Below are 60,294 nucleotides of genomic sequence, written 5' to 3' on the forward strand. Positions count from 1 at the left end.
CGCAAGCAGCTTGGTTGTTGGGCTTGTGAAGTTCGGCTCGTCACCCTTCCAGACCCTTGCCCCAGCATATTCGTACACACTTCGCCCGCAAAGTTCGCCTCAAAAGTCGCAGCCTAGTCATGAGCATGGCCAGTTTCTGAGCTGCGGACAACAAGCCACTTTTGTCAGACGAAGGAGATAGCGTGTCCTGCTCTGCCCCCTCTTCTCATCCCTCGTTGGACGGGTAGTCAGGCGGCTCGGAAACGAGCACAAGACAGCCTGTGTTAAACAAGCCAGAGAGGCAATGAAAATGGGGCGTATTTTTTTTTCTTTGCTTTCTGGATCCAGCACAGCTTCTGCCGATCTGAGACGGTGCATGCGGTGCTCCCGGCGCAGACAGCCCACTGAACGGACCGCTCGGCGTGCCCAGCGGCTGCCTGCCCTCGAGAAGTACAAGTACACAGTGGTGTACAATTGGTACAGGATGGACTGTGTGGAATTTCGAGGGCAGTTCATGTGCCAGTCAACCTTGTAATTTGTACATTGAACTAGATTAAGCAGGCCACTAATTATTGGCGCGTCTTGATGAATTTGTCCCATTCCACTGGAAAGGCGTCGCTTGCCATGGTGACGGTCGCCCTATCCGTGAGTACTTCGTACTCTTCTTGATGTTCACAACTCTGGAGTGTGATTTTCGAGGTCTGTTGGTGTACAAAGTTCAGAGTCAAACAAACTCGGCCGCAAGAAAGGCAGTGTTCAAGACATCTCACTAATAGCAGCTCGGCCGATTTGCCTAGAATATCGACTCGGCAAACATGGGATACCCCTCTCGTGACCAAAGTCCAAGTGAAAGTAAAATTACCCGTGATATGGGAGGCATTCTCAGCATCAAAAAAAGCTCAGATCCTCGTTTGGAAGGATGAGGGGTGTCGCACGGGAGGCGCGGGCTGCTTGGAATATGAGATCGTTCTAAGAAGTACACTAATATCAAGCATCTGGCTCATTCCAGCTGCGTTAATACGCAAGTACTTAGTTCACCAATGTCTTTACCACCAGAAGCACGACGCATCGTGTATCAGTTGTACGCGACGATGATCTCCTGCTTGTCGTATCTCATCGACTCCCTTCTTTGTTCCCTTATAACCGCACTTCTAGGCTTCACGCACAACGACTGCCAGTCCTAATCTCAAGATGCTGTCCGCATAGGGACTAGGTCAAATTGATTTTGGAACAAGGGCGTAGGACCCAGGGCGAGGAATCCTCGCGGTGGATGTCAGTCTGCAGCATGAACATGGACGAATTGGCTTGGCGACGGTGCTGCTTGATCACTCCTGCGCTCCTCAGCGCTCATGCAGCAGGGAGGGATTCAAGTCTTGGTATTAATGGTCCTCACAGAAACAGCGCAAGGCCCCCCAAACCCGACCGAATGTTTCAATACGTCGAAGCACTTATAATTGTCTAACCAAGCCATTCATGTTGTCCTTGCCCATCCCAGCCAGTAAGGCGGAGCCATGAGGAGCGGGTGGTCCTTGAATTTAGCCCCCCTTTTCCCTCCAACTGCAGAGTTTATCGATAAAATCCTACGGTGCTACCCAAAACCACCGCTTTGCTTAAGACTGCCTCCTTCGTAATGGTCGCCTAGTTCGAACGAATTGTCCAAGGGCCTGTCACGCTTACCCCGGAATGGGATGGGCAACCAGCGAGCAAAATTCGGGGTCTCGAAAAAGCCGCGTCCCCCTTGCCCATTATCGACAAATTTGGCTTTCCATCCAAGAAGATGGAGATGGAAACAAGTCCTTGTACCCTCGGATCGTGAGGCAAAAAGAGGAGACCGAAAACTTTTTACGACGGTGGACAAGTGAAAGCATATTATTTGATGGCGGTGAATCGCCGAGGTTCTTGCCTCCTTGGATGGCATCTCCGAACTCGAACTTCTTGATATCCGAGTCTCAGCGGAACAAGTTGAGATCGCCGTTTGTTCGTTCACTCATCTGTCCCGATCAGTGCTAGGGCGTGGAGGGTACAAACTACAAACCACCGCTGAGGGCAGGTATGATGGATCATCTGCTAACAGCACGGCATCGAAGTATCGCCTCCACATTTCAACATCAGACATGGAATCGGATGCCAGCATACGAAGCAATAACGCACTTCGTAGGCCCCCAGGATACGACAGTGCGTGTGCTTCGAAACTTGGCACATTCCTTCCGGAACACAAAAAAGGCGGTAGCCTCGATGATTGATCCACGACATTACGCACCCACTTCATTGAGCACCTCGTAGCGAAAGTGAGGGAGGGGTCGCAAATGGGAAAACCGGAAACATTGAACCCAAGAATTAATGGCGCCCACCCCTCGTCACCTCACCACACATGCAAGCGGTAGTGTAGTGTACTCCGGACATAATCAACCTGAGCTATTCTGGGAAAGGGAAAGACGCCAGGCCTTATTCGGAGGAACGAACAAACTTGGGAGACGAATTGCTACGCTGCGACCCTTCAGTTCTCACACCACTACGATGGCTGGAAAGTCTTACGCATCATGCCCCCTTTAAAGAAAAGAAAAAAAAAATCATAATCCCGGTGGACCATCGGATAGGTCGTGGGTTTCTGTCGCTTTGCCTCCTGATCTAAACTGAAATATTGCCAATAACCCCTGCGCCGTGATTGGACCACGCATGGATAACTCGGCGTCGAAATGAGATCAGCAGGAGGGAACTGTCGGCGCCGATGCGCAGCCAAAAGTCGTGGTGATTAGCCTGTGCTGACGTTGAGGCTGGATCACACTGGCGACACTGGCGAGGTGCTCTGCAACGCAGGACCAGCACAGTCCAATCCAAGAGTTTTAGTGTAGAAGTACGAGTCGTTTGTCGTACAAGTCTGCCCATGGGTACAAAGTACATCGAGGTTCCTTCCACATTAATGACGGAACATGCACTCCAGTGCATCCTTCAACCGAAATATTTCCGCTTAATACAGAATCAAAATTTATGCTCATTGCAGAGAATCGATTCAAAATACGTTGTGCAAGTCGGCATGCCCTCCTTGCTAGACTCCGAAGTATCAAGGAGAGCGCTAACTTCGTCTCTCTAAAATATGATTATGCTTTTCTCCCATTTCCGAATCATCCTTTTCCATCGATGCAAGCTAACGGAACCCCGTTATCCTCTGACTTCGAGTTCAGTTCGAAAGTGGGGCGCATTCCTACAACATTGAATTTCTGATCCCAGCAAAGCATGGACGGAAGTAACATGGCCGAATGGCGTTGATCTTGAGAAAAAGAGAAGGGAAAAAGGGCGTTCGAAGCCTCGGTCTCTTTGTCGAACGGGAGTTGCAGGAAATCCCGGGGCTACAAGGTTCACACAGTGTCGATTCTCACATATCTTGACGGAGTACAACAGCCATTTTTTGATGCTACTTTTGGACCAGGTGTCGGTGCGAACCAAGCTGCCTCAAAAAGCCTCTTTTTGCAAGTGCACTGCAAAGTCTGTTGTTGCCTTTGCTGGGGGGTTGTCATCAATGCTTGGTTCACCCTCCACAAAGGCTTACTCTTACCTCCAGCCCCCGGGCGACAGGCGCTGCAGAAACGAGATGTGCATCGATTATATCTATTTTTGAACTGCAAACTTCGAGCCGCTCGCTCGCCAACCGCCTCTCGACCTGGTCATGGACAATGGCCCGAGAATCCTGCTGACTTTTGTTCCTCCGTGAGCATGTCCAATCCCAAGACAAGGGGGCCGGGGACGCGTTACTCCGTACTCGGTCGAGCAAAAGAAACAACGTGACGCTCCGAGGGGGCAACGATCTCGCCTCCCCCTTTGCATTGGGCCCTTGCATCGGCGAGTCGACGAAGTTACCGGAAATGTGGACGAAAATGGTTTCTCCAGCCAGACTGTTTTCCGTTTCGTTGAAGGCGACCCAAGGAGGCAAGGACCAAGGCGGGCGGGGCACAACGAGAAGTTTCGGCGGCAGCACGTTCAACATGACTGTTTTGTTATGGGATTTTATGGCATGTCACTGTGTCGGTTGATGTTCCATGGGACCATAGTTTCTGCACAGTATCAAATGATCCGAACCTTCTCAATGCTTTGCTGTCAGGCATGACCAATATGGTTCCATGCTCCTACAGTACGATCAAACATTGACTGGATTCCTTGTCGAAAAAGCGTCGACGACTGACGGAGCCTTTCCTCTGTTCGGGCGATATCCTTCTTGCTAGCCAACGTGGGCGTGTGGATACTATTGGCGCTAGTGGACAGTTGATGTTGAAGTCCCAGGAAGCAACGCAAGATGTAGTGTACTTCGTAAACTTTTCTTCTTCCCTGACGACGATGCGATGAGAAAGAAATTTCCAAGCTTTCGTGTTTCGTTGGCCGGCAACGAATCAACCGAGGATTCCTGGACGCCTTTTTTTTTCTGCTCCGGTGGGTGAGATAGTATTCCAATGTCCCTCATATACTCATTTACCGCCTTTTTTTTCACCCCCCCTTTTTAACTTCGTAGGGCGGTCCCCTGGTCCGGATCCAGGCCTCGTTTCTTGTGTTTCCAAGACTTTGATGTGCGTCCCAGAAGAGCAACAGGACCGAATTTGCAAATGTGCAGGCTGTGGCTGCTGGTGTGATTGGGGGGGTGCATCCCCCAAGCACTAATTCAGATGCACTTAGTTTCGGAGGGAGAGATCAAGAATAGTTTTACCTTAGGGAGATGATTAGCACCATTTTATCGCACCAAAAAAATGTTCAAGATTTGAAGTGCATTGATCGTTGATGTCATCCATCCTCACGACCCTTTCGCTCCCCGCGTTTATCCTCAGCATGGCCCTTCATAGTAGATTACAAGGAGACGTGCTTCGTGGGCTAGGCCAGGCCAAGCCAGACCCACGACCGTCAGCCTGCCACACTTCATTCTGAGGGCCCCCCTGTCTGGTAAAGCTTGGGCTGGCCTGGTGGGACGATACCTGGAACTGAGGTGTGTGGTCCATTTCTCATGTTCCTTCTTCGATTTGATTCAGGCGGCATTCCATCGGACCCCTTGCCTTCCCTCGATATGCAAAAAGATATTGGAAGACAGTCTCCTTAGTCCCTGCCCAGCGATGCAGGAGGGGGGTGGTATGAGATTGGCGCCATTTCACAAGAAGGAAAATGGAACCCCGCCCACACCGGTCCGCACTATCAATGGGTCTATTCTTTTTTTTTCTCGTGTTGTCCATGTCCCATATTGGCCTAGAACATCCGGATTGCGATCTTCGCACTTCTTTTTGACGCTTCGTACTATCCGGACGGAGTAAACTACATAGGGAGGTGGGAGAGAAAAGGGACTTTCCAGGATGGTCGCTCAACGAAAGATTGCGGGAGGGAGGAGAAAAGAGGGGGAGGAGGGGCAGGATCAGATTAGTTTCCCCCAGTCATCCATCTCGAACCACTCCCCCCAATTCAACAAGCCGTGCTTTTTTTTTCATGTCAACTCCAGGGAGATCACATTCAGAGTTACTGAATGCAGTGTACGAATCGAGATGGATTCTTTTGAAATACCGACCCTGCCGAAGCCCCAATGCCGAGAGACAAGGCGGCTCTCTTGCCTCCCTCTAATCGCCCCCGCCCCCCTCCAAGTCAAGTCCGCCAAAATGGGCTTCGTCGAGAGGAAAGAGATGGAGAAAGAGAGAGCGTGCGTGTGTGTGTGCGCGCGCGTACGAGTAAACATAGTAAACATCATCGAGTTTCCCGAAGGAATACATATGTTCCAGAGCATGAACCGCGTGCGCACACTTGTGGCCCAACATGTCTGTCCCTTTTACCCCCAGTGAGTGATAACCGGACAGCGGGTGATGATTCAATAGGCGCCTGAGCCGGATCGCCCGTTTTGGGGGGGGGGGGGGGGCTGATTGACATCAAGGGCGTACATGCATCTGTCTTACCGACCTCCTACCATCCTGCGTCGTAAGTTGGCAGACCTTCCTCTTCGGCGATAACCAACATGAAAGAAGTGGAAAGTGGAAATAGCGTACGCCTCGAGACTATTAGTGATAGATTTACTTTTAGTATTTCGTACACTACGGTCCTGCCGGGGCTGAGTTTCCATCTCTAGGCCGGGCACCCGAAGCGTAAACCGCAAGGAACTCGGACCAATATGGACAGACATCGGCTCTTCCTGGTACCGGGTGCTGGAGGAGGGGGGAAATGGAGCCTTGTTCAGTTCTTTTAATGTGATATTGGCGTTGGTCCGGCTCCTCCTCTCTTTTTTTTTTATAATGCCGCCCCCAAAGTCACATCCTCCTCGCCGACGTATCAATATCGTTAGTATCCCTACTGTTGACATCTGATCCGGGGACCCGATGCTTCCATGAAGGAAAACGGCGGTACTACCAAGCAGCCATCGCCATCGCCATTAGTACGCATACTACGAAGTAGCCAGTTAGGCATTCGCCGCTCCGGACAAGACACTAATGCTTTGCATGTGGACTGCGCCTAGGTAACATCGAAAGAGGGAAAAAGGACCCATGGAGACGGGTCGAGTAGTTCAGGGCGTAATCGTAATAATACGCAACTTTTGATTTTTGATTTTGATGGTTGCTGGTTTGCTGGTTTGCTGTTGGATATTTCGTACGGAAGTACGAAAGTATATGCCGTATAGTGCTTGCATGGCACGTTATGTATGGAAGTATCGACGAGTTTCTCTTGCTGCGAGGACCCAACGGAACGGATCTTCCACCCAATGACGTCCCCGGGGGCTCAAGTTTGAGGTCTTGGAGGTGACACCAACCTTCGTAGCGTGATTCGTGTGATCCGTCATCCGCACCGCACCTGCCGCAGGAAAACAGCCAAGGCTGACCAAAACGGCAGGTTCGGTCTGGATATGTGATTTACGAAGTCATTCTCTCATGAAGAACTTCGGGAATACAGTCTTGAAACTCACAATTCAAGGAGAAAAGGAACAAGGAGACTTTTCCCCCCTCTTCTCTCCTTTTTTTGGCCCCTCTATGGCCCCAATGGGGCGGTTTTTTTTTTGCTCGGCGATTTGAAGAGAATGCCCGATGAAAGGTGAGGTTGCAATCGACGTTCCGGAGATGCTTACATCACCGACTGCAGGGAGACAGGAGCGGATGTACTAAACTAGGTAGCTAGTGCACGATGAAGTACGGAGTAGTATCAATGCTGGCGGTCGACTAGGAGGAGCTAGATCAAACATTGAGTGTTGGTCCGAGAGTGAACGCGCCATTACTTGGTAGTGGTTTTACTACATTGATAGTGTCGAGAGCAGAGACTCCACTTCGGATTCTCCTGGTGCTCTGCCGCGCTGTGAATTGATTGACCGGTCGGGTTGAGGGATTGTTAGTGCATGCGATGATGCGAAGATGGCACGGTACTTCGTACATCATCGCCAGAAAAGCCAGAAAATACCCATTATACTACAGCCCAAGAGGGCGCCACTTACTGCGAAGCACAGAGTACTTACGCATCAGTGGTGGCTCTTGATCCTTTGGTGTGGGGGTCAGTGTCATCGCTTGGAGGGCCCGCGGACAGCCATTTCGCCGCATGCGAGCCAGTTTAGGCATCGAGTTTCGTCCCTTTCGTCCTTAGAGTGGACGACTACATCGACATCGTATCAATGTCATACTTTCACACCTCGGATCCTCCGAATGCGGTCCTCAAGGAAGGGAGTGGATTGATCGAACAAGGAAGAGGAAAAAAATACATAAGCCCATGACGTGGAAATGCAAACAAGGATGGGACGCAGAGTCGCCTCCGGTGAGAGGCAGGTTGTTGGTTGAAACTGAAATTTCGAGGACAGGCAGGAAAGCTGCTCTGAAGCACGACTTCGCACAGCCAATCAAACCCAGGTCGAGATCTTCCCACATTCTGATACCGGTATGAGCCACTCACTGGTGACGAAAAGGGCCTGCCCTTGGGCCGCTGGAGGCTATTGGTAGGATGGGGTCTCTTTTTTTTCGATTCTTGAACAATGCCTCCCTGACCAAGGCTCATCTTTCATGATCGCATGCGCAGACGAAGCATGTTTAACGCTGCGGTTTCACGGGGCTCAGACTACCATGTATGACCTTGTTCATCGCTCGGTTCGATATTGACGATGGATATTACAAGTATATCTCTCTCCGTGCCAGAGGCGAACCCAATGTTGTAACGTCACACCCTTGGACCACTCCCAGCACTTCTTTTTTCTCAAGGTAGGATGGTGGGATCCAAGGACTTTCTGGGTTGGTGGGATTTCGATGTGGAATTATGCAGCACTCCAGCCTTGTGGTGAACGCGCACTTGCCAGAGGATCAATGCAGGAATACCTCTGTATGAGTCCATCCATTGGGCACACATAAAACCGCTTCCAGGTCTGTCCAATGTTCCGCCAAGTGTACTTCGTTGCGGTTTCTTGGCTCCAGGTCTCGCTTCTCATCCAGACTCCCAGAGTCTTTCTTCTAGCCTTTACGCGACTGCGCACAATTGTAATTCCCGTGTTAATTACTTTTTTGCCTCACCTGCCCTTTTCTCTCGTAGTGCAATAACACGGGAGTAGCTCCGTCGCAGGAGTATTATTCATGAGATTTGCAGGACCAAGGTGCAGGGGATGCAGAGTTCCTAGTCGAAAAGCAGACGGATCTGCAAGCAAATTCCAGATTACACCTCCTCTTACGAAGTAGATACTTCGTAAACACAGCCGTTCAAACGGCCTTGGAAAAAGTTGCTTAAATTTTTGTTCGAAATTCCATACCGGAGGTGTGGTGTCTCAGAGCCCGAAAGCTGAAGGGACCAGGGCAGGCCAGCCCGTTCCAATGCACCCTTCTCCTCTTCTCTCTGATGATAGTGGAGAATCCCCTAGTCATAATCCTAGTTCGATGGGGACCCCTTTGTTGGGATATCGAGGAGGGATTCTACGAAACGAGGGTCGACGTCAGAACTCCATTTGCCTCCGCCAGGAAGGGTTGAAAGCAGCGGGGGACATCCCTCCTCCCATTTGCCATCGCAATGTCATTTAACTTTTTGTCGATGTTCGGTCCGTGTGGCTCGGGCTGTTAAAGTGTTTTAAACCAGGGTCGCAACGTGCTGAACCAAGATTCTTGAAGTTCCCGTTTCCTTGATTAACTGGCACTAACTTGATACAGTCGCTGTGGGAAACGATTCGACCAGGCCTGACCAAGCCCCGACCACGCCAAATAGTTTCCCTTCTTGTCGGAAGAACGCAAACCGTCTCCTTGAGACGCCGGCTGGGGGGCGACTCAATAATGGGGGCCCATACTCCCAGACTTGCGGAAAATGGACGACCGGCCAAGGACGGTGGAGGAGCAAACCCTCCTCCTCATCCCTGGAAAATGAAACAAACCGTGTAAAATGATTTACGCTTGCCTTTAAAGCCCGCGCGATCAAAAAGGGGGGGTCGGGTGCACAAAAGGGTGTGTGTGAACTGTGAAAGGGGGAAACGGCAAACCAACAATTTGTCTCTCTGACGTCGGTTTCTATTAGTGGACCGGACCGAACTGAGGTCGTTTCTTGGCCAGTCCATCGTTTCTCATGAATGGACCACAAAGATCCGTCTTCAAAGTCGATTTCCACGAACCCCGGGCTCACCAGACCAAAGACGCCGTTGTTGGAAAACAAGACAGCTTATAACATGATAAGAGAGTGTACGTGCGTGCGTACGTGCTGGTGTGTGGAAAAGCAGGTAACCGGGAATCATCAGAGAATACTAGCGAGGTGCATGAAAGTGGTCATCCCATCTTTGGGGGACATCACCTCTGTCAGTCAATATCGACCACACCCATATCGCACTATTTGCCTCAAATTTGGAGCAAGTGATTTGATGTACGCCGGTGGCGGTTGCACAATCTTGCCTGTTCGGCAATCAAAAAAAAGACGTTGTATCATGGCGTAGTCCGCTCATCCTTGAATGATAACGAGATGCAGAATGACCTCTACATGACGATCATCTATCTACTACCCATCGCTTGATTGCTGTGAAATGCGCCTACTGGTCATACGTATTTTTTTCGTCCTGCCGAAGCCCGCCCACTCTTCTCCATTTTACATTAAATCTACTCCGTTTACGCATACATCGTCAGATCCTATCTTCGGGGTCGTAACCATTCGGAGCATCTCTTCCTCCACGACCATCCGCGGGCCAAGCTCCATTATCCACCTCAACCACTCTTCTCTTCGATCTGTGTGCTCCGGGACAGGAAGGGGAGCCGACGGCAGAATAATCCGTATTTAATGCAACATCGCATATTGCGAGCGGCGTGTAACCCTTAACCCTTCGCGAGCCGTCTCTGTTTCTAGATCATTTCCTCATCATACACCCCCCACCTTGCCTGAAAGCAGCGTTTCTAGGCCATCAGAAGCCGGGTTCCCTTAACTCAACCAATCCGTATGAAGTAGAGAAAAATCAGGGCGTCACTGTTCACTGTTCGGCATTGACGACGGGCCTACGCGTGTCTTGACAGAGTGGTCGACAAACTTCCCTCGCTGTGATGACCATTACCCCCGCTCTTCTGGAGCCAATTCTGTCTCCTCTCCCTCGTAGAACTCGGACAACCTGGCCCAGTCTCTTGGCTCACTCGTAGCCTAAGGACGGGAAATCCATAGACAGAGACTAGACACAGGCACGAATGTCATAAACGCCGCTTCGGTCTGCTCCTCCAACCAGCCCTCAAAGGACTCCCCTCTCGGATCATGCCATCGTAGGACGGAGTGTAGACAGCCATCATCGTTACCACTCGTGTCACGATCGTAGAAGCACTTCGCCAAATCCAGAACAGGGACCCTCGCAACGCGATCGTCCGTCGAGTGCAGGATATGGCAACATCCGTTCGTTCTCCTTCAAAGCAAACAGGAAGAGATCGGGCAAACGCCTCAACATCTGCCCATCTCCCCACGTGCTTACCAACTACCTAGCCGTTAGTCGACCCCGATGGTTGGGTCACCATGAGTGCTTCGAGAGAGACCGTCCGAAAAAGTGATTTGTCATGGGAACGCTGGGAAACGGTCGGGATCATCGACGATTTATGGTCCTCTATAGATAAGTAACACATGAAGTTTCGATTGAGGTATTCAGCCCCGGCATCTTCAGGAACAGGGGCATACGCAATTCAGTGGTCCACCCGTACTACAGACGGACATTGACGTGTAGGACGGGGTGCATCACGATGTCCGAAAAGGAGTCCACGTTCCAGAAGTACTAGTCGTCGTCGGTCAAGACCCTAACCTGAGATTTCGAGGCGGAGAGGCAGCGTAACTGGAAATCCTCCGGAATCCTCCGTAAATCAGAGCGTCTTCCTCCAAGAAAAACGGGCCCATGAACTGTCGCCGTCGACATCGCGGAAAAAGACATGAAAATGCAGTTTCCGCCGCGTGCCCAACTGAGTTGGCTACCCTTCGTCACTGGAGTGAGAAATCGGTTTGCTGCACAAAAAGTAAACCGGCCTTGTTCATCATGAAATTCGCCTCATGAGAAGTTATTGCTGAAAGCCATTGATAGTCCGGGAATAAAGACCTCGCCCAGGGGCCGTGAGAATCGATCCGCAACGGTGATTCGGGGTGAGTTGAGGCAAATTGGAGACCTGCATACATGGGGACATCCGGACGGCTGCATTTCCCCAACCAACGCCATGAACAGGTCGATTCTAGAGCTGGAAGAAATTGTTTGCCCCTAGGGTCATCTGCACACACGCCTCCCGTTCTCTCAACTTCAGATCTAAAGATCAAGCGAGACCGATAGCAACAGACAATTGAGACAACTCAGGTCGTTTCACAGCAGCTCACAGTCGTCGAGGCGGGGAATGTCAGAGAGGTAACCGAGTCCACAAAACAGGGAGTAGCTGAGGTTGTGGCTATCGAAGATGTATATAAGCTCGACGATGACTACATTAAAAAGACTGAACTTGCTTCTTCGGATTGTTCGCGTCTCTGCAGCGTATTTGGTAGCGGCGCAAGAAGTCCGAGATCAGGATTTAAAACATAAGGTAGAAAGTAGTAATAAGCTGCGAAATATCGAATAAAGTTGATATTGTAGCAGAGCCAATATCTAGATCAAAGCAATATGCGAGAAAGCATTGAATTTGGTAGAGGAGCCGGTGCTTGTTTCACCGAACACTTGTTTTGATCGTCTCACCTTGACACAAGTTGGCAAAACAAGGGATGGATGCGGCTTGGGCTGGGTGGAAGTGGCAGTGACATGGAAATCAGATTCGGAGTAATACAAAGTACAAAGGTACATCGCGTTTTTTTTGCTCATCTAAATTAACCACGTGACTCTCCGAGCAAATACTGGCTGACATTCGAAAAGGGAAGGAATCAATGACCTGTGTTGCTACAAAGGTACTTCGTACAGTTTACTTCGTATGTTGCTGGGCAATTTCCGTCCGCAGCAGCCAATACGAGGCGGCAAAGCAACTGGAACGAGCGTCCTGGGACACATCCCCAAACTCGGATGTTCCGCTTTTTTTTCCCCCTTCCTCCAGCAACGCCCTGCTGGCCCCATCCTTCCCAATCTTGAACTCAGCCGCCTGTCGCTCGCTTCTCGTTCAGCAGGGTTTCCTCGGAACAGCCCCAACCCTTTTGAACATCGTCACTCGTTTTGCAACAAACCCCTCCATACGGTAAACAATTCGGATCAATCTCTTTCAATCCTAGGGAATTATCGCACGAACGAGCGAAATACAGAGTCTTTGCACCTTGAGCCCTGTCGAGACACGATCGATCGATCGAACAACTCGGCCCCCTTTCCTCTTCGACCAGCCGTCCCCGTCTTTTCAGTCTTCCTCTTCGTGTCAGCCGCCGATCGAATTTTCCCTCGCTGGGCCACCATTTGCTTCGACTTTGCAGCCGCTGCATTTCTCTCGTAATTCTTGCTTCGCGATAATTTGTCTTTAGAGTGCCTTCGTTCCTTAATCGTTCAACCGATTACCGCGAGATATTCTATCCCCTTGCCCCTCGCCCCCTGGCGGGACGTAGTTGTCCGAAAAAGAACGCGAAATTGGGGGGTTCGAACGGACTCTTTTTGTCTCTCGACATCGACATCGTGATCCCCCCAACTCATTAATACCCAGAGTCCAAAATGGGTGGGTTCGGCGACTTTACAGATCTCTGCCGTACGGCGCCGATGCCACTATGCGCCTCGATTGGGCCGATAACGTCAGTCTCGAGTAACGTGGGTATCGAGCCTAACTGCTATGCCCGCAATATCGAATTGGCGAACACGATGATTTTCGAGGGTGCTGCGAGCGCCATGCACATTGTTGCTCTGATCATGACGGTGATAATGGTGCTCCATGTTCGAGGCAAATTCACCGCTGTTGGTAGGTTCACCATGCCTTGGTTCGAAATGGAACTCGACGAAGAGGTGTGTCGAGATGTCGGATTCTAACACCTGGACAGGCCGGAAGGAAATTACGACTTTCTTCTACCTCTACATGCTCCTCACCTTCATTTCTCTCTGTGTCGATGCTGGCGTTGTTCCTCAAGGCTCCGACGCGTATCCGTATTTTGTCGCGATCCAAAACGGTCTCTCGTCGGCCGTCGTAACATGTCTATTGGTGAACGGGTTCGTGGGCTTCCAACTGTATGAGGACGGCACGCCTCTCTCCGTCTGGCTTCTTCGGATCTGCTCTTTCGTCGGCTTCGTCATCAGCTTCCTCATTTCGATTGCTACCTTCAAGTCGTGGGCGGGTCTGTCGCCAACCAATACTATTGGGTTGTTCGTCGTTCTGTACCTGCTCAACGCGATCCAACTCTTCGTCTACGTCGCCATGCAGATCTTCCTCGTCGTCAGGACTCTTCAAGATCGCTGGCCGCTTGGTGACATTGCTTTTGGCCTGTTCTTCTTTGTTGTTGGCCAGGTCCTCATGTACGCTTTCAGCTCGAAGATTTGCGTTGCGGTTAGCCACTATGTTGACGGGCTTTTCTTCGCCACGACGTGCAACTTGTTGGCGGTCATGATGGTCTACAAGGTAAGGAGATTCCCGTCGCGATTGGGATGGCGGCCTAAAGCCCGAATGAAACGAAATTTTGCTAACGCCGCGATGACAGTACTGGGATTCTATCACCAAGGAAGACCTCGAGTTCTCTGTGGGAACCAGGATGAACAACTGGGAAGTGAAGGAGCTCCTCCCCGAAGACGAGCGCCGAGCTACAGTATACGCCGACGACCCGTATGGTCAATCCAGCGCCTACGACCACCCATACTCGCCCACGCCGACGGCCCAACGATTCTCTACAAAGTACTGAGAGGCAGGATGGCAACGAAGTACAGAATCCGTTTAGTTTAGTTTCTTCCATTACGCTTTAGTCCCCCATTTCCATTTTTCCATTACCCGTTTTACAAACACATTATAGACAACTCGAGAAGCGAGAGGTATCGAAGGGCTTGATATTCTCTCATGGGGTCATGTCTGGTGAAGGCGTTTTTAAATTTTCTCCTATGCTTTTATTTTTTTTTTTTTCTTGTTTATAACCCCGGCTACTCCTACTCGAAAGGTTGGATGCTTCGAAACCTAACTGTGTGGTTGGATCCCCCGGCAGTGATGTTGGATTGGCGAGTGGGTCCCGGATGGTTTTGGGGACGGAAGAAAGAGGAGGTAATATCATCAGGATGTGATCATGGAGAGGGGAGAAGATCGATGAATGCGAAGACGACTGGTAAATAGCGTCTATAGAGACTTTTTAATGACCACAAAGATAATGTTCGAATTTCTGAGTTCTAAACGGTGGGGGGTGTGCTATCGACTTGCAGACAGGTCGCGAGCTCTCCAGCTTCCTAAAATAGACGAGACCAGTTGATTGGGCGCATATCGAGGTCCTTGGCAGGATAGCTAAGTTGGTTGCTATCGTGCACTAATCAACGAGTCGGCTTCGATCAGGTGAAGCGCTGGCGATGATACCATGTGATAGACAGGCCAACTAAACTTAGAGAACGGAGGGATGAACCTCTTGGCGAGTGATAGTGTTTAGACTGCAGCCATTCTTTCCTGATTAAACTGTCTTCTATTCCCAATCGAGCCATTTCCATCTTCTGTCCGCCGGAAGCTGCTTCTGTCTTTACAGCCGAGCTTCTTCATTCGAGTAGGTGAAGACCAGAAAATCAGAAGACCAACAAAGGATTGTGCCTTCCAACTGTGACTTCCACTTGTACAGTACCTCGCTGTTGGTGTCGAGGTGTTGTCAGCGCCCCACTTTCTAACCTCACCCCAAGTTGCAGGAAAAGCGCAGTGTTCATTCAGTGTTGCTTCACTCTCAACCGCATCGCATCGTATCAGCGCAGCGAACGTTTAACCTTATCGGACACGTTTAGTTTCGTAGCCTCTCGCAATTATCCGACACTAGCCATTGCTGCCGTCGAAGCGTATCTAAACGCGGCTACGTCTCACCTTCAAAAGAGAAAGAGAGAGAGAGTCGCAGAGAGAGTTGCAGAGGGAGTCGCGTCACCTCTGCCTCGCTTCACAGAACCTATCGTTGATATCTCTCCAAGCGCAACCAACGAATTACCTACCCGGCGGTTGCACTTCCGGCTCTTCCACCACTGGCGTTCATGCAAGATTTGCCTTTTTCCACAAAGGTATGGTTCAAGCCTCACTGCACGAGTCCATTGATTGCCTCCCCCCACAGCGCCTTCGCTGGTCGTATTTTATCGCTTCAGCTCTGGCCAATCGCTTGGCTGCCTAAATCTAACCAATCATTTGCAGCCTCTCTTTCCATCAAGCAATCAATCAGTCAATCGCCGTTCCATTCCGGCGAAGATTCCCCCGTATCCCGGGGTCATTCTACGGCAGTTAATCTTAGATCTCGGATATCACGGGGGAGGGATTGAGCGATTCTTTAGAGGTCTAGTCGCGTTACGGCACCGCCGCCCCTTTCGAAGTCACGAATCCGCGCGTTTGTGAATGAGCGCCTTTGACCAATCGCAGCCCATTCTTGTCCCAGCATCACCAGACAACGTCGCAAGGCTCTGACCCATGGGCCAACCACCGTTCTTGTGTCTCGACGGATAAGCCCGCGCAAGTTTAATCCTGTCGTCGCCATACTAATTAGAGGCCTGGGTCTTGTTTAATTTTCCCATCATCAACTCTTGCCTGCCGCTCAGGTTTTCCTCATATTGACCCAGGCCTACGTTCTGTCCCGATTCGGCCCGGGAACCAACAGCCGCCTCTAGTTGCTGCCAGCTTTCTAGATGCTGGCTGCTGCCTCCCTGGGACGACGAGAACCTCTGAGCCCTAAAGCTTTTACTTACCCCTCCATTTTCTCATTTACTTCCTACGTCTTTACATCTTCGTCTACAAAATCTGGACGCAAAAGAGTTTCTCCAGGACCCTTTTTTTTTTTCAAGAGGGGATTGAATCACCAAAAGGGAGGGAAAGGTAAAAGGGCGGGGACCGGCTATTGGTCTAGCATCTAGCCCTTTTGGTCCCGGTAGTACGCTATCCGATGCCTCATTCCACATCTACTTCCGCTACTACCACCGACGATTCAAGCATGAGTCCGAGGGCTGTCTCGCCGAGGGCGCGTGATGGTGAGAGGCGTGATTTCGAAGACCTGGAGGCGAGATTCTTTGATGACCTTAAAGTTAAGCAGAGTGAAGAGGATGACCGCTTAGAGTACGAGTACGAGGCGACAAAGGCCCAAATCTCCGTCAAGCTTGAGGAGGCGCTGCGGGAGAAGGCGGCGCTCGAGCGAAAGCTGGAGGCCGTCAACGCTCGTGTCGTGCTGCACAATGAGAGTCTTGAAAAGCTTACGGAAGACTACAAGGTCACGCTTGCAAAGTTGGCTACGAGCCGGAGGAAAGCCTACTATGATATGCAGGAGCATTTCAAGAATAATCGCGATGAGGGATCGCTGGATGTTGATCTGATAACGCAGCTCCGGAACCTCGGGCCCAAGATGGCCGTTGTGCCTGGAGAGGAGGACGAGCGAGTTGTTGTGGACGGCGATAACGATTTGACGGGCGCTTCTGTATATCATTCCGATGGGCGCCTCATCGGAAAAATCAAGAAAGTGCCCGTGGGGACACCCGTCGTCGACATCTTACTGGACCTCCCCATCAAGAGAGACGTTTCTATTCGAGCCGGACGCAAGTTCAATGCTGTAAACTTGGAACCCATTTATAACGAGCTCCACGGCACAAAGCCTTCCAAATGGGTCGCGTTCATGGTCCAAGCCGTCGGCGAGATCCAGACTCCTCCTTGCACCACCTGCGCCAAGTCGACTGGCCCGTTCGCCGAATGTATCAAAGTCCGTGGTGAGCTGTTTGGGAGGTGCGGGAACTGCGAATGGGCCAGGCAAGGCTGTCACCCGATCTTCGTGATTCCCGACAGCCAGGAGACGGCGGCAACGACAGACGTCGAAATGAAAGACGCACCTCCGCATTCGAGTATAACAGCCTCGACGAATAGCGACGTAGACGGCCGACAACCTTTGATATTGAAAAAGGCACCAGTTTCGTCTCAGAAGACAGAGACCGATGACAAACCATCAACCTCTCGCGAACCGCAACCCGTCCCTACTGGTCCTGCTGGCGCGCCCGAAACGACGGCATCATCCCATCGGCCGATTGCTCCAGCGCCGCCACGCTCAGAGCAGGCTGCCACCTTAGATGACAATGTCGAAGCCCGCGCGAAATCACCCGCGGGATCTGCGAACATCCCCGACATCGACCCTGCCGAGCGCGAGCTACTCGTCAACCCGCCTCTTGCCCTCCGTGACAACGGCATCGTGTATACCGAGCCCGAGCTCATGGCCGGCGTGCCCGTCGAGAAGATTGACCAGAACCATCCGTATTGGGATCCGGTGTGGAAAGATCCCGTTGCAAACGCGAAGACCGTGCTCGCTGGCTACAAGGAGAAGCACGAGGCCTGTCTGAGCGATGTCAGCGGGACTAAGTCCAATAACAAGTTCCTCCTCGGTCGGCAAGTTAAGCGTGGTTACACGATTCTAGAGTTTCTCGAAAACGGCTCGTTCAGTCCGTACCAATTCGTAGCGAAGAAGTGGATGACGCCCGGCATCATTACGTACGATACGCTCTTCCGGCTGGCGGCTACTCTTGAGGAGCTCGAGAAGTTCAAGATCAAGGTGACTCCCGCCGAGTGGATGAGGCAACGCTTCTATGAGATTATGCTCGCCGAGGGGGACCAGTTCAGCTTGACGAAGACGCTGAAGGATTTTTACCGTGATCCGAAGCTTCAGGCGCTGAGGGCTCTCTGCGGGTTTGGGAATATTGGAAGGCCGTCCGGGGCGAAGGCGGGCGAGGGTCCTCGCAGCAAGAGCCCCGGCTCGAGGCTTGACAGGCAGAGGCGGAGGGAAAGGGGTGGCGCTTCCGCCAATACATCGTCTGGCGGAACAAGCCGTCCATCGAAGCGTCCGAAAATTGCAGGTCCCCTGCATCAGCTGCAGGTAAAGCAACAACAGCAACAACAACTTGACGTCTTGGCCGAAGCAGCGCCAACCGCCGAGGGTGGGGAGGGAAAGGAACAAGACCAAAAAGAACAAAAGCAGCAAACAGCGACGGCACAAGACGAATTCGCCTACGAGGGCTTCACGGACACAGACTCTCTCTGCGGAGATTCGGTCGATAACGACGACTACAAAGTCCGGCAGGTGCGCACGCGACAGCACACGACCCCCCTCGAGGGTACGCAATACTGGCACTTCATCCAGGGCTACGAGGACCTAGGAACGTGGGAGCTGCACCTCCTGCAGAGGACGAACCCGCCCGACTGGGTGCGGTACGAGCCGCCGTTCAACTTTGGCGTGTTCCTCGACGAGATCATCGCCATCACGCATCACCCTGATAGCTTGAAGATCCACGTCAAGTTGACGGTTCCTGAGGGCGAGGAGGGCACGGAGGGGTATGTGAAGGGGGAGGTTATGACGTGGTTTAAGAGGGAGAGGACGAAGAGGCGGTTGTTGGCTTCATGTCGGGAGAAGGGGATTGCGATTTCAGTAGCCGAGAGGTGAGTTTTTGGGCGTCTTGCCTCTTTTTTTTTCTTTTTTTTTTTTGTTCCTTTTTTCTTAATTCTCCTTTGATGTGTTCTAACTGGAAGATGTATAGCGTGTCGAACCTTGAGAAAATGTGGGATGAGCTCGGCGAGCATTCCCAGCAGCTCACCGGACTTTGGGACGGTAACGGCGAGAACGAGTAAAAAAACGAGACAAGCGAGATCGAGAATGTAAGAGCGAGGTTTTGAAACGGACGGGAGAAGAGTTGATGTCGAATAGAAAAGGTGTGAGAGAGGAGACCATCAGGGTGGAGGAGAATCGGATAGTTTTGTTTTTGTTTCTTCTTTTCCTTTTTTTTTAAGAACTTGATACCCTTATACCCTTAAGGGGAAACGGCACTCTGGGCTGGGAAATCTTTTTTTTCGTTTTTATAAATGGGGAGCCAAGTCCTTTTCTTTTTCGGTCCCAATACATCTACGGAATCCCTTTTTTTCCCTTTCGTTTTGTTATCCTAGTGGGGGTGTGCATTTTTGATGGAATGTGATGGAAAATATATATGAATAGCTCAGTGCGCTGGGGAAGATGGAAGGTGAAAAGAGCTCTCTCGGGAGGCTGTCTGAATTAAAGAGAATATTGCTCTATTGTATCGAAATATCCTAGGAACCATGAACGCGATATCCGTTACGACGATGATTTCATCAAAGACAACCCGAGTCCCATAAACATGCAAACCAAATTCTCCACGCCATCATCTCTTTCCGAGAAGGAGAAAACCAAGAACGCCAAGTCTGTAAGCAATCGCCACGCTCCAAAATGCATTAATGGGTAGTTTCGATTTTGCTTTATTTTGGTCTCCGGAAGGGATGTGCCTCGGTATTAAGCACATAGTCATCAAGACTAATCAGATCCGGAGGCGAGAAGATCAGGTAGAAGTACTTCAGTGTCTCAGCAAGCCAGAAGCTCTATTTTTGGGAGAGTCCCCAGTTAGTTTTGCTTGTTACACAAGGGAGAGGACTCTTCAAGGGAAGGGGAAAAAAAAATCAAAGGGCAAGGGGGGCACTTTACCTCCATGTAATCCTCCAGGGGCAACTTCCTACCCTCAACCTTCTCCTTCGCAACTGTGACGTCCAAAACAGCCGCATTCGCAATCTCCGTCGCCGTCCCCTCCCTCACGGCGCGAAACATGTCCCACGCCATATCGACGTACTGCTCCTCGCCTGTGACCCTATACAAGACGAACAAACTCTCGATCGCCTCGGGCCTCAACAAATACCGCGGGTCTTTGGCGGTGGTGAATCCTTTGGGCAGGTGGGGCAGGTACTCCTCTCTCTTCTTCTTCTCGGCGTCCCAGACGGCTTCGTCCCAGCGACAGGTGCGAGGCGTGGCTGTGGGACCGGGGCATACGGCCATATTGTATCGCTCGGGCATTATCCCCGTGGGGAAAGACTTGTACACGTAGGCGCAGCCCTTGGCGAGCCTGGCCCCCGTCTCGACATCGGTGTCATTGGCGAAGAGGCGGCCGGCCAGGGCCATGACGCCGCCGATGAAACAGGTAAGATGTTCGCTTTCCGGGTCAAGCGTGGGGACATCATCGGGTCCGACTCTAACGGTCCCCGAGATGAGGATATCCTCGCCCCTGGGGACCATAGGCCGAAAGAACAGGTGCTCGGTTGCCGTGCGCATGAAGGCGCGCGACATCTTCTCGTACACGGGTTCGAGCCCCCCGAGGAGGACGTGCATCTTGGGGAGGTACTCGTACAGGGAGTCGGCGTTCCCGCCGAGGGTGAAGATGCGACCGTAGGTCACGTCCTGGTTGTACATGGAGACGAACATGGGCCACATGCCGGGCAGGGCGGTGGCCATTTGGTGCTTCGCGAATAGGCGGGTGATTCGGGAGATGGCGTCGTAGTACTTTGGGTTGCCGGTGAGCTGGGATAGGCGCGTCATTTCGAGCGAGAGAGTTCCCGGTCCGGCGGAGACGACGATGCCCTCTAATCTCAGGCCTTCACCTTTCTTGGCGCTCTCAAAGTCGATGTTGTCCACGGGAAGGCGGTTCTCGGTATCGAAGGCGGCGTATAAGAGATCGCCCAGCTCGACGGCCTTGGTAAGGAGGATCTCACGCCTGCTCAAATCATAGGCGGCCAGCAACCCGCCAAGATAGCGGATATTCGTCTCGAACGTATTCACCCTCGTCGACGTAGTCTTCCCAAAGTCGATCTCGGCCACTGCAGCGACGGCCTCGTCGAACTCCTTCCGGAACCCCATGATCCACAGCGTGTCGAGAGAATCGACCAGGGTGGCGGCCCAGCCGGAGAACTGGTCCCTCCCCTTGGAGCTCAGCGGTAGCAGGGCGTCCTTTTTCCAGGCATACTTGCGGTAGCTGTCCCAGTTCTTGTAGAAGAGGGCCTTGACCTGCTGGCGGCGGGTTTCGCGCGTCTTTGCGCGGGCGCGGGACCAGTCGTCCGGGCCGAATTTGTACTGGATGGGCGGGAGGTCCTTGGGGCGGCCTGAGGGGAGGTGTTTGAGACGGGAGGGAGGTGGGTTCGCGACGCGGACTTTGCTCCAGTCGAAGGATTTGGTGGAGGGTGGGTAGGACGGGGGTTTGTGGTTCATGTACCATTCGAGGCGCTCGGAGGCTAAGGGTGAGGTGGCTAAGGAGGGGGGAACTGTGTAGGCGGGTTTTGGGGGTGAGGAGAGGAGGTAGAAGAAGGTGAGGGCTAGAGTGAAGCCGAGTAGGAGGTACCTCCCTTTTGTTCTGAAGGAAGGATACATGGCGGAGAGAGAGAGAGGTGAGTGAGTGAGTGAGTTAGTGAGTGGACGAGCGAGGGAGCGAGGGAGAGAGGGGGAAAGAGAGAGGAGGGCGGGCCAGCGGGCCCAGGGGCAGTGACTACCTGGATCTAAGCACGGGTGTCGGTTGTGAAGACATGGAGGATGGAGGATGGAGGATATCAAGGACGCGCCAAATCTCGTATACTTTGTTCCTCATTCAAACTTCTCTAGGATTGGTCAACTAACGTGCGACTCGATTAGGACCGGGAATGGGGGCGTGAGAGATCCAGCTCGGAAGGAAAACTTCTAGAAAAGGCCCCCGAGATGCGAGTAGGATGAAGCGCGGTACTTTGTAGATGTGGCCACTCTGTCGGTCATTCGGTTCCTTCCGCTCATGCATAAGAAGAGGGAGCAATTGCCGGGTTCTGAAGCTTGGTTTTTCAATTAGGCGGGATTGGGCGGGAAGCTGGAGAGCTCGGGAGGTGGGAAGCGCGACAGGGATTGATCCGGAGAATTGAAGTCTTGAAGGATTGAAGGATGGGAGAATGGACGAGGATGAGATGAGCAGAGGGAGGAAGGAGGAGGAGGACACATGAGAGAAGAGATGCGAAGAGATCAACAGATCCGTATGGGGCCTTGGACAGATTGATATGAAAAGTAGGGTGAAAAGATTAAAAATTAAAAAAGGAGAAAATTATATCAATAGTTATTCAATGTTGGCAGTCCGGCCGTGATGCGAAGCCGTCGAATCTAGATCAAGATCAAGAGGGCCAATGGGGGTGGCTGGAGAGCGATGGCGGCAGCCCAGACTTGGGAGATGAAAGAGCTGGACATGTTGATCAAGATTCAATCGAGGTGCGATCTGCCAGCGAAGAGATCAAATGACAAAAAGTACAAAAGGTACGAACTAAAACAGCATAAAAGTTGGCGGCTAATTCGAGGTCTTGGCAAGGTTGCAATTTGGAAGTTGGCACCTCGTGTCAAATTGCTCTTTTTCTTTTTGAGAGTCGCTCCTTCGTCTTCGTCTTCTCCAGCGGCTGCAAGCTGCGAGCTGCGAGTTCGTCGCAGTCGGCAAGGCCCGCGGTCAGCCAATGCGGAATTGGGCTCGGTTACAGCCATTTAGATCAATATTTCATATTCCAATTCAGGTGGCTCCTCTACCGAGGTAATTCACGTACTCGATGGAAGCGAGACTCTGCAAACAATACCGTTGTACCTTCGTAAACTGACCTGACCAGGGCATGAGAGAGAGAAAGAGGCAGACTCCAACATCAATCGTCGAGGACATTCGTTGCAACAGGCATCAATTAATCAATTGAACAATTCGCCAATTGCTACTCAGTGCCACCGAGAATGAGACCGAACCCGAGGCGCCGGACTCTACCACCAGTCCCAAATCCCAGGTCCCAAACCAGTTTAGCTTCCACGGAGCTAAACTCTATCACTGGTGCTACACTGCAATCTCGAGGAAGAAGCCTAAATTGAACTACAATCTACGGCATCGATCGAGATATTCTTGTGTAGGACACTATTGTAGTTGTCCTCTTTGCTCTTAAAGCATGGATGCGATTGCAGTGGATGTGGATTATAGACTCACACTCTCTACTCTTCCTGGGGACACTCTGGCTGAGACTAGATGTTGAATCAACTCCGCTGGCATTGGTCTGGATTTGGCATTAATATGGAGTACTAGCTTTACACCTTTCCCCCCTTTTCCACATCACGCACACGACGCTCACGCCTTCTCAGCCAACTTCCATGATACTCCTCTGGTAGTGGCCCCGCAGTGCTGTAGATTCGTATTTCATCTAGATCTAGGCTTGACTTTGTCCTTTTGTCGATTTCTGGGTGATGGGGGAGCTTAGATGAAGACTTTGGGGCCCGAGATGGTTGCCTGGTCGCCCGTTCCACCACTCGATCTGTGACTATCTGCTCTCCTCTCCAAAGAGATTCCATGTGGTCCTCCAGGAATCCGCTCACACGACGGGATGGGCTAGCATAAACGGAAGGGAGGCCGTATAGGAGGCAGGCAGTAGCGATCAAGGCTACTCCACCAGCAACAGCATCTACAGGTTTGGGGGAACAGAGTTTGTTAGTTTGCGGGCTGCGTGTAGTATCCCATGCCACAGAAGGGAACTGGCAGGATGAAGGGGTGGGGATAACATACAGGTGATATAGCCGCCGTCTATAATCAGAAAGGGTAGCTATGATATCAAGTCAGCTGTTGTCACCGCGTTAAGGAAAGAGGAGGAGAAAAACAAGGCAAGTCGCATACCAATAGCGCAGACAAGAAGGCAAGAGTGGATTGCAGCTGGATTTGTCTCGCAGCCAGGCGGTTCGACACCCGCATCCTCGCTTCGGAAAGTTCGAGATCTCGCCGACGTTGAATCTGCCCAGCGAACAAGAGGTCTTAGCATCAACATGGAAAAACAAAGAGAAAAAAGAGAAAAAAACTCTAGCTTATAAGACTTCTGGAAAGTGCACCAAATTAAGCCATACCTTTCTCAGTAAAGCCAGGCAGTCCTGCGAAAGAGCCTCGAAAATACGCTCACCCTCGGCATCGTCTCGGCGAGAGAGCTCAAACCTTGATCCATAGGCAAATGCTTGCGGGCTTTGCCCCTGCAAGGAATCGAGGCTCCATTCAGACCCGCTCTGTTCGGATTGTCCCGAGATGTCGTGAGGCGAAGAAGCTCCATGTCGCTCCGCTGGCAAGTCTTCCATTACATTAGCACCCGACTGCTTAAAAGCAAGGCACCTCACAAAAGCTCACATTCGGTTTCTGGGTCCCAATTCGACGTATCAGACCGTACGGGTCTTTTATCTTTTCGAAATATATACCGGCGCCGATTTCCTCTTTTTCTGAGTGGAAGGATAGTACGGTAACGGCTCAGCTCGTCTATGAAGTCTCCCATGACAACCTTGTGCTGTCGCCAGACCGACAAGGCTCGAGCAATTTCGGACTGCAAAGAAGCCACCTGCGTTTCTAGATGTGCAAAAACCTGGGGCCAATCCCTCGGCACATATGACCGGAAATGGGCAGGTGGCAAAGGCGCAGCTTGTTCCAGTCGGGCCCATTGCTCTTCCTACAGAATAGCTAAAGGTTAGTCTGGGTGCTCAGCTTCTTGCCTGTAGGAAAGTCACCAACCAAACGATGGACTTCATTCTGAAAGGCTTGCTTAGCATTCACTGTTAGTTTGTGACCCTTTGGGTTGAAGTTGCCGCATTCCTCGACAACGACCAGGGCTGCATCGATAGCAGAGGCGACATTTTCCCTCAACAGCCTCCTTTCTACTTCTCTGAAGATAGAAGGCTGTTCTTCTGAACCGAGAAAGCCGGGCGACTGGGGGAAGCAAGCAACCACGGTGTGACCGCCCAGTATCCACAGCCAAAGTTGGTTGACGAGGATAGCACCTCTGGCGTATGGCTCACAGGCCCGACATTCGGGTGGTAGGGCGTTAGCTGCAGCTGCTGAACGGATTTGAACACCATGTGGCATTCGGGGACTAGAAGAGTGAAAGGGAGTGCCGTGGTAGGCTTCCTCTAGCGAGCGTCTAGGATGGAGGGATTCTTCGTAATGTAGATACTTCTCTATCAGTACTTTCTGTGGAAAAGACGATATGTCAAGGGCAAGACGGGCAGCACTCAGGAAAACCCTTCTCAGCGCCCCGGACCATGTCGCTGACGGGTGCTCTTTTTTGAGGCCTTCCACCGACCATATTCGCTCGCGAGAAGGCTCTTCATGAGGCCCCATACGATCTCCATGACCCACACGGTCTCCACGACTCCCGAAACGTTCTTGCCTCAAACGTTGTCGCTCCTCCTCCCGCCGAGCAGCACACAGTCGCTGGTGTTTCATGTCTACCTCGACTTTCAGCCTCATTTCTCGTTTGGCCTCCTCAAAGGGCTCCCAGGACATGTACGGAAACTACACGTAGAGGTGTTAGCCTACACCATTCCTGTGATTCGATGGTGATGAACGACGATTGGGTCCAGTATGCGGAGAGACTGGGTTCGATAGACTGCCTTTTCACTCACAGCAAGAGCGAGGTCAGGAAGCGGGCCGTCCTCATCGCCGTCCGGAAGTTCTACCCGAGCACTAAGCGTCAGCGTCAATCCTTTCCTTTGCTAATATATTTTTTTCTCGAAACCGACGCACCTGCGCTCGAGACTGCGCAAAATGGTTTGATGCTGCGTGATAGTGCCTCGCCCTCAATTCGGCCCCTCCAAAGCCATTCGCTAAGAATAGTAGGGGATATTTCGTCTGTCAAATGTGGGAAGAGTCGCTGAAAGTGTGGGATTCAAGTAAGTATTCGTGGCTAAGTCGTCATCTAGCAGATTCGTTTTCAGGACAGCCTACTTACTTCAATCCACTACGGAGTAAAGGTTGTACGAGTTAGCGACTGAAAATGGGAACCAATCATGATCAAACGAGGCTGAGGAACAAACTCGACGAGTCGACTCACGTCCATGTTGTTTGCGGGTAGGCATATAAGACGGAAGCCCGCGGCTCCTCTAGGGTTATCTCGTTCGAGGTAGCCACCATCGAGGAGTCTCTCAACGGGTACTCGATCAATTTCGGGGACCTGTCTGCTATCAAATATGACAGCTTGGATATCTTCTTCGGGGTTGTAGCTAGGTGCATCAACATTGGCGGCTCTAATATCGTCGTCGGGATCGGCGTCGGCATCTCCGCCCAATTCGGAGCCTAACTCATGCGGTAGTTTCGGCCGATGGAATGAAACAGGCTTGGCAGTAGGTCCCGAAGGTAAGTCAGACGCATGGCGGCGTCGGAACGGCGATTCCTTCATGCCCTTCCTCCACGATTCCATCGCTTCTTCCAACTCAATGGACGAATTTCCGGGAATCAAGTCGATAAGTTGCCGAATCGTCAAGACTCTCCTCAGTTCCTGCTCTTCAAGAGATTTCGGAGAAGACGTAGCCGTACTATATTTAGGCGGGGCCGGAGATGCGGTTCGCGTGCGAGCGGAACCGTATAAATGTCTTAGGACTGAGAGGCTCTCGGAGGGCGGCCCAAAGACGCCTGATCGCGCTCTCTCCCGAAGCCCTGACACTGACTGGGAAAATAGATCCGACCCGTATTCCATGATCATTGATATGAGGATGTCCATTCCCCCGTCGATCCTTCGTATAGATGCGACGTGTTCGCGGAGGATATTGACACCAGGATGCCCACGGGTCTGCTCAAGCACCTGTCGAGAAACGGCCTCGGTAGCCAATGCCCTAGCCTTTTCCTCCTCTTGCGACTCTCCGATCCAAGGCGATCCCATTCGTTTAGATGCTAGCCGACATGATAAGTCGGCCACGGATCGAAAGATGCTCGGTAGAGTAATGCTTCCGACTTTTAATCGTCGCCGAGCCTCGTCTAAGACGGTTGTGAAAGGGAGAACGAATGCCGTCTCATCGGCCACTGCAACGATGTGCCCGAAAACTGAGCCCTCATTCGGATCCACAACCCACGACCCAGAATCTCCTTGCCTAAGACCTATCAACCGGTTGTATTAGTATGATTTCAAGGAAGATGATAGGACAGGACAGACAGGACATACCGGGGCCATCCACCCGAGAAAATGTCAGACACCAAACTTCAACAGCCTGCCCAGAAAGGAACAAATTGCCCGTGTTGGTTGACATCGTGGCTCGTATAAGGCCACCAGACCCGGAAATAACGATAACCTCCTGAGGACTGGGATCTGTTGCAATCGTGTGTATGTATTTCACACGGGGAATTTCGCTGATATCCGCTCCTGTCTGCCATAAACTGTCGGTGAAAGGCACGAAGTTGGGAAGAGCATCATCTAAGCTCTTTAATCTCATGAGTGACCAGTGAGTTCCGGTTACATCCGACTCCCGGTCAACAAACATGTCGTTTCGCTCGATGTATCGTGTGGAGGAGTTACGCTCGGCGTGTAACAACTCCTCAACTGGCCCAACCGCAACTTCCTCTGGCGAAGCCGGAAGTTCGAGTCCCGGCTCAACGTCATCATCCATTTCATCGTTTTCCAATATTCTCCTCAGGATGCCCTCGAGGCTTGCCGTCTCCTCAGCCTTGTCGTCTTCGCTGCCTTCATCGTCTTGTGCCTTGTGGCTAGCAGTTATAGCATAATATTGACCATTAAGTATGACGAGACCGCCGACAGTGTAGACCTGAACCTTCTTGCCATCGCCGTCCTCCACCAAGGATCCGCACAAAGTCTGAAGTGGTGTTGAGCTTGCCGGTACATGAACGCGCCTCGAGGAGGCCGTTCCTACCAGCTTGTCCGTCTTGTAGCATAGCTTAAATACGCCTTTGTAGTATTTCTTATAAGTCTTCATGTTGAGGATAGCGCGGAGTTTATCCATGTTATCCTTATTCCGAAGCCCAGAGAAGCAGATGTAACGTTCCGGCTGTCCATTTAGTTCATCCAACGGTTTTCCCAGAGCACGGGTCCAGAAAATAGGCATCGACGCACCGAAAGCATCTACAAAAAGGGACTCATCCTTCGACATGTCAACGCAAAGTTGATGAGAAAAGTCCTTGTATTTGCGCTCTATTGGCCTGGGGAAGGCGATGTTGCTAACTTGGATATCCACGCGGCGTTCCCGCGGGGTGTCGTATAGTCGGAGAAGCGCCATGAGAGCTGAAATTTTCTCGAATTCGTCCGCCTGAAGCCAGAGTTCCTTAGGGTTGTGGTTGTTCTGCTGTTGCGACTGCCTTCGCTTGGATTGTTCAGTCTCACCTTGGTTCGGTAAGCGTTCTGTGAGCGGATCCGGCTGTTGAGCCTGCTCTTGGGCCCGAGAGGAGGAGCCAGCGTTGTTAGGATCTACCTTCAACTTCCCGGCCTCAGTAGTCTGCGGGCTAGCTGCCGCTTTACTGCTACTACCGGCTGTACTGCCCTGGTTTAGCTGGCTCCTACCGTTCTCGTATGCTTCAACGTTGGTAGAATGCCGCCGGGCGTTCACAGCTTCCGCGGAATCTGTCGTTTTCGTGGCTTTTGTTGCCGCTTTGTCTTGTTGTCCAATTCGGGTGCTAGTAGGACTATTATGGCGAATCTTTACATTCCGTCTTCCGCTCAGCGGCGCGGACGAGGGCTTTTTGTCGGTATGGTTATCTACCACTTTCACCTTCTTCTTTTCTCTGTCGTTCCATTTGAAAACGGAAAGAAGCGATTCAAACGCCGGGACGCCGGCCGCGATATCACTCTGTGACGCGGAGCCTTGTCCAGAGTCGACTTGTTTCGTTGCGGCTCGGGGTTCAGCTTGCATTCTTGCGCCGATGCACTTCGAATATCAACATGGCGGGTATGAATGTTCGATTTGAGGTCTCAGTCGACTGCAAAAGCGTGAGGACAAAGGAGCGTTTTGAGGCGCGCAACGCACCCTCGTGCGGGGGCGGCACAGATGCTCGCGTTGCATTGGACAGACGCCATAAAAGCAGGATGTCTTCAAGTTCAGCTCTTTTGCAGTGACCGGGGTGCATCACGCATCATTGGACAGCCACTCTGTGACTGGTCGGTGCAAGACGCAGCGTCATAGAAACTCCCCAAGCCTACCTTCGTAGTAGTACGCTTTCACTCTTAGTTTTCCTGGAAGGTATATATTTATACACAAGTTCGGTTCCAAACATTTGGCTCGGCCATTCACGTCATGAGTTTCGACATGTCCCATGAACTTCAACCTTTGAGAAATGAAGCGGCTATCGGGCAAAACGGGAATGGGGGAGGTAACGCAGTGGCAGCGGAGGATGCAGCTCCAGATGAGGCCGCCCTAGGTCAGGAAGCTCTAGGTTTGGCAGCAAAGATGGACTTGATGAAAACCCTGTGGAGTCTCTCTAACCCTCCCGACTCGGTACTTCGCGATCTCGAGCGGTTATTCGTGTGGTATGAAGAGAGCGTGCAAAAAGTGAGGGAATCATCCAGGTGCCTGGACAATCGCCCATGCCCCAAGCAAGATGTTCGAGCCGTCGTCCTCTTCTTGATACTCATCCTCAAGAAAAATCCAACAGTGCCTCTGGATGAGATCTTAGAAGGGCTTGAAAAAGCGCCGGCCAGCGCACAAGCAGCGGCACCGGTGGCACTTCCTGGAGGAAACGCCATTGCTTCCGGAAGTGGGTCTAACTACAAGGGAAAGCAAGTGGAAAGGCCTCGCAGCTCCAGAGATCAGTCCAACTCAAAGGGGACACAAACCGACGAGTCTCTTGGCCACGGCGACTCCAGCGATCAACAACCTCTTCCTCCTCGTTTCACACTGCCCATTGCACAGATACCATCACACCTAGCCCACATTAACAGACATGATGGGCTATCCCAAGCCATGAAGCTTCTCTTCTTCTTAGATATCGACCTGCAGCCCAACGCATCGCCTGGCGTCGAGGTGGAACACGCATTAGTCGGGTTGAGAGCATCACATTGGGAGGGCGGCCAGACTCTGGAGCAGCTGATTGGCGATCTGTATCCCAACGAGGGAAACGCGGACGACGAATCCGGGGCTGGTATACAAGCAAGCAAGCTTCGGTTCCGCTATCTGCGGCTGCACGCAAACCTCAGTATAAAGTGGACCTCTCACCTCCCCGAGCACCTCTCCTTCGACTTTGAGGAGGGAGCTAAGACGCTTCGGCTCTTCGGGCATCCTCTGCTCTTAGATGTCGCCAGCTTTGCTGCGGTTGGTCGTGTCAACCCAGCACAAAGCATGAATGAGTCTATCCCATTGTAAGCTTCACCATTGCGAGCTAGAAGAATTCTTGAACGTGCTAACTGTTCAAAAGCGGATCCTACTCACCAACCTTTCTCTACGAAACCCTCCAGACATACAAACTCCTCTTCCCCCACCGCGACAGACACTGGGCTCGAAAACATCTCGGCCAACCAAGCCTCATATCAAAAGCCTGGCACCGAATCCTATCCCTCACCCCGGACGAACCCGAGCAGCTAACCGTAACCGACACCTTCGCCAACAGACACAAACTAAAAGCCTACGACCGACCCCTGACGAACCGGCGCGAGCTGTTCAAGAGGTACCCGCACTGGGCAGTGCGGCTGCACATCCTGTACGAGGAAGCCCTGGACCCGTCGCCGACGTGGTGGTGGCAGCGATGGACGGAGCGCCGGAAAGGCCCGCGGCACGCGTACACGGTGGCGTGTGTTGCGCTGCTGCTTGCGCTCTTGTTCGGGATCGCCGCGACGGCGTTGGCGGCGGTGCAGTTGTGGGTTGCGTACTGTGACTGGCAGGGGGATGACGTCCCGCCGGGATGTTGTGTTCGGGGAGGAGGCAAAAAGACGGCGGAAGGAGGCTAAGGAGAGCTATCATTTTGGTCCACCTGCCGACTGAAATGACATCCCATTTGCTCACCACGGCTACAACAGCCATATAGTCCGCGGTCATCACTCTGCTGCACGCAGGCACGTTTCCAAGAAACGTACTCCCACTCCCAGGCGTTACTAACCTCCGGCGCGTAGTACCCAACCGAATCGACTGGTTGAAAAGACCTCCGAGGAGCGGAGAGAGGAATAATTCACAGACAGAGGAGCGCTCAGGTCTTGTAGACGTTTGAGGAGATCGACGACTCCATCGATGGATCATCCAGGTGATGCTCCGGCAGATGCCGCTGCCATAGTTCCGGTGATCATGCCGGGAGGTGTGGTCGTGAATGCTTTGGCTGGCGGGGCACTGTTGCAACAGGCATCAATTCGTTGCGCAAATATGCCGCCGACACTGAGACGGAGAGCGAAGCGCAGGACTCTACTGTCATGTTTAACTCACTTATATCTGAGTTATATGACGACAAGAAGATGCCCCAAGTATCGCGACCAGTGCCACTAGACTGTAGGTAGTCTTACGTAGTCACTGCGCCAGCTGCCCTTCCATCCACTGCCCGAAGTGCCAAATCTCAAACCAGCTTAGCTGCTGCATAGCTAAACTCTATCGCTTCGTACACCAGCATCGTGGGATATGCCGCACACGTCACTGCATGCCACTTAGCAACCCATTCAGCAATCCTCTATTACGAAGTACATCCTAGGCTAAACAAGGGATAGGGATATCGATATATATCTCGGGGACTTTAAAACAATGAACTACCAGCAAGAGAAGCAAACAAAAATAAAAAAAATAAAAAAATAAAACCAGCGCGGTAGTAGTATCAACAAGCAGATTCCAGTCCTCCAAACAAATAAAACACACAATGTAAAAGAAACAAGGACTTCTAGCGAATGAAACAGCAAGATGCATATCTGCTATGCTTGGATACAAAAGAGGAAAAGAAGAAGAAAAAAATACAAGCGCCAAAGTATTAAGTTATCGACGTTGATAAAGCGCGTGTGTGGGTGTCAATGTGCCGCATCCCGAAGCCAAAAACTTACAAAAGCCATCCGCCGCCAAAGGAATAGAGAGAAAGGAGGAAAGTCGAGGATTCAGGGTCACCCATCACTCTCCAAGAGGCATGCCCTCAAGCTCGTCAAGCAAGCGCCGCCAGTTATCCGCTAGCACCTCGGCGTACTTGACCCTCTCCTGTGCATAGTCCTGATTCCACCGGGAGACGTGGTACTGCGACGCCTGGAAATACCGCAACTCGTCGCGGATGCACTCACGCACAAACACCGAACGGTTGTGCTGTCTGACGATGGATTCCTTGTCCTATTTTCCCACGGTTGGATTAGCCATTGTCCCCAAGAAATGGAAAGCACGCCCTCAGAGCAGGGTTAAACAAAACAAACACCCACCTTGATAATCGACTCCGCCACCTTCTCAAGCTCCCCCGGCTTCACCATCCCCTCCGGCTTCGCTCTCAAAGTCGCCAACTTCGCCTCATTCGCCGTGATCCTCTTCTCCAGATACGGAATGTTATCGCGGTCCAGCCTATCTCGCCGATCAAACATGTCCCGCATGCTCATGAGCCCGTCCCGCTGCCTCTTGAGGTCCTCCAGCACGCCGGCCTCCCACGCGCGGCTCTCATCCTCGAGGAGGCTCTGGCCCGTGCGTAGGTGCTTGCCCATAGCCATGAGCCCGTCATTGATGAGCGCCACCTCCGCCGTGTCGGTCGCATACGTGTCGGCCGTGGCTTCCGTAAGGGAAGCGAGGGAGAGCGCGAGGCGGCCGTGGTCGGCGGCGACGCCTTCGGTGCGCTTGACGAGCCGGTCCATGATGCTGCAGATGCCGATGTAGAGCTCGGCGGAGCGCTTGATGCCCGCGCGGGACCGCGAGAAGAGGTCTTCGATAGTTAGTGGTACAGAGTCCTCGAGGCCGGGTGGGAGAGATCGTCCGTCGAATTCCTCCTGCACTGATATGGTGGCCTGTTTGCGCCAGACGGCCAGCTCCTGTAAGATGTAAGCAACACATTCAAGCATGTGGATAGAATAGATACGACTTACAGTCGGCACAGTAAGGAACATGACGACAAGCTGTTCCTGGCTCAAAATCGGATGCCGCACAAGCGCATTCAAGAACCTCGCAAGACCCCGCCGTCGCTTCTCCATAAACGCCCGATCATTCGACAAGTGGTTACCATTCACTATGGATGTACAAGGTCAGTCTTGCAGGCATACTGGGACACACAATTCATATTTCCTTACCAGCAACGCGCTTGGGCGGCAGCGGAGGCAGCGCCCTGAATGGATACCTCTTGTGCAAACACTCCAAGAGCCAGACGAAATCGCTATACCGCCGCACCACTTTGCTGCCCCGCCTCGAGCTCGAAACCTCGTAGTTGTGGTGCTGGAACAGAAAAATGCCCTCCTTCTCCGGCATAAGGGTAACTAGGACGGTCTCCTCAAGGGCGTTGCCCGTCCGCCCGCTGCTAATCGCCCTCGGATGCGACGGCTCCTGCGACGTGCTACCTTGTCGGAGCGTTGGCCCGCCAAACGGATTCGCCGGCGCGTTCCTCAGCGTGTCGCCAAACCCGCCGGCCGTGCTTAGACTTGCATTATCGTAGAGGCCTCCCCAGCCACCAGTCGATGGTGTGGAGGAGGGTAATCCCGTCGTAGCAGATGCGGATAGTGAGGGGTGTCGTGGGGGGGAAGTCGGTGCTGGGTTTGCGTACGATATCGGTTCAGTCGATGGTGCGGGCATGGACATGGCCAGGGATGGGTGGTAGCTGTCTTCATCGGTACCGCCGCCGTTAGGCTCTAGGCTCCGCGGGCCATCACCGTTCGTCGCTGTCGGGACGTTTGTCGAATCAGTGGTCGATAATGTAGGCACTACGTCGTCGGAGTGATGCGGGTGGTGCTTGTGCACATCGGGCGTGTTCCACGGATCCGCGTCAGCATCTCCAGGGTAATTCATGGTGGCCGGGCCGTATGCCTTGGAGCGAGGCGGCGTGGTCGTGGGTTTCGGCTGCTCTACAGGCTTCTGGGGAGGTTTTGCCGCGAGCTCGGCCGTGGGTAATTCGCGTTCAGCGTTGATGCCGATGAGCTTAGGTTGGGGAAGATCTGGTATGAAAGATTAGCGAGCTCGAAATTAGCTTCTGCCGCTATTTTTGGGCTATAGAGATAAAATCATGGGCGGCTCGATGGCGTATTTTGGGGTGTGGATTTCTGCATCAGCACCGCAGCAGCGCCGGAACTAGCATGAACAAAATGCACAAGCACCTGTGGCAATACGAAGCAGAATGAATAGAATGACCTATCCCCCAGCTGCACATCGGCGCCCCGCCAGAATTGCCAGCTGCGTTAGGCTTAAATAGCTCGTTTTGCAGAGCGGAAGCTGGATTGGATTGCCCAGCAACGTGACAGCCAATCAATGCAACCAGCAGCAGGGGATGGATGGGGATGTCCAGGTCAACGAAGAGAGCAAGCTACTTGCTTGCGGTACAGGGCAGTCAGGATGTCGCATGAGTATAGCTTCTGCCTCTGTGATAGTTTGCGGGAGGAATGGAAAGATTTGGGGATTTGGGGAATTCTACTAGCAGAATGATGCCGGAGAGGAGACGACTCCATGTTGTAGCTCCATGGGCCGCCCATACAGCTGCAGGGACCACCGCAGATAAGCCCAAATAAGGTACGATGTGGAGAAGAGAGAGCAAACAGAGAAAAATGACTATGAAAAACGAAGAAGAAGAAGCAGGAAAAACGAATAATAAAACACTCACCTTTCCTTCTCTCGTCGACATTCTCTAGACTAACAGTCTCCCCCTCCTGCGCAAGTCCAATCAGCGCCAACAGCACATTGAACTCATTCCTGCCCACCTCGCCTCCCCCAGGTGACACGATGCTCAGGATGCGATCTCGCTGTTCGGAGCTCACCCTCGCCGCCGCGAAGAGATGGTTGAGCCCCCGCAAGCTGATCCTGCCCAGTCCACCGCCGACATCCTCCTCGAGCGCCTTATCAAAGAGTTCGACGTAGGACTCGGGCACGTCGGCGGGTCGGAGGAGGGTCTTGACGTCGGTACGCGATTGCCGTCTCCGAGGAGTGGGCACGTCCCAAGGCGAACCGGTTCCGGAACCGGCATCGTCGTCGTCATCGAAGAGCGATTTGGATGATCTCGAGGGGACGTCGTCGTCGAAGAGGCCGCGGGATCGTGAGACAGGGGATGCGACGGAGGGGCGCTCGCCGGGCGGGGAGGTGCCGAAGAGGGACATGATCGCGAACGGATTAGGTTCGAAGCTGCTCTCTTGGGTTGGGACTTGGCTAGATTTGATATATTTTGTTGATGCGATTAAGATTATTAAATGGGTATCTCGAGGGGGCTTGCTCGCTGATTGTTGTCGATATCGATGGCGGCGCCAGCGTGGATAGGGTGGGCGAAGAGAGGAGCAAAAGGCAGCCGACAGGGGAGCAAAGTGCAAGATGCGAATTGATACGAGGCGTTGCTGATGACGACTGCGCGATGCAAGCCCAGTCCCAGTCTGAAAGGCAGCTCAGGTACCGTACCCAGAGCCTTACAGTGGTAGCACCAAGGTCTGGTCAACAACCACAAGGCAGTAGTCCACCCCAGCAATCCGTGCGGGGACGGTGATCAGTAGAGAGATAATATCTTGATTGATCTCTTCTCGCAGGAAAACAATATGAAGGGATTGAATGAGCGGATGATTCGATTCTTGGTCTTCGGCGAAGGCGCGAGAGCTGGATGAATGTTTCTGAAACAATCCGTTAGCTCCTTCGAGGTAGTGCAGATGCGCAGCAGCTGCGGGGCCAGAAGCACACAATTGCAGACAAGTCGGCAGTCCATCAATGCAGCAGTGCAGCCAGCACTGTCGGTTAGTTCAATGTTAGTGCACTCGGTATCAATTACAACTTGCAGCGCGCCATCGCCCCTGTAAGGCACGGACTTACGAACAGCCCATCCCAAGATCATTGATCACAGACCAAGATCAGAGGTTGCGCTGAATCAATACATTACTGAAGAGCAATTGATGACTTTCGACGTTCCAATTACCCAAGTACTTGAGGGAACAGAGTAAGAAATAAAAGGGAAAAAAAAGTCCAAGGCCAGTCTCGAACCAACAGCCTCTCCAAGTTCTCCACCTCACCTCACGTCCACCCTCGAGCTTCAATATATTACTGCCTCAACAGAGCAAACAAATGAGGATTCTCTCCCAGAAAAGAGGCAAAAGAAAAAAAAAAAATCAAAAGACAATCTATCGAAGAAAAAAGAAAAAAAATTCCTACTTCTCCCTCCCCAATTCCCAATTTCCCTTTCCCAATTCCCATTCCCAGTTTCCTCCACGTCTCATGGTTTGACCAGACCGGGTTCCACGCCGGCGCCTTGCGGAAGTAGTTTATAAGCAGTGCGTCACCGCTCGACCACTTGAGCTTCCATGAGACAGTGAGAAACCTGAGCCAAATTTTCATATACAACACATAAGCCGATAATCGCCAACAATCGCGAGGAAGGTGCGTTCCAAACGAAGTTCCATGCCATGGAATTTACACTCGGACATTTCCGACTTTGAACTTGAGGTTAGGTTGCGTGGTAGAAAATATATCTTAAAGATCAATTGATGCCTAGAGTTTTATACAAGACCTCTCATACCTCTTTCGTCTATCGAAATAGCCCTCCCTCTCCTCGATATACACGTAGATAATACACGGTAGTCTCTTCTCGTCCATCAAAGCCCTTCCCCCACACCCCATTAACCCTCCCCCTTTAGAAGATCTTCTCCTCCTCAACCACCTTCTTCTTATGCTGCACCTTCTTCTTCGTTCTCTTCTCAACCGGCACACCAAAGAACAAAGAAGGATTCTCCCCAGGCCTCAACAAATGGCTCAAATAACCCCTATGCGCCGGGTCCCTGTAATACTCTATATCCCAACGGCTCGTCGGATCCGGAAGCCTATACTTGAACGGGCCCTGCCTCGCCTCCTCCAGCACCGCCTCCACGTGCTCCTTGCCCACGGGCAACGGCTTCTCCGTGTTGACGCTCGTGCCCGCCAGCAGCCTCCGGATCGCCAGCTTTGTGTAGTATCGGGTTACGATGCGGCCACCCGCGCGCTCGATGGCGGCGATGGCGTCGGACGAGGCCCGGGATACCATGATGTTGATGGGGTGGCTGAAGGTTTCTTTGCCGCGGCCGAGGAGCTTGACGCCGTCTTTGACGGAGCCGAGGATGCCGCATTCGATGAGTTCTTTGGGGGTGATTTGCTTGGTTGGGTCGAGGCGGCCATTGTCGATCCATTCTTGGATTTGGTCGAGGTTTGTCACGGAGAGTTGTTGTGCGTTGCTATTCACGTGCCGTCAGTTTTGGTCACTCAAGCAAAGGATAAAAGCTCGAGCTCGAATCCAAGAGGTGAAAAGAAAAGGAAAAGGAAAAGGAGAGAGATGGAGAACTCACTGGTTATCGAAACCCTTCTTACCCTTGATCCGAATCAAAGGCGTCTGACCACCCTGAAACCAAGCATTCACCTTCGCCCTAGCCTTCCTACCCTTCTGACCCCTACCCGACGTCTTACCGTACCCCGAAGACGGTCCCCTACCAACCCTCTGCTTATTCCTCGTAGCGCCCGGGTTATTCGACAACGTGGCGAGAATGTGCGCGCCGCGCCTCGCCCCGGCTATCGTCGCGGCCGCCGGGATGTTCTGGAGGGACAGTCGGGTGAAGAGGGTCGCGAGGGAGGGCGTCGCCGGCCTCATGGGAAGAGGCGCGAGCGCCGCGCGTATTTGCGGCGTCAATTGGAGTCTGGGAGGCATTTTCTTTTCGTTTCCGGCGGGCGGGCGGGCGGGTCTCGTTTGGTGGAATGGTGTTGTCGCCCGAGTCACCTGGGGTTTGAAGTGAAGCTTTGGGAAGTTTGAAAAAATTCGGGAGCTGAGGTGATGTGTAGTTGTTGCCTCAGGCAGTAACATTTTTTAAGTCGTGAAACCACTCAAACCAAATCTCCCTCGCATCAATCTATCACCTCCCACAATACAAACGTATCTAATGTTAAACTTGAGCCCTTGAGAATGCAATTTCTCCAATTGGGTTTGTATAAGACCTAGCATACCCCAAGCAATCCGGCAATACATCCAACGCATCTAACACAGGGCATATTTCCCCCCTGGCATCTGTCAGATCACCGGGTGCCATTAAACGATGGGATGCCTCAAAAGCAGCGTAGAGCCCAGCTGTTGCTTTAAGTCGATTCGAGACTTGGCTAAAGGGATGGCAAACTTGGCGAAAGAAAACTCGACTCTTCATCTTGTGTGTTATGGATCTATGCCAGCATACAGAAAGCATTACAAAGTCGTACTAATACAGAGAGAAATAAGAAAGGAAATATGGAATCCCTCTGCCGTCCATCCAAGAAAGGAAGAAAACACAAAAACTAAACTTGACAAACAAGAAAGATCAAAGAAACCAAAAACGATTCCAATCCATTCATCATCGTATCCACGCTTCTACCTGGAAGCCAGTGTCCATAAACAAGTAGGTATATATCCCCGTCATCTCCTCGACTGTCGCCAACGCCATTCGCTATGCAAATATTCGATCCAGGAAGAAACAAAATTACACCCGAAGGAGAGCCCATCTCTAAATCTGCATAGCAAACTGCGGTCCAGCATTCGGCCCCCCAAAGGCATCGACACCCAGCGCCGCAACAGGCGAAGAAACCAAAGTCCCCGCCGCCTCAACAGCAGCATTAAAGTCCGCCGAGGCAGCAACATCACCAGCGCCCTGCACGGCAAGATTATTCCCGTTCCTCGCAAGCGCGATGAGCCCGAAGCCGTCGTTCTGGTTCGTGGAGAACAAGAGGTTCTCGTCGCCCGAGAGCGAGAACATGCGCGGGACGGTGCCGCCGGAGGAGATGCTCTCGCTGAAATCGAGGGAGATAGGGCCGCCTTCTACGGTGGGGACGTTTACCCTGAAGTGTGTGATGGTGTCGGTCTGGTTGCCCGTGTTGCGGTTGGATACGTAGACGTCCCTGTTGTCGGAGGAGACGATAATCTCGCCCGCTGTGGAGGTGGTGGCGTTGGCGGGGGGCAGATCCTGGCCGAAGGAGCTGAGGACCTGTGTAGGCACGAACTGGATGGAGTTCTCGACGTAAGTGACCTGGAACACCTCTACGATGTTGAGAAGCTCGCAGAGCAGGATGTAGTGCGTGGCAGCCTGAGCTCCGCGAGGGAAGAAAGCTCCGTGGCGAGGGCCGCAACCGTCGGGGGCGACGCGCACGCGGTTGACGACCTCAAATTGATCGTTCTGGGAGTCGATGACGAGAAGGGTGTCGGTCCCGAGGTCATTGACGACGAAGAACCGGCCGGAGGGGTCGAGGACGGATTGGTGGGGGTGGGGGGCCTCTTGACGGTTGGCATTGGGGCCGAGAGGGTCGTCGGAGGCAATTTGCTTGAGGAGGCGGAGGGTGCCGTCGGTGATGTCCCAGATGTCAATTGTTCCGGCGCCGCTGTTCAAAGGTTTCGTTTAGCTTTTCGTTTCTTTGGGGAGTGGGAGGGGGAAGGGAGTGGGGGCGAGGTTAATAACTTACAAGGAGGTGCCGACAAGTCTCGTCTTGTCTAGGTTGAACTCGAGGTGGACAACACCAGCAGATCCAGCAGCATTCTGGACGGGCTGAAGGGTATTAGAGTCTCGGCCAAGCTTAAAACCAAACGTTAGCTTTTGTCACTCTCTTTTTCCTTTTCACCAACTCGCCGAATGATACTCACCACAAAGAGCTTGGTCACAGCGTTAAACTCGTCAACAGCATAGAGCAGATTCGGCTCGCGGAAAGCCAACCAGCTCGGGTTCGTGCCAGCCTCGGTAGCGTTGGCGACGATGTTGAAGGAGATGCCGTCAAAGTCGACGAGGAGCACGGAGTTGGGCACGCCGACGAGGAGCTTGGTGGGAGCGCCGGGGGCCTGGCGCTTAGCGATGTCGATGTCGATGGAGGGAAGAGCTGCGGCGGCGGCAAGGGCCGCGTTGAGCAGGAAGGAGGTGAAGCGCATTGTGAAGTGTGCGTATAAGTGTAAGTGGAAGAGTGTGTGTATATATATAAGCTCAGATTTCCAAATGATATAGTCAAGTAAGAATGAGTGTAGCAAAGAATGAGAGGCGCCAGGCGTCTTGCAACAAGAAGAAGAAGAAGAAGAAGAACAAACTAGAAAGGAGTGTAAGTCGGACAAACCGGAAGATCTGATGATTGACGAGAAAAACAGAGAAGGATTAAACGAGGCGAATCACCAGGATCGAGGTGAGGGAGGGGGGGATTTTATATAGATGTCTTCAATGGCGAGGCCGTATTGGAAAAGTTAGGATGAGGAAAGAAAGTGGTTGCAACCCTGATCTTTTTCTCGGATATCGTCAGAATAAGGTAGGAGAAGAAACACGGAGGATGGAAACGTCGGTGGGATGGGTTCAAACCAAAGGAACAAAAAAAACGGGGGTGCCAGCACAAGAAACATGGAAAATGCAATAGATTCCATCGTCGTCTGAACATGGTGCGTGTGTAAGTGGGAGGGCTTAATGTGTGTGTGTGAGAGAGTTGGTTGAGTGCCGGCAACTTCGGGTCTGGAGTCGATCAAACACGACCTCTCACGCTTTCGGCGGTGACTCGGGGCTCGCAGCAAGACGATTGGGAGATGAAAAGTCTTGGCCTAAAGCCTGCGAGCGGTAACAAAGCTGACGTGCTCCGGCGCACCGGCTCCGTCCACCGTCATTTTCAGGACCCGGCGGGTGTGGATATGGAATATGGATGGGCCAGCGAGGATGACGACGACGACGATGTGGATGAGCCACGCCCCTTGAAGCCCGCCCCCAGTTCATTTCATCTAGTGTCTGGTGTTAAGCTTAATCGCATCCCACTTTAATCCAAGTGGCTAGCCTTGAGTTTCGGAGTTTCATGAGATCAATCCACCAGCACATCGTCAACCTCCAACCCAGGTTTAGGCGCCACTGTCTTCTATTCTCTAACCCCCACTCAAAGCGGCCTCCCTTAGACTCCCTAGGAATAATGGAGGCTAGAAGAGATTTACATCTTGATACAGAAGACCCGTGGCGCAGCGCACAAAAGAAAGAGAAAAAAAAAAAGAGACTCGAAAATCTTTGAGTCTGGAGGGACGGCGACAATGCCGCTCTTGGGCCTGAGCGACAGTCGATCCTGGCGCATCGCTCCCAAACCGAGATTTTTTTTTTCTCTCTTAGTCTACAATTAACACCATCACTTCCTTCATCCAAGAGATTATCTGGCAGATCAGGATCGCAGCAAGGCTAAGATTTGCTTCGCTCTCCCACCGTCACCATCACCATCTGCATCACCATCTCCAAATCCCGATCCAGATCCAGTCTTCGACCCCTTCTTCCTCCCCCCCATCTCCCCCTCTTGGTCCAAGTGTCTCAAGGGGTCCACGATGGGATGAAAGTTGTATCATCCGTGCTCAAGGCTTCTCTCCTCTCACGTCGTCGCCACACTTTCGTCCTCCATCTGTCGATTCCATCAATCGATTTTATTCGTAGGTCCTGTTGCCCTGTTGGCCCGCCGTAACTGCCACCCAAGATAAATAGAAAAGGAGATCAATCTTCATCTCCGTTTTTCCCTCAAACGCCAAAAAGAATCCCTTCAACGCCTCCTCTCCCGCCCCCTCCAGTATTTCCCGCCTTCAGATGCTGCCGGTTCTGTCTCATATCCTCGTTCCGGTTAAATTTCTACCAGCGCCATGAGAAAGGAAAAATTCGAAAACGTCTCCTACATTCCCCTTCTTGCTTCTCGCTAATTGTCCCAGAACCCGTTTTTTTCTGCTCTTTAGCCTCCCCTCATTTTCGCTTTTCGTCTCGTTTGCGTAAATCTTCTAATAATATGTTAACGCTTTATTTTATAATATTTTGCGTGTTCTTTTGAAACGAAACATGAAGCGTTGATGTCGGAGTCGTTCGAGAGGCACATTGTGGCTTCATATCGCGTTGAAGCAGCACGTATTAGCGCAAGATAGCACCATCAACCGTATGTCGATTCCGTTCGCATGGGGGTTTCAGAAAGGGGGAAGGATTCGAACTGTGCGCCCCAGGCCAACAAGAGCAAGAGCGCAAAATGTCTTTCCCACTCCAGTCTCACCCGCGGTATCTCCAAGGGAGGACATCCAAGACGAACCCAAGAGTCAGATGCTCAGATGCTCAGATGCTCTTCCCACCCGCATGAACCCGAGCACAGGCTTCGGCGTGGTCTGAGAGACGCAAATCATCAAGGTCCCTGGTCCATACTACTACGGCATCATTGATGTGTACGCACCCTGAAGTGCTCAGGGCGGTTTCATCCCAGTTCACCACGTTTTGTTCCCTCACTTTAACCTCTTAACTCAATGTAATGGCGAGTGCTCTATTGCACCTCTATCCCAGCTCCGCGTAGTGTAGAGTAGGTTTCAGTGGGCGGTTAATACTCCACGGCCGGTTGATAGGGCCAATACTACGCTGCCCTTTTCCTGTCGCAAGAGGTCGTCTTCGGCTCAGGGTTCCGAAATTTCTTGGGAAAAATGATGACAGGGGACATGGGTATGCAGAAAGCACCCACCTGCGACATGAGGAGACGAAGTGGGATGCATGTGGCATCGAAATCAAGCCAAGACGTTGATTCATGGTTTTGCCTCACCGTTGAAGTAAAGCCGAGTGAGATATCTTTTCCCTCAAGACCCAGAATTGCATTAATAGTCAGTTGTCAAAATCTCAAATCCAGAAGAGTTCAAGGACTAGGAACTGGTGAATACGCATGATATTGATGTCTACTCGTAAAGAAAAACTCAAATTAAGGTAGTATTAGTGGAGATCTATTAGAGTCTAATTCGAATCTAATGCAGCAATGATGCAAATCGCAGAAGATCAAAAGACGGAACAAATGAAACATAACGAAGCCATCACTCCATGTGCCTACCAGGTTCAATCCATCATGAGCAGCCGAACAAAGAAGGCCTGAGAATAGAGTCGCAAGCCAGGCCAAACCAGAAGAAAAGAAAATGACTTGACGATCCAAAAACGCCAGAGCGAAGCCGATCATCCGCATCTCACTGTCTTGTCCTCGACCAACCCCCTCTCTCCTCTCCTCTCAAATCCCTCCTCAAAACCCATTATGTCCTCCCAGATTCATCCCTCAACCGCCGAACAAAAGAAAACAACAAAAGAATGGTAAAAGCCAAAACACTCCTGAATCTCGCCTCTCGACCCCTTCTCCCTTCTCCCTTCTCCCTTCTCCCTTCTCCCCCTAGTAAGTAACCGTGACCGCCTTCCTCGAATACTTCTCCCCACTCTCCTTGATCAAATTCTCAAAAATCCACCTCCCAACATCCTCCCTCGAAATCATGTACCCAATAGCCCTGCTCTCAACACCCTTCTCCAAATCCTCAACGCCTACCCGAATCTCCTTCTCCCCCTTCTTCTTCTCATCCCCATCCTCCCCTTCATTCTTCAACAAACTCGGTCGAATAACCGTAAAATCCTCCTCACCCGCCTTCAACTTCTCCTCCACCTTCTTCTTATCCACATGCGGACTCTTCAACATCGCATAGAGCGGCAAGAACGCAATCGGCACATCCCTCCCGAAATCACTAATCCCCGTCGTCGTAATCGCCACGATCCTCGGCTTGCCCACCTTCCCCTCGGTTCTCAACTTCGCCAGCGCAGCGTAGAGGGCATTGATGCCCTTCTCGCACACGTTGGGGTCGTCGAGGGAAAACGTCTTGAAGCTCATGAGGCCGCCGATGCTGAAGACCACGACGTCGACGAGGGAGGAGGGGTTGGTGGGGTTGACGAGCACGCGGGACACGGAGTCGGCGTCGTGCGCGTTACCTTGGATGACGGTGAGTTTGTCTTGCGGGATGGAGGGCACGGAGGAGAGGGAGGTGGTGAGGCGGGAGGGCGTGCGGCAGAGGGCGAGGCAGGTGGCGCCTGCGGAGAGGGAGTGGCGGAGGGCGAAGTGGCCGCAGCCGTTGCTGGCTCCGATGAAGGCGATGGACTTTGAGGACATTTTGGAAGATTGGTTGGGTTTGTAGGCTGAAGTGGGCTTAATGTTGCTTGTCGATGTGTGTGAGATGTGTGGTAATTGGAGATGCTTGCTCGAGCTTGTGTGAATTTTTCGGTGAGATGAGGGCCGATGCAGTTTGTAGAACTTGTAATTGTATGAGAAGAGTAAAGTAGTATTAGGCTTGCTGTTGATGATATGATGATTCTGATGATGATGATGGAAAACGAAAACAACTCCCCATCCCATCAAGACATTCCTCCATCTTTATACTTTTTTGCCATCCCTCCAGGTTCCACTTCTCTCTTTTTTTTTCTTCTCTCCTCTCCTTCCTCTCACACGACCATCCAAACCTCGCACACGACATCAGTCGCATTCGCATCCTCGCACTCTCTTACCCCAAAGCAGGAACGTCGTCATCTCGCAGCCCAGTACAACCCAACCCGCCTAAACCCAACTCGGCTCCGACCCCTCGGGAACGAATCCTCCCAAAAACGCCATCCTGTCTCCGTCCAATCAGTTCCTTCCAACGGAAACGCCACCGGCGGCATATCCCTTCAACTATTCCTCCGATCGGCTCCACTTCTGCAAGCCACCAAGCCACCAAAACGCCAAGTTGTATCCTGCCCCTGCCCAGTATTAAAGCCTTCATAGGTTTTTCGCTGGCGATCGCTAACAGATACAGGTGGACCGCGACAACGCCACAAAGCCCGATGAATCCCCCCGATTGGGATCCACCCTCGATCAAAAAGAGTCAAAAACGGCTTGGCGCTTCGCCCTTTTCGCGTCTTTTCGGCCTCGAGAACTTCTTCTCGATCGTCGAGGATGACGCCGAACTAGACTCGTAGTTTATCACACGACAGCGAGTTTGCGCAAGCTCCGCCTTGATGCGACGCGAATGGATCCTTGCATGCATCGCGGGACGTGGCATTTTTGACTGGCTGCGAAGGGACTTTATTCTGGTGCCTGTCGGGTTTTGGGTTTTTAGTTTCATGAAGCAATTTGCTTGCTTCGTCGTCGTGGCTTCGTGGCTTCGTGGCTTCGAGACAAGTGTTGAAGGACCGATATCTCCGGAAAGTTTAGGACATCATGTCTACCGTGATGAACAGCATGTTCCGTTAATGCTTCCTGGAATTTCCGCAAGAAAACATCACGCTCGGTGATAGGGAGGAAGAGGGTTCGTCTCTCAGCAAGACGAGCGGCTAACTCCGTCTTCGCATTCGCATTCTCCAGGGTTACGTTCTAGAATCACCAATTTCATCAATTTCTGTATCATATAATGCTGTGCCCCAACCTTAAATCGATGCCAAGGTATATAAATGACTCTTAGCCCCCAACACGTCTTGATCGGAAAACATATGTACGATATTCGCGTTACACTAACCATACTTTCTCTACCAGAGTCACAAGTGTACAGAGATTCCATCTCAATAAGTTTTTGCCGCAATGCAATTGATCCTTCACAACGTTTCCCCGAGTTGGTTCCACCACTTTTTCAGAGCCTCAGCCAAGAGCCAAGAAGAATCAACGTCAAAAATTAGCCATTTATCATCAATCTGTACAGAGAAGCCGAAAAAAAAGGAAAATATGTAGGAAAATAGAAAAGGGAAATGAATGGAGAAAGAAAAAAAAAATTACTCAACAGGATTAACAGCAAGAAAAACACGGATGATGCATTACCAATACTAGCAGGAAATTCTTAAACAGAGGAAAGAAATAGAAAAGGGACAAAAATCGCACGTTAAAATATGATATCAAAATTCTCTCTCTCTCTCTCTCTCTCAAAACTACACCCACAACAACGCACCCAACGCAATAATCACCGCCAAAGCACTAGCAGGCCCCTTCTTCCCCGCCGCACCATCCTTCGTAGTATCCTCCGTGCACGACTGCGCAAACGAGTTGCCGCCCTTGCACTCGTCCGACACCTGCCCGCCGCCGGAAGAGCCGTCGCTGCCGCTGCCGCTGTCGGTTCCGTGTCCCGTGCTGCCGCTTCCGGGGTTGGTGCCTCCAGGGATTTGCGAGACGCTGTCATCCGATGACTCAGCGCCCTTGGTCATGTCGCGACCGGTGGCCGCGAAGCTGGAGAGGACGGTGCCCTTGTCCGTATCCTCAACCGTGTCGTTGGTGGCGCGGTAGTCGTTGTAGATGTAGCTCTTGCCCTTGTTGGTTCCGGGGGGGCTGTTGGCGTTGAAGCACTGGACTTCGATCTCACCGAACGTGGCGTAGTAGTAACCGACCTTCTTGATGTCTTCGCCATTCCAATCGATCACGCCGCCGGCCCAGTCGATGGTGCCCTTGGCATTGGACTCAGCGCCGCCAGGCCAGATGGAGAGCTGCACACGTGCCGGCGTCTGGGGGAAGTCCCACTGGTTGGCGGTGGCGTTCCACGTGTCCTTCTTCTCCTTGGTGCGCTCGACCTGGCCGTCGACAACCCATTGGATCTGGTCAGGGGTCCATCGAATTTCGTACTCGTGCCAGTTCGCAAACGTGTCCGAGGACATAGAGATGTTGTAGCTTTGGTCGTCTGCATGGAAGTATTGTCAGAAATCTAGGGTCACTCTCGGCTTTTGGTTTTCCCCACTTCTCATCTTCTGAGCTTTTCGTGGTCGTCAACTTACACTTGGGAATTCCCTGGAAGTAGTAGTTCGTCTGCGACGTCTCGAGATCCACGCCAACCCACTCGTAGTCAATCTCATCTTTCACATCACCGTACAAGATGAACGCCGTCACGACACCCCTGCCGCGAGAAGTCTTGATCTTGGCCTTGACGGTTCCGTACCACATGTACGTCGTAGACGCCATCACGGTACCCACGCTCTGGGGCTTCATCGTCAGCAGGATGTTGCCGTCGTGGGCGAAGGGCGTGCCCTGGTACACCCAGTCGGCCTTGGACGAGTCGCCCAGATATTTGCCCATCTCCACAATCCTGTCCAGAGAGTTCATAGGGTACTTCTTGTTCTGGCAGACGGGGGCGGGGGCGCACGAGTCGAGCGAGAAGGACATTCGGGGATCGCAGCCGCCGAGACAGAAAGCTCCAGTACCGCACTGTCCATATTCTATTTGTGATCGACGTTAGTAGCTGGCGGATTTCTTTTTCAATGAAAATTTCATCTTAATCTCTTTCAAGAATGAAAGCGTTTCTTGTTCTTGGATCAGCTTGGAGGACCACACTTACGAGAGCAGCAAGGCGCTGACTCGGGACACTTCTTGTCAAGCGAGCATGATGGAGGAGTTTGCGCAAGAACCGTGGTGGCCTGCAACAAGGCCACAAGGGCCATAGGCAGGAGTGAGCCGATCATGACGACGGAATTATCGAATTGTTGTCGAAATATTAAGAATTAAGATGTATGTTGGTGTTGTCGAAAGAACTTCGAAAGTAAAAGGACTTGGTTTTCGCCAAGGGGTACGCAGCCTTAAAACGAGTGAAAAGGTGTCGTCCAGGTGGAATATAAAGGTGAGACACAGGTTGCTATTGTGTCTGTCGAAATGTGTGTATGGGACGCGACGACAAATATCGTGTTTCCTTTTTTTGCCGAAGATGAGAATTGGCAGTGCTATTATGCCACAGCTTCAAATCTGCCGAAAAAAATCCCAATTCTTCTCCGAATTAAGCGAGAGTTGCCAGTCAACGAAATGGACCAAGACCGAGCCAAAAAAGGAGCCTATTCACAAAGCCCTTTTGTTGTCGAGTCGTTCAAAAGTCAATCCGGGTAGATGCAGCGCGTCTGAATTTAACTTGCAGTCGACGAGCGTACAAGATCCAGCAAACGTGGTTTTCTCCGACCGGATTAGGAAACTCCCAAAGAATTCCTGGGTAACCCGAGCGAAAAAGGGGCCGAAAAAGAAGACGTAGATTTGCTGGGAAGGTCGATCAGGAAACGAAAGTCAGGAGGTCGCTGCCAAAACTGAGTGCGGGAAACGATCGCGTGTTCGGGAAGGGGGGATGAATCGGGTTGCTGTAACGAGCGTAGGGATGATTTTCTCTGTAAACTTCACGAGGATAAAAACGAATGTGGCCTCGAGAAGAGTTTTGAGGAAGAGAGAAAAATGAGCCGAGGAAATGATGATGAGGAAAACCCTTTGGATAAAAACGAGCGATTGGGTTGAGGGAAAAGGCGAAAGGCTATCCAGAAGAGAGAAAGAGGAAAGAGGGGACCACAGATGGAAATGGAAATAGACGGTCTCACTTATTACGAGGTACGAAAGGACGAGGGAGGCAAAAAAGCGAGGTCTTTCGGGTCAAATGCTACCATACAACTCATGCTCCATACTCCGTACAAATGATACTTCATTGTCGTATCAATACCTATGCAGTCCTATCAATTCCCTTGCCGTTATACCCTCTCCAATGCCTGATATGCCATACCACTCATCTAGCAATACGAAAGTTAGGTACTCCCGCAGTCCAACATGCGTTGAAGTGGGGATTGGCGCCAGGGAGGGAGGGTAATATTATCCGTTTGATACTTTTTACCTGCAATCTGGGGACGGAAGGTAGAAAATGGGAACACTGAAGTGTGAGGAGGGTGGACTGAGCATCTCATACGAAGCACGAAGTATGTATGCACAAAATGCTCATTTGGAGCCTGATATGTACTGTTACGACCGTGCCCAGCAAAGGGCTCGAAGGCTCAGGGGTATCTCTACTTCACGATGCCACTCATGATCATTTATGAATATTTTGCTAGATATTCTTAGACTTATCTTAGTCCGAAGTATTAGACTAAAAGACTCATACGACGGTCCTGACATCTCCACTAACGGTCAAATGCTCCACTCCCCCCCTTTCATTCTCTCACAGAACTGCCTCTCCCTAATACCAGTTCTTAACCATCCTCAATCAGGGATGTTGGGCCCTTGCCCCGTGAACCCAGGCCGAACCCAGGCCGGGGCACGACACGGACGTGGAAAACGAAGTCAAAAAGAAAACCATGAAGCTAGGCCGAGCGTGCCCCATGCAGAGAGCGTGGGTCAGTGTGGTGTGGAGAGCTTGGTTTCTAACGGTCCTGCACGAACAATTTCTGCTTTTAATGCACTGCACTTCAACTGTTGATTAAGAGGGAATGTACAGTACTTAGCCGCTGCTTTAAGACCTGATGTGTTCGCATAGTCCTTCTTGTACTGGTACCGAAACCCCATTTTAAATTGGTGGCGCCGAGAGTGCGCTCGTATTGGCCCAAAGCGGTTCATTTGCAGATGGGATGGGACCCCTGTCTCCTTTTCTCTCGAGTCCAAAGAGTGACAGAGGTACGAAGTACCTCAGTAAGATTAATGCATTTCTGTGCAAAGGATATCTCATCAAGGCACGAAGTAGCTTTGAACGGGGTACTTCGTGCTTGGAATTTGTCGCTTGATAGGGAGGGCGAGTCCACAAAGTATTGACGGAATGGTCCAGAAACAAAGAGCAATGACGTCCAATCTGGTACAGAATGGGCTTCCTCGATACGAGAACCTCAACTGTTCCGTACTGCCAAGTCAATGTCTTTCGCTGGCACGCTCTTCACCGTTTCCTTTCGAAGGTCGTGACCTCGTATGTAAATTAGTCGACCCTTCGCTGACGGCCGTTGCTCTCAGACCACACTGGAACCGTTTTTTCTTCTTCAGTGGGGTCCTTGAACACCGGATGAGAAGGAAAGACCCCCATAACAGGACACCACGAAGTACGCTACGCATACACATCCTTCAGGTGTCTACTAAACTAGGCACATCCCCCAGATTCCATCAGGGGAACAGTCATCAAAATAGCTCCGAACTAATCTTAATATTAGCCAGAAGCAAGGCACAGCAGTGAACAAAGTACCTCGGACACCACACTAACGACTCTTCGGTACCTCACCAGGGAACACACGTGCCCAAAAATGCGCTAGCTTGGACACCACTTTGCCTCGTAAAAGAGGAGCCAAAAACCTGAATTCCAGTGATCAGTCGCGTTGCTACCCTGATTTGACAGGTGTGCTCCCTTGGAGGGGAGCCATGATCTGCTGGATCCGCGTCCCTTTCCCACGCAAAGCAGGAAGATAAGCGGTTGTGGGAATTTGCGCGAAAGATTTCCCCATGGCATTGGCAAAGTACAAAGTATGTAAAAAGCCACCGGCGTTCCTCTTCTTGATGATTAGGGTCTTAGAGTAAAACCTCCACACATATTTTAAGGTCAATACATAGGTACAAATCGTTGGGTCCGAGTCTCCAGATAAAATGGCATCTCGGATCCGGCATGATGTTCATTGGCCCATTCGGTTCTCGACCCTTTATGGAACAATGCCACAAAGCCCAGTAATCAGTAATATTGATGTACTTCGTATGGAGTGTACTTCGCCCCTCTCGGGTTGACATTAATGTTAACCCCCCAAAACTAATCTAGATTTGCATTGCTCTCGCGGAGGAGCACACTATTGAGAGCTGCAGACTACCTCAACGTATCTAAGACCTACGAAGCAAGGAACACCGAACATTGCGGGGCATTAACTTCGTGAACAATCGGCAACTGCCGAATCATACCATAAAGACTGGTAATATAGATAGATACCTTATGCTCAAGTCCAAGTCCTTCAGCGCATGAACTGCGAGATTTTATAACTTGATGGCCCATCAAAGGACCCGTCTTCCAAAGCGAAGGCACCAACCAAAGGACTCACTCTCATCCGAGGCGATGAAGGACCGCGTCAAACGGATCCGTCGTTATCTATTGTGCCGATCGACGCATACCAGCACTTGACCGAGGATCAAGGCCCGAGATGATGAACAGAAGAGAAAAATGAATAGAAGAAAAAAGCTGCTCGCTGCCATGTGCCCAACGATTTTCAGCCATCCAATCGTCGGTGCTAGCTGGTTATAATGCGTCGACACCTCCCTGAACTGATGATCGCAATCGACGGCCCGATGCCCCAAGCCACGAGTCGGGCAGGCAGGATAGCAACAGCAACCTTGTAACTTCGTAGCTGTCCAAAGGATGCGGATGAATAAACTACAATGGGGCGTGCACTCCTCAGTAGACTCGGAAGTGCTCAAACCAGGTACACACTAGCAAAATGTCGTCATAGCCAATCCCTAATCTGATCCCAAGCCCAAAGATTCGCAGTGTGCGAAGTACTTTCGTACCTTCTACCTTCCCCACGCTCTGCCATCCACAACCAACTATTTTAGACGCTTGCCTCAAGGCATGTACTGTACCTCCGAGTACAAGTAAACATCAGTTCATTAGGGTGTGCACCGAGAGGGACCACGTGGTGATATGGCTTCGGAAGTCTCGAGACGTACCTGCATACAAACAAGGCTGAACGGATCACTCGGGAGGGAGGGAACGAGTGTCAAGCCAGCTTCCAACTCTCCTTTGCAGGGCAAGAGTCCATCGAAATAGTTGCATGCCGAGCAATCCTATCATTGAAGGTTCGCATGTCACGTGAGGCATCAAGTCCAACTTGGAAGTGGAGAAAGATTAAAGAACGAGGGGACACCCCAGTATCCCATCTATTGGGGGGTATAGACTTCCTGTAACCTCAGAAAACACAATTTCACCTGCATCCTCGCTTGACTGCCCCGTCTGCGTATGATCAGACGCCGTGCAGCCGAGCAAAACGTTTGAATACCAATCTGTAAAGATATATAAATCCCCCGAAAACGCAAAGACCGTTTGATTCTGCCTTCACTCTGAAAAAGAGAAAAAGAAAAAGTGAAGTGAAAAAAGAGGAAAAAAAAACTCAACTTTCCGACCTGTCGTCCCTTTGATTAAATTCCTTTTGCGAACCGCCTAACCGTCCAAAGTCGCATCAAACCGTCCTGACCCTGTTACCCTTTCATCCCCGATACCCGGGGACGAAACTAAGAAAGAAGGAAATAAGAAGAGAGAAAATAAGAACATAAGGAGAAGACCATGAAGAAAAGGTGCAAACATGGTGATGATGATGGAAGTAGTACAGGGGAAACAGCCATCATAGAGGGTGCTGATGCCGGCGGGACTGCTTCGGGCCGGAATTCTGTAAAGCAGGCGAGATCACCAAGTTGGAGCTCGCCAAAATAAAATACATGGTTGACCTTGTTCATCTCGACCTGCGATGGCCAAAACCTATGGGGTACACGAGGCTTTGACATCCCAAGCTGAGACAAGACAAACACCAACCCGTGGGTATGTGATTCCCGTCCCGACATCTCTCTCGATCTTTCTCTCACATTGTAACCGCAAAACGTCCCAATTCCATGCCGTGAGGCAATAACCAGCCGAGTGTGAAAGGAAAGAAAGAAAATGAAATAAGGAAAAAGAGAAGGAAGAACAAAAGTAGCGACGACAAATCAGACCAGGAAAAAAAGAGAACGGGCAAAGACAAGGACCAATCTACAGTGGGTATCAACGCTTGTCTCCGAGCGGAACCAGGGTGTGTGATTGGCTGACAAAATGCGGCTCAACCTAGGTCATGATAACCGCCATGAACGTGTGCTTCCGGAGTACTTTATCTCTGCTTAGGTTGGTTAAAGAGCTCCGGAAAGTGTTCCTTGGCGTACTGTTCGCAAGCCTTTGCAGGCTTGCCAACCTTTTGTCCGATGACCTTCCACTTGCTGTTCTCGTACTCCTTAATGGCATTGAGGAGGGCCTGGCTCTCGTCCTCGGCGAACTCAGCGTAGTGCATGTCCTTGTACCAGTGCTTCTTGACGCTACCCTCGGTACGCGTGGGGAAAGTCTAGATATAGGGTTAGCGACTGTTTGCACAGTCATAGAATAAAAAAGAGGTCTTTTTTCTCACCTTGGCAATCTCAGCCCAGCTCTTTCCAGCGTCACGCATCTGCTTGAGTCGGAGCTCTTCCGCAGGCGTCCATGGCGTGTTGGTGCGGCTCTTCTTCACGGGTGGGGGAGTTGGGGCCGGCGCGGCAGCGTTGTCCACGGCGGGCTGGGCGGGGCCACCAGGAGGCGCCGGTTGAGGGGGAGCCGTGACCGAGGTGGGAGGAATCTGAGGCGCAGAGGTAACCGGCGACGCCGAAGTGGGCGGCTGGGGGCGCTTGTTTCGTCGACCACCAGCGGGAGGCGTAGGAGTAGCTTGCTGTGGCTGCGGTTGCGGCGGGCCGGTGGGAGGCTGCGGTACGTTCATGGGCGGCTGTACCGGAGGCGGATGATGAGGCTGACCAGGCTGAGGCTGGCCGTAGGGCGGGAAATCCATCCGCTCGTTGCGGCGCGCCATATCTTGCTGGTACGAATGGGAAGGCGCGCTTCAAGAGGGAACGTGTGTTAGCGACAGCCTTGGGGGGAATATAAACTGAAATCAACTGCAAGCCGCAGAATAAGCGGACAACAGGGCAGCGTCTTGATCAAGAAGACAGAAAACTCCCAATCTCCCACTCTAGCCTGTGACCCGTTCACGCGAGGGATACAGTCAAAGAGTTGCTTGTCAATCTGGAAGGCCATGGGTGTCCCGGGGTCTCCATGTGCAGCCATCTCCGCCTTGATCAGCAAAAAATATACGAGCACGAAGGTCGGCCGTCCCTTCCCTTTGCCATCATTGTCAAGGCGGCTTCGTGGCACACAACACAGACCGGGCAGCCAAGCAGAGGACAGACAAGCGGGGTGGTTGGAGGAGTACATCGGGTACATGCAAGACAATGTACCTGGATTGTTTTCTGGAGGGGAAGGCAGAATAGGAAACACAAGGGTGCGTTGTACTTACTGCATCTCATTTTGATGAGTGTTGGAGCTGCTGAAGTACGTAAGGTCCGGTACGGGACCGACTTGCCACTGCTGCATGATCTGTGACGAACACAAACATTAGTGACGATGCCAACGCAGAGAGAGTAAACAATTCAGAACAATTGGCGAAGACAAAATGTCAGCGCCCCAACGACGCCGGAACCCGCCAGCTCCTTCACTTCTCAACCCCCACCATCTTCATCCAGCCTCTTGTCCTCCAAAAGCCATCACTGCGCTCCGTTTTCCCTCAATCCGAGAGATGAGGCAAGAGATGAGAATTTGATGGTCGGGCATAATGCAGATGTGATGCTGTGGATTAAGCGGAGAGGCTTGATGTGCTCCAGAGAGGAGATGGTCAAGGCGTTGGTAGCGGAGGCAAATTATGTGGAGGCTCAATGGAGCTCTCCCGCCGTAATCAAGCTCTCTGGAACACGCGAGGCAGAGCGGGATAAAAAAAAATTTCGAGTCGTAAACCCAAAGTCGACGACACGAAATAAAAAGAAAGGGAAAAGCTTCCAAGTTGCAAACCAGGTCGTGCCAGCGACAGGGCAACTGAGGAGGATCAAAAGCAACAAGCGAGAGAGTGAGTGTTACTTACGGGCAAATGTATCTCTGAACTAGGGGGAAAAAGTTGCGTGTGTCAAAAAACACCAGGTCGTCGATGTAGCGACCTCGCGATTTCTTTTGAGGAACGCGACAGCGGGTAACTCAAAGATGATACACGAAAAGGCCCAAACGAAGACCAAGGTCTTTTTTTCGGGCTGGTAGCAGATGTCGACGTGCCTAGGCGTGGGCTTTGACAAGAGGATCAAATGCAAACCTTGAGGTACCTGGGGTGGAATGGGTGAGTGACGAGGGAACTTCGCGAGTGACCTGTAACTCTGCGTGCTGGAATCTACTCGAGGCTGGTTCTTGTGGGGACGGCGAAAGGGTAGCTTGTGGGACAGGGCCTACAAACTTGTTTCCCGCAGATTGTACTCGGTGGTCGAAGCGCGATCGCAGGGCCAGAAGAGAAGAAATGGAACTTTCTGCGCAACCGAACAATTGTCAAAAGACTTGAACCGGCGATGAGAAAGAAAGGAAAGGGACCAAGATGGATGGATGATGACGATGGAAACGTTTGTCGTGGTCAAACGCGAAAAAAAGAAGAGGAAAAAAAAAAGTGAAGGGTGGCGATGGTAACAAGGTACCTGGGGAGGGAATAGATGTAAAGGGAAGGTAGAGGGTACCAGAGACCTCGGAGGAAGTGACGGCTTGTGGGAACCAACTTAAAAAGTCGGCGGCTGGGAAGGAGCGGAGGGAATTACGTGTTTTGATGGCGTACGTACCTACTCAATTGGACAAGTAATTACCTATGATTGTGCCTGCCTGCTTGGAATGGGGCGTCTTCCGACACTATAGTGTCCAAATGACGAAGGCTTTGGCGGGAGTTCGCAAAAAAATCGACGGTCAAAATTCGAAGCTCGAAGCCCGACCCTTTTGATGCCAAATTGATTTGACTCAATGACGGAAAAGAACTTGGGGAACGCGTATCAGAGTACTCGAAAAGAGCTGGACCAATGTACGCTTGATTGTACGTCGCGATGTTCCTTTGATGTACTTTGGTCCAAAGTAACTCAGGTTTCCCTGGTTCTGATGTCTAGAAAATAAGAAATAAAAAACCCCAATGTCCCTTTTTCTTTTTTGGAGAGGTCCAAAATGGGAAGGGGGATTCAAGAGACGAGGAGAGGGAAACACAGACACTTTGAGTGGAGGTAGACAGAACGTTGGGGGAAACGGCAAAGTGAGTGAGGAAGAAGTGGAAGAAGAGAGAAGAGGGGGGGTGTGTGCTTCCCCTGTTGTGAGGTACAAACCCTTTGTACAAATACTTTCGTCCGGCCATCCCCTGTGTTCCTGGTCACGTCAGAGGGTGACCTAACCCGTGACTTCTGGTCCGCTCGACCGTCGCAGCAGCCAATGGGAAACGCGTAGCACAGCCCGCTAAGTGGACCAGTTTCGAGAGGCAAATTTCGATTCGCCCGTGCCATTGGTCCATTTCAAGGAACGCATCTAAAGTATCGCGCCGCAATGTACATGATTCCGACGTACCGCCGTTCATTGGCCAGTCATAGTGCGCAGAGGCGAGGAAAGCTAGGGAAGGCGATGCCGTCCTCCCTGCGGATTAACCGATAATAGCCCTATCTCTTGCAAATGTTGCAAGAATTTCTGCTTCTTTCGCCCCTTTTAGATTACTTAAGCCGATGAATATTCTCGGCCGCCGAAGAAATGAGGGGTCAAGAAATGCATCTCATTTTTGAATGCCTCTAATGTTAGGCTGATGGTACGCAATTGCTCATCGTTGGGGAATGAGATAAACGAAACGAACAATTGAGACGATGACGACGGTTCGACCAAACCCTGTCTGATCTGGGGGTTTCATCAGATGCTGACCGATAAAAGCGTCTTTCACTTGCTCAGCGGGAATTAGCTCGGTACGCGTGCAAAGTACCAAGTACAAAGGATCGTCTCAGCTTTTGTACTCTCACGTGTGTATTCCTACACCTACAGTGACGCATCTTCGGTAACGACACTGTATCACGTCCAACCGAGAAATTATCAGGTCATCCGAAAAAGGACTCGAAGCAGACGAAGGGAATGTGGTGCAGTGCTCGCTAGGCGCGTGAGGCACACAGATCAGTCTCCAACGAGATCCAGAAACCGGCAGCGAAAAAGACCAGAGCGATGAGGCGATAAACCACAATGCCGATTGCATCTTATTCCAACCTTCGACAACATCGTCATCAATTGGCAAGACATACTGGTGACTTTGCCAGCTTAAGGTTCTTCTACATCTGCAATGTCCAGAGGCAGGGGTGTAACGGGACCCAAGTACCGAGACTCACGAGGCTCACGAGCGTAAGTTACGGAGCATTTTTAGTGAGAAAGGCTGCACGGTAAGAGTGACTTGATCCAGGCTAGGAAAGACCACGCAATGTACTCTACTTTTGCCATACATTGAAGGAGAAAACCGGGGAACGAAGTGGTTCCCAATCTATAGCACAGCCCTATAATCATTGACACGAGCGACGACCTTATTTATGCTACAACTGTACAATAGCTGTACTTGGATCTCGAGTACATCACTCTACATCGATCCACCTCTTCACGATGGGTCTCTGATTCGCTGCAGGTACAAGATGGATATTGGAGCCTGCCTGACAAGTGCCAAGTCCCTAACCCCATCCCTTAGTTATAAGTCACCGTCATATCATCGGTCCCTAGACAGCACGACCCAACCTTTTCGACTTCTTAAACTCACAGTTTCCGCTCTTGGAAATCCGGGCTCGTCCAGAAAAAAAAGAGAAAAAAAGAAGAATCAGTGGATCCAAGGGCTGAGATTAAGGATATCGTCTCTCGATACCTATCAAGTACGCCCAGATCAGACGAGATCAGCTTTCGGTCCTTGGTAGACCCGTATCCGCACTCATCTTGTCCATGGCTCACGCTCATATTTCCGTTCTCTTCCCAATCCTGGAAATAGAAGTCTCCCGCCTCACCGAGTCCCTGCCCAACCATCCCTCTCAGGCGATATTGATGCAGAAATATTGTCGAAGAACTTTCTCCTGTGTCACGGCTGCCGCCACGAAAAGAGAGAAAAAAAAATCCACAGGCTCCGGCCATGGCAGTGGACGCTTCAATGTTGTTATCACCAGACAGTTTGCTGATTCAGGTAAATAGTATGGGCCTCCTATTTAGGAATCAGATTCATGCGCCTCCTTGTGGGAAGTCGATCATGGCGAGGGAACGAAACACTGCGGGTCACAGGCTGCCGGCATCAAGTCACAGGCTAACAGCCTCGGTTTGAGGATTGGACGCTCTAAGATCCACCACAGATGAGCAGGAATCAAGTGCATGTGCGTCTGTTGCGATTTAGAGAAACAAAACGGGCTGTAACTCCAAGGAGAGAGGACTCAATCCCCGCGGGCAGTTGAGGCGGTGAGGACGAAAGTTTGTTCCTCCCTAAGCGGAGCGGGCACATGGAGAGCACAGCGAGAGAGAAATGCCACGACATGGGATTCGAAGAACCTGGGCGACGGGATTTTCCATTCATCTCTCTCGGCACCAAGATTTCCCATCTCACGGCGACATCACCGAAGGCCATACCCAGGTGAAAGAGTCTTTTGGGTGCAAATAGGAGAATTGAGATCGGATGAAGATTGCCCCCAGGCAAGAGTATATCCCAAGATTGAAGGAGCACAAGCGAAAGCACTTACTTGCCTGTTCGTTGGGTTCCCTGGTTTGCGCATTTTTCTGCTCGAAGATCTCGTTGCTATGCGGATGCTGTGGGGTCTCAAGTATAGGACGAGAGGGATGAAAGAGTTCGTGACGATCGATTGGTGGAATGAGATGCCGATGATCAACGAGAAGGATTGGCAGAATTGTCGGCTGTTCGAGCTTCCGGTGATCATGACCCAATCTGAACTGAAAGGGGGGCAGTGGCAGCTTGACTCTGTTTCGATGAATGAGCTCCACGTTGTGGTTCGAAGCGATGGCATACAATGAGGATTTGGCCGATCGGATTGGCAGCGACTTTCGAGGTTGGTGTTATTTTCCTCGGACTCTACACTGGTATATCGGTCAGAATCACCCTCATCAGCTGCCGAGTCATGAATGTGGAAACGGCATGGTGAGAAACAGAACAAATCTGCCTAGGCATGCAAGGAGATTGGCGGTCACAGAGGAGAAAGCGGATAGACGATCCGCCGAAAGTAAGAGGCCATCCGTCTGAGCGCTTACAGTTTCCGAAAGTTTGCCTGTTAGTCGGGCGCCAGAAAGCGCACTCCCATCAATCGTAAAACATGTCAATGGAGCCGGAGCGGCATTGCATAAGGCTTGTGGGAACGATGGCTAAACAGAGCAAGTTTGGTGCTATCAGGAACAGTGGAGCGTGCCTCGTATCTTTCACTTTCGGAGTAAACACTATGCAACGGGGTCTACTCAACAGCCTCTCATCCTCCAAAAAAATACCTCAGTTGAAACTCGTCGTCCGTGTTTTGAGACATATAGGCCAAACGTGCGTGCAGAAGCGAGTATTGGGAAACAAGGTCGTATCTGTTTGCTGGCGGCAGCAGTTTGGTTTCGAAGCAGGCAGAACGTTTTAGAGGCTGCTGCCACCTTCCTCGGTCTTCCCTTGCCAGTTGAGGTCTTTCCCTCTCCATCAAGCAGGGCGGACAAGGACATGCGTTGCTGCGAGGAGGCCATCATTGATCAATGGCAAGCGGTGAACTAAACTGTGCAGGGGGTATGATGGCAGTTGCAGTCTTCTGTATTTTGTTTCGCGAGGCGCCAGGGTGTTGATGCTACCCATCAGTCGTGTTTCCCTGAGTTGGAACGACACTCCACAGGAATGAGAAACGATGGAGAAGTATGAAGAGATACGAAGTAAGAAGAGATACGAAGTAAGAGCACGGAGTTTACTTTGAACTAGGTCAGGGGAGGTATCATCCGTGCATGAAAGATTCAGTGAACCCAAGACCACGGTTGCTGATACTGGGTGAAATTGCACCAGCGTCTTAGCGAGTTTCAAGGGACCGGAGCCCAGCAAGGGTGACCAGGCTTGACTGCCCAAACGTTTTTCCGACTCTGCAGTAAAAAATTGTACCTAGGTACCAAGGTACTAAGGTACACTGAAGTTACAGATCCAAAGCTTATTTAGCAAGACCACATACTTCGTCGAAGTTGCAGATACTCAAGACGCACAGATCAGCATGGTGGGGTGGGCAAGCCTTGAGGAAGGATTCAGCTGCAAGGCACCGAAGACTACAATTGTATCAACGTTGTACTTTGAAGATGCAGAATTAAGCTACAGATCTTGACGTCCAGTGACATGTGGAGACGCCAAGGTGGTTGATTGATATGCGACTTCCCTCCCAGCTCGCTCGTACATAGGAATAGTGGACGAAGTACGAAGTACACACGGTTCTTATAGATATACATGGGTGCTGGGCACGCAGATAGGAGAAACATTGAAGGAAGGACCAATCTAACGATAGAAGCTTACCACTATAACAACCCGGACTTGTGCTTGCTTGCACCATTAACGATCCCCCAGGTGCAAGAGCGACCGATCGCTAGATGGTCTTGATTAAATGGGCAAGCAGGCGTGAGATCATAAGTTACAGAGGTTAATTCCCTCGGAGTTCCCGTTTGTTCTGGAATAATTGGAAGTGACAATCAAAGAGATCATTGATGGAGAATTAAGCTTGGGCAAGTGGGTTTCGTTTTTTGTTGACTCGCGATGATTTTCGCTGATTTCATGTGACCCTGGTGATTCTACCAGAGTCATCACAGCGACAAACAACACTAAAGAGATTCGATCCTTCTGAATTCTGAAGTATCCTTCCAAACCAAATGCCGCCTCAGAAACCTTGAACCCACAAGTAGCAAGTCTCATCATGCAAGCGGGGACGGGCGACGCCCAGATCGTTGACGGAGCGACAAGTTTTTCCATACAAACACAAACACCACGCAGTCAGTCCGCCACATACTAGACTCGGGTTTCATACGAATGCCAAACGACCTACTCTTCTTTGCCCGTTGTGAGCCGTGACAATGACCGCGGGGAAGAA

General features: G+C 51.6%; 10 protein-coding genes and 1 pseudogene across 10 annotated transcripts; 3 read left to right on the top strand and 8 right to left on the bottom strand.

The window, feature by feature from the left end:
• Positions 1-13,036: 13,036 nt before the first annotated feature.
• SAPIO_CDS2041 (Chitin synthase export chaperone) lies at positions 13,037-14,205 on the top strand (the record flags this gene model as incomplete). The annotated part of the gene is made up of 3 exons (XM_016785174.1): positions 13,037-13,277; positions 13,357-13,928; positions 14,008-14,205. The coding sequence occupies 3 exons, from the start codon at positions 13,037-13,039 to the stop codon at positions 14,203-14,205; spliced, it is 1,011 nt and encodes a 336-aa protein (XP_016645052.1).
• A 2,241-nt stretch (positions 14,206-16,446) lies between these two features.
• SAPIO_CDS2042 (uncharacterized protein) lies at positions 16,447-19,109 on the top strand (the record flags this gene model as incomplete). The annotated part of the gene is made up of 2 exons (XM_016785175.1): positions 16,447-18,920; positions 19,019-19,109. 2 exons carry the CDS (start codon positions 16,447-16,449, stop codon positions 19,107-19,109), a joined length of 2,565 nt encoding a protein of 854 aa, XP_016645053.1.
• A 639-nt stretch (positions 19,110-19,748) lies between these two features.
• SAPIO_CDS2043 (Glycoside hydrolase family 47 protein) lies at positions 19,749-21,678 on the bottom strand (the record flags this gene model as incomplete). Its single annotated transcript, XM_016785176.1, has 2 exons — positions 19,749-19,868; positions 19,972-21,678. 2 exons carry the CDS (start codon positions 21,676-21,678, stop codon positions 19,749-19,751), a joined length of 1,827 nt encoding a protein of 608 aa, XP_016645054.1.
• Positions 21,679-23,370: 1,692 nt separating this feature from the next.
• On the bottom strand, positions 23,371-28,938 carry SAPIO_CDS2044 (uncharacterized protein; the record flags this gene model as incomplete). Its single annotated transcript, XM_016785177.1, has 11 exons — positions 23,371-23,741; positions 23,843-23,879; positions 23,951-24,064; positions 24,175-24,380; positions 24,554-24,758; positions 24,821-25,600; positions 25,711-25,760; positions 25,832-25,958; positions 26,037-26,045; positions 26,139-27,178; positions 27,243-28,938. The coding sequence occupies 11 exons, from the start codon at positions 28,936-28,938 to the stop codon at positions 23,371-23,373; spliced, it is 4,635 nt and encodes a 1,544-aa protein (XP_016645055.1).
• A 534-nt stretch (positions 28,939-29,472) lies between these two features.
• On the top strand, positions 29,473-30,965 carry SAPIO_CDS2045 (uncharacterized protein; the record flags this gene model as incomplete). The annotated part of the gene is made up of 2 exons (XM_016785178.1): positions 29,473-30,380; positions 30,437-30,965. 2 exons carry the CDS (start codon positions 29,473-29,475, stop codon positions 30,963-30,965), a joined length of 1,437 nt encoding a protein of 478 aa, XP_016645056.1.
• A 1,129-nt stretch (positions 30,966-32,094) lies between these two features.
• Positions 32,095-35,243, bottom strand: SAPIO_CDS2046 (uncharacterized protein; the record flags this gene model as incomplete). Its single annotated transcript, XM_016785179.1, has 5 exons — positions 32,095-32,304; positions 32,391-32,984; positions 33,039-33,178; positions 33,240-34,094; positions 34,754-35,243. 5 exons carry the CDS (start codon positions 35,241-35,243, stop codon positions 32,095-32,097), a joined length of 2,289 nt encoding a protein of 762 aa, XP_016645057.1.
• A 1,508-nt stretch (positions 35,244-36,751) lies between these two features.
• SAPIO_CDS2047 (Uncharacterized protein) lies at positions 36,752-37,792 on the bottom strand (the record flags this gene model as incomplete). The annotated part of the gene is made up of 2 exons (XM_016785180.1): positions 36,752-37,325; positions 37,437-37,792. 2 exons carry the CDS (start codon positions 37,790-37,792, stop codon positions 36,752-36,754), a joined length of 930 nt encoding a protein of 309 aa, XP_016645058.1.
• Positions 37,793-38,612: 820 nt separating this feature from the next.
• SAPIO_CDS2048 (uncharacterized protein) lies at positions 38,613-40,018 on the bottom strand (the record flags this gene model as incomplete). Its single annotated transcript, XM_016785181.1, has 3 exons — positions 38,613-39,480; positions 39,562-39,671; positions 39,740-40,018. 3 exons carry the CDS (start codon positions 40,016-40,018, stop codon positions 38,613-38,615), a joined length of 1,257 nt encoding a protein of 418 aa, XP_016645059.1.
• A 3,239-nt stretch (positions 40,019-43,257) lies between these two features.
• Positions 43,258-44,019, bottom strand: SAPIO_CDS2049 (annotated as a pseudogene; the record flags this gene model as incomplete).
• A 1,781-nt stretch (positions 44,020-45,800) lies between these two features.
• Positions 45,801-47,315, bottom strand: SAPIO_CDS2050 (uncharacterized protein; the record flags this gene model as incomplete). Its single annotated transcript, XM_016785182.1, has 3 exons — positions 45,801-46,540; positions 46,635-47,072; positions 47,192-47,315. 3 exons carry the CDS (start codon positions 47,313-47,315, stop codon positions 45,801-45,803), a joined length of 1,302 nt encoding a protein of 433 aa, XP_016645060.1.
• A 5,145-nt stretch (positions 47,316-52,460) lies between these two features.
• On the bottom strand, positions 52,461-53,743 carry SAPIO_CDS2051 (uncharacterized protein; the record flags this gene model as incomplete). Its single annotated transcript, XM_016785183.1, has 3 exons — positions 52,461-52,688; positions 52,752-53,211; positions 53,667-53,743. 3 exons carry the CDS (start codon positions 53,741-53,743, stop codon positions 52,461-52,463), a joined length of 765 nt encoding a protein of 254 aa, XP_016645061.1.
• Positions 53,744-60,294: the final 6,551 nt, after the last annotated feature.

Source organism: Scedosporium apiospermum (genome assembly GCF_000732125.1).
Source record: "Scedosporium apiospermum strain IHEM 14462 chromosome Unknown SEQ_SAPIO_0085, whole genome shotgun sequence".
NCBI lineage: Eukaryota > Fungi > Ascomycota > Sordariomycetes > Microascales > Microascaceae > Scedosporium > Scedosporium apiospermum.